General features: G+C 32.8%; 3 protein-coding genes across 5 annotated transcripts; all 3 read right to left on the bottom strand.

Annotated features, from left to right (window-relative positions):
* Positions 1 to 18849: 18849 nt before the first annotated feature.
* LOC107648486 (uncharacterized) lies at positions 18850 to 20078 on the bottom strand. Its single transcript, XM_016352333.3, has 2 exons — positions 19898 to 20078; positions 18850 to 19429 (listed from the first exon to the last, which is right to left on the bottom strand). The coding sequence occupies exons 1-2, from the start codon at positions 19993 to 19995 to the stop codon at positions 19141 to 19143; spliced, it is 387 nt and encodes a 128-aa protein (XP_016207819.2). The 5' UTR covers positions 19996 to 20078; the 3' UTR covers positions 18850 to 19140.
* Positions 20079 to 26606: 6528 nt separating this feature from the next.
* On the bottom strand, positions 26607 to 33497 carry LOC107605294 (alanine-tRNA ligase). The gene is made up of 9 exons (XM_016307131.3): positions 33132 to 33497; positions 32558 to 32624; positions 32380 to 32457; positions 30809 to 30861; positions 30238 to 30321; positions 28866 to 28918; positions 28710 to 28774; positions 28536 to 28594; positions 26607 to 27105 (listed from the first exon to the last, which is right to left on the bottom strand). Exons 1-9 carry the CDS (start codon positions 33360 to 33362, stop codon positions 27016 to 27018), a joined length of 780 nt encoding a protein of 259 aa, XP_016162617.1. The 5' UTR covers positions 33363 to 33497; the 3' UTR covers positions 26607 to 27015.
* An 823-nt stretch (positions 33498 to 34320) lies between these two features.
* Positions 34321 to 54837, bottom strand: LOC107605295 (uncharacterized). Of its 3 annotated transcripts, XM_088490048.1 has the most exons (17): positions 54272 to 54837; positions 54049 to 54164; positions 53594 to 53690; positions 53367 to 53508; positions 52773 to 52836; positions 51922 to 52693; positions 49301 to 49627; positions 46956 to 47225; positions 41343 to 41415; positions 41157 to 41242; positions 40439 to 40558; positions 39619 to 39677; positions 38262 to 38613; positions 37810 to 38153; positions 35672 to 36056; positions 34771 to 35577; positions 34321 to 34729 (listed from the first exon to the last, which is right to left on the bottom strand). In XM_088490048.1, the coding sequence occupies exons 1-17, from the start codon at positions 54683 to 54685 to the stop codon at positions 34712 to 34714; spliced, it is 4446 nt and encodes a 1481-aa protein (XP_088346174.1). In that variant the 5' UTR covers positions 54686 to 54837; the 3' UTR covers positions 34321 to 34711. The 3 variants fall into 3 exon arrangements, with proteins under 3 accessions (XP_088346174.1, XP_020960671.1, XP_016162618.1); XM_021105012.2 differs by having other exon boundaries at positions 34321 to 35577; positions 49301 to 49630; XM_016307132.3 differs by having other exon boundaries at positions 34321 to 35577.
* Between the last annotated feature and the right edge of the window lie 7759 nt (positions 54838 to 62596).

Here is a 62596-nt window from a genome sequence, read left to right as displayed (position 1 = left end):
ATGTGCAAAAGTTGTAATGGCCTTGTTGTCGAAACAATGTTTTTAGATTTAAAAGAGGCCTTTACTTGTTTTCCCTTTTGACATGCGTCGCAAAGGATGTCTTTTTCAAAACGTAGCTTTGGTAAGCCAATTACTAACTCTTTAGAGACCAACTTGCTAAGATGGTCCATGTTAGCATGAGCTACTCTACGATGCCATAACCAAGTTTCATCATTTTTACTAACAAGGCATTTCACATCATTTGAGGAAACTTCATCTATATTAATCATGTATACATTGTCAACACGGTGTCCAATTAGCACAATTTCATTAGTGTCTTGCTTTTTTATCAAACAACATTTTGAGTCAAAGGTAACTAAGTTTCCTTTGTCACAAAGTTGGCTAACACTAATGAGATTATGTTTGAGACCTTTGACAAGTATAACATTATCTATGGAGGTAGAAGAATTTTTACCAACTTTTCCAACGCCGATTACTTTGCCGGTGTTGTTGTCTCCATAGATCACATTTCCTCCGTTTGTAGGCTCTATTGCGGTGAATTTTGATTCATCGCCGGTCATGTGTTTGGAGCATCCACTATCAACATACCAATTTGTATCCTTAGCTCCAACACGTACCTACAAAACAATTAAAATTGGGATTTAGGTACCCAAGTGAATTTGGGTCCTTGATGGTTAGTATGAGCATAATGCCCATAAGGTGCCCATCTCGTATCTTGACTACGAAAGTTTATATGTTTAATTTTAGTAAAGCATACGGGTGCTATATGACCTACTTTATTACAATAATGACATATGACATTTGGATTATGCATCCTATGCATGTTTCTAAATGGTTGCCTAAGTTGTTTCCTAAATGCAACATCTTTTGATCTATATGCATTGTGATTATAATTTCTAAATGAAGCATGTTGAGGAGGATGTTTAAAGGCTTCATTCCTTTTAGGCATGCTTGCCTTTTGGGCTTGCGGTTGCCTAATAGGAGTTTTAGTATTTTTAAATTTTCCTTTTTCAAAACCTAAACCTTCCTTATTATGAACATGCTTTTGGTTTTTCAACATTTTATCTAAGTTCTTTGAAGATTCATTGAACTTAGCTAAAGTGTTCTTAAGATTTGTAATTTCATTTTCATGCATTTTACAAGATTTGTATGGATCACTACTTGTGCTACACTTATCTTTTCCAAGATTGATATTCTCGTTTTTTAACATCTCATTTTGTTTTAAAAGATCCATATTCTTTTTCTTTAGGAGAGAATAATCTTGGGTAAGTTTTGTGTACACCTCAAGTAAGGCATCATATTCATCTTGTAAATTAAAAGAAGTGGAGTTGTCATTACTAACCTTTTCTTCACTTGCCATTAAGCAAAGATTTGCAACCTCGTCGTCATCGGAGTCGGATTCATCCTCGTTCTCCCATGATATGTATGCTTTCTCCTTCTTCTTAAATTTCTTGTTTTTGTCCTCCTTTTGAAGTTTTGGACAATTGGGTTTAATATGTCCAACTTCTCCACACTCATAGCATTTTGGTACCTTTGTTTTGCTCTTGAAGTTTTTCTTCATTGCAAACTTATTGAATCTTTTTAATAAGAGTGCAAATTCTTCATCTCCTTCTTCTTCATTATCATCACTCTCTTCTTGTAGTGATGTTGTTTTAAGGGCGAGACTTTTCTTCTTGCTTTCTTCACCTTTTTGTCTATTTAGCATAGTCATTTCATAGGTGAGAAGATTACCTCGTAGTTGATCAAATGTAAGTTGATCATAGAGCCTTCCTTCTACAATGGCGTTCACTTTGGAGTTCCATTTTGGTGTAAGACTTGTAAGCACCTTGGTCACAATTTGTTTATCATTGTATTTTGTGCCAAGCATGCTTAGGTTGTTGAAGATCTTGGAGAGTCTTTCAAGAGCTTCTTCAATGCTCTCTTCATCTTTCATTTTAAAATTTTCCCATTCATGAACCAACATAAATACCTTTGATTCTTTAACGTGGTCGGTTCCTTCGTAAGTGATTTGGAGTTTATCCCAAATCTCTTTAGCGGTTTCACATGTAGAGATCTTCATATAATCATGCTCGTTAAGTGCACAATGAATGAAGTTGATGGCTTTATCATTCATTGCCACTTTCTTCCAATCATCGTCACTATATTCATTTTCTCCTTTCGGTACTTGCTTTAAGACGGAGACTTCTCCTTCTTTAGCGCTTGTTGTCTTTGTTGGAATGTGATTTCCATTCTCAATCACTTTCCAAATTCTCACATCTTGAGAACGGATCCAAATTCTCATCTTATTTTTCCAATAAGAGTAATTTGTTCCGCTAAAAAGAGGAGGTCTAGCGGTTGAGTTACCTTCACTAGTGTTGTTGTTAAAGCTTGTGCTTGCCATGATCTTTTCCCTTAAACGGTTAAGTCTTTCAAAGGGTTAAGCTCTGATGCCACTTGTAGAACCTATGCACAATTACTCAAGAGGGGGGGTGAATTGAGAATTGCAACAACAATGAATCTTTTTGCAAAAGTTAAAGACAATATATAAAAGTGTTATTGTACTAGTATTTTTCCAAGAGCTTAACTCAATTGCTAAGCATTTATAAGGAGCTTTTACTTTCCAATAGACACCAACTCAAATAAATTGATCAAGCTTTTCACCAATCGGACTTAAGCTATTCCTTAAGTACTTACGAAGCTACTTTTCGATCACAATTTATTTGCTCAAAGGTAAAAGACAATAATATTGAAGAGATGAGTTTGGAGAGATGCAAACGCTATTTAGAGTGGTTCGGCACAATCCTTGTCCTACGTCCACTTTCTTTCTCAATCGCTATTGAGAAGTTCCACTATTGCCAAGCTTCAAGGTGCTCGCGCAAAACCTTTTACAATTCGAGTCCTTAGTTTCTAACACCTCACGGTATATGATCACCACTCGTATACTAACCCACTCCACTTAGAGATACCTCCTCTAAGATTTGCCTTGAGTACTTAGTATACTTCTTTGGTATCCTCACCGACTATAGTGTTTATAACTCTTGACTCAACCTTGGAGATCACACTCCAATTTACAAAGTGTTACAAGAAAACAATTCTCAAAGAATTGTTGAGATGAAATGAGTACTCTCTAGAAGAGTGTATGATTACAAGTTTAGCACTATTGAACCAATTGATATTGCTCTCTCAAATTGTGTATTATAACACCTTAAAAAAGTGTAGAATGAAAGAATATGAACAAGATAGTTTGCAAATACTTCCGTGTTTGAAATAAGGCTTCAATCCATCTATTTATAGACTTCCCAAACCTTAGAAACGTTTGGGAGTTAATGGGATGGAGCCGTTTTGTTAAAACTAGCCGTTTTTTATGTTTTTGAATCATTTGCATCGATGCATAACACTTTGCATCGATGCAAATGTGTCTTTGAAGCTGAAATTTGAATTTTCAGCTAGGTTGCATCGATGCAAACATCTTTGCATCGATGCAACAAGTCGTTGCATGCTTTGCATCGATGCAAGATGAGTGTGCATCGATGCAAACCTTAAAGAATGGCTTAAAATCACTTCAAAATACTTAGGATTGATCTCAAACTTGTTGGAGTCAATTCCTATGCTTTTGTACCTTTGAAAACAAGTTTTTAAACCATTTGGCTAGCATCGAATTGCAAGATGTGCATCAAAACATTTTGTGAGTGTGTGTTGAGAGATTTAGCAATTGGTTCTTAACAAGAAGTTACCTAAGTCCTAAGACACTATACTTGTCTTCAAATGTTGTGGACTTGAGTTTCTTGTTGTTGTTGTGTTGCTTTCAACTCTTCATTCCTCAACGTTGAATGTTGGTTGATCTTTCAATATGCTTGTTCATTCAAGTTGTTTGTTGGTTTGTCTTTCATGTCGTTTGTTGGTTTGTCATTCATCAAAACCTATGAATACAAACTTCGCATACAAGCAACATGATTTACAAAATATGCATCTGGATTCATTATAATTGCTGTGTACGTTGATGATTTAAATATCATTGGAACTCTTGAAGAGATTCCAACAATTATAAAAACTCTAAAAGAAGAGTTTGAGATGAAAGATCTTGGAAGAACTAAATTTTGTCTCGGCCTGCAAATCGAGTATATAAAAAATGGGATCTTGAAGAGATTTTATATGGATAAGTCACATCCATTAAGTACCCCAATGATCATAAGGTCTTTAGATGTGGAAAAGGATCAATTCCGTCCTAAAGAAGAAAATGAAGATATCCTTGGTCCTGAAGTACCATATCTTAGTGCCATTGGAGCGCTAATGTATTTTGCTAATAATACGCGACCTGGCATATCATTCGCGGTGAATTTACTAGCAATGTATAGTTCCTCTCCAACCAGAAGACATTGGAGTGGAATCAAACAAATATTTCAATATCTTCAGGGAACGGTTGATATGAGATTATTTTATCCCTATGAATCCAAGTCACAATTAGTTGGCTATGCAGATGCTGGATAATTTTCTGATCCACATAAAGGGAGATCTCAAACAGGATACCTATTCACATATGGTGGTACAGCTATATCATGGAGGTCCACGAAACAGACAATAGCAGCAACCTCCTCTAATCATGCTGAAATACTAGCAATTCATGAAGCTAGTCGCGAGTGTTTTTGGCTGAGGAGCCTGATTCAATATATTCTGTCATCATGTGGACTGATTGATCAGAAGATAGCTCCAACTGTCCTGTTTGAAGATAATACAGCATGTATTGCTCAACTTAAAGGCGGATATATCAAAGGTGATAGAACAAAGCATATTTCTCCCAAATTCTTCTTCACTCATGATCTTCAAAATCAAGGGACAATTGATGTCCAACAGATCCGTTCAAGTGACAATCTAGCAGATTTATTCACAAAGTCACTCCCAAAATCCTCCTTTGAAAGACTGGTACATGAGATTGAGATGCGCCGATTTCGAGACATTAAATAATATCGGCAAGAGGGGGAGACTGTACTCTTTTTTCCTTGGTCAGGTTTTTCCTATGGAGTTTTTCTTGACAAGGTTTTTAATGAGGCAGTCCCTATCACTAAAAGATATTGTACTCTTTTTCCTTCACTAAGATTTTTTTCCCACTGGGTTTTTCTTTAGTAAGGTTTTAACGAGACAATAATCCTAAATGGTCATCCAAGGGGGAGTGTTGTGATAAGATAGCCTAGGTGGATGTCCATTTTCCCACAAGGCTGAAGTTTTCAAGAGAGAAATTTGAAGACCAATCTTTAATAGAGGTTGAATTTGTACAGCTATAAATAAGGCTTCATAGTCTTACGTACAACACACACAGAAGCAATAAAATATCACTCTCTCTTTATACATAGTTTCTCTCTCTCTTTTATTACTACATATAAATATATGAATAATTTTTATTGAACTAATTATATTAATGCTAGAATCTTCTATCAACACTTCTTTATTTTATATTATATCTTCCTTATTTATTTATTTAGTTATTTTACAACAAAAGTGTTTTTTTCTTCTTTTAACAAACATTGGGATTTGTCAAATAAACAAAAATCACTTTTCATCCACACATTTTTGTCTTTGTAATATAGTAGTGAAACATAATAGGTACAGGACGGACTTACATAGGGCAATGGGGTACTTGCCCCACTCTTATTTTAATTTATATATATATATATATATATAATATTTTTATTTTAAATTTTAAATAATTCCACTATAAATAAATTTAGTTCAATTATTTAAAATCTTAAACTTATTTTATTTTTTTATTATTTTAATTATTAATTAACCTAATTAAATTTAATATTTTTTTATTCTCAAATCTCAACTGTTACTACTCCTTTATTCTTTTAAACCTTCTTTTTAGTTTTATATTTTCAACCTTCTTTTTCTATTCTTTGTTTAATAGTTATCTTCTCTTCATCAAAAGGTAGATTTTAAGTTCTCTATTTTTTTTATATACCTGTCTATGACTCTATGTATCTTTTAATTTCATTATTTCTCTTTTTAATATTTTCAATTTCAAATTTTAATTCAAGCAATTATAGTTTTGGTATTAATATAATTTTTTATTCTCTTCATAAATTTATATCTTTTATTTTATTCTCAATTTAGTGATCCTTATTATTTATTTGTTTATCTTTTGTTCTATTTTATTATATGTAATTATGTTGTATATAAATTTTTAAAGTTAATTGATCAATTTATTAATTTAGTATATATATTTTTATTTTTATAAATAGTAATAGAAAAATATTTTAAAATAGAAATGATTGTTTGGTTACATATATAGAGAGAGACATTCAATCAAGTTGATAATGAAACAATTATTCAATGTTTATAAAATATGAAAACAAGAAGAGAAGTACTTTTAAAATTTGAAGAAAAAAAAGTTAGCAGCTAATGTTATTTTTTATTTTTTTTGTATTCGAATAATTAATGTGCACTTTTATTTATTTTTTTTTTAAATTTGAATTAATATATCTTTTGATAGTAATGTGTATTATTTTTGCCTCTCAACATAAATTTTCTGGATCCGTCACTGAATAGGTATATATAATTTAGATAATATTTTAAAATGTTATTAAAATTAATTTACGCTATTTATTAGTAAAAACATTTTGAATTTAAAAAAAAATGTAATTTTCATTTCTGCAATATTTTTCAAATGTTGCCAAATAGACTCCATCAGTATAATAACATGGGAAATAGGTATGTTTATTTGAAAAACTTAAAAGCTTGTCCAAATATCATTATCCATTTGTGTTAGAAATAGGTTAAAAATGCAAGTATAGTAGTAGATATATACAATAGTATAGCAGTACATTTGATAATAAAACTACGCATTTTGGTGTGTACTTTGGTGCTTGATTGATGAAATTACACGTTAAAAAAAAAAAGTTTTCAAGTCCAAGTTAGCTTATTGACACGTAGATATATAATGGGTACGGAAAGTAACTAGCTTTTTTTTTTTACAGGATCTCTTTGTCCAGTAGGTTTTAAAGACTAATTTATCGCAAATTAAAATTCTATTTAAAAATTTATTATTGGCCAATAATTACTGTATACTCAGAACATAATTCAAACTCTTAATTCTTACTTAAATATTATATTAGGGAGTTAACCGCTAGCTAGAACAACTAAGTTGGTTGGAAGGGAGCTAGCTAGGTTCTACAGTTTGCAACAAAAAAAAATGTGTGGTTGCTGGTATAATAGTATGATTTAAAATGATAGCATTGAAGAATGAGAATTGAGTGTGATGATCTGAGCTTTGCATGTGGAATCAGCATTATTGCATGTGTTAATATGTGTTAGATCCTACATTTGGAAAGTTGCTTCTAAGTTGGACAAGTAAAGTTGGAGTGGCATGAATGAATGAATTGAAGTGAAGCATGTGACTCATCTTTGATTGTGGATTAGAAAGAAAGGAAAGTGTTGTGGACATATGAATATTGAAGGAGACCAACCACTGGGGTCATCGTCTGCAATACTATTTTTCTCTATTCAAGTGCAACTAATTTTATATATAATGGACACAGTTTTACTTATTAAAATAAAAATAAAAGAAATTTTATAGATAAAATAGTTTATATAAATTTATTATAGAGTTCAATTTGATGCATTGAGAGTATAAATAGTTTTACATAATTATTAAATTAAATTCATATATTCGGATGAATTTTTAACTAACGAGTTTAAAAATTAGTTATTTATAATCAATAATGTTTGAAAATAAAATAACCAACACAGTTAAATTTATCTTATTTAGCATGTATTAATTATTTAATAAATATTAAATAAGATAAATTTGGATTATGTTTTTACTTTTTAGTATTACCAATTTATTTAACAATACATATTTAAAAGACTGTATAATTTTTTTATATATTAATAATATATAAAAATTAAATTAATTTATTATATTAAAAATTTCAAATTTTTAATATTTTTATAAGAAACTTGTACTTTTATATTCTTAGAAATACTTTTAGAATATTTGTTAACATGGTATTTTTAAAAATATTGTATGATCTAATCAAAATTTAAACTCAATTTTTAGTTAAGCTAGTACAATTTTGTGTAATGCTTAGGATTTAAAATTTAACATCATGTGCATAGAAGATAGAATGATGATGACGATGGTGATGTTGATGGCGAAAATGAGATATATGCTCATATATATCTAAGACAGAAAAATTATTGAAAAATAGCAGTTAGCCTAAAGTGATGAAGCATTCTCAAATGGATAGGATTTATTTTGGGTAGTCTCTCTAGTTGCCTATCACCTTAGGCGCTACAAGTCTTTTTCTTTTTAGAGTATACCACTATTCTGATTTTTAAAAGATTCTAATACAAATCAACTTGAGTTGGTCTAATGGTCACTTTATTTGTCTGCTTAAATAAGTGTTGGGTGTTTGAATTTCACTTTGTGTATATAACAACTCATTGACCAACGATAAATCCTTAAATAAAGCTCAGATCCACGACAAATTAATCCTTAACCTGTTGAGTTAGGAGATACCGTAGACAACAAAAAAAAATTAATACAATAGTTTCAAAAAAAATATATATTATAACATTAGCCTCGTAAAAATTAATCTTGTTGGAAAAATGCACCATTTTTATAACATTTTTTAAAAAATATTTAAATAATTATTTAAAAATAAATATAAAAGATTAGGTTAAATTCGATCAATACTCTTTTAAAAAAAAATCGTTATCGACTTAAAAAAATTCACTTAATATTAAATTACAATTTTTATAAGAAACAAACGAGCATATATTAGAAAGAAAGAAAACATCGATAATGTTTCATGGACCGAGATCTGAGTAAATACGATAACTTCGAACTTAATATTCAAAATTCAAAACATACATAACCATCTGAATAACAGAGGTCATTAATTTTAAAGCCGTTACAAGGTAGTAAATTCTGTCGTTTATAAAAAATAAAGACACCAACTAAATAAGATACGGCGAATAGAACAATATCAAAAGAATAAGAAAAGAAAAGAGCTTTTTATTTCTGGAAACTCTACTGACTTAAGCGTCGGAGTGTTTTCTGCAGAATTTTCGACGGATCAAAGTTCTCACCGAGCAGAAAGGAAAGATAAGCGATGCCGAAAATACAGTCCGCTCAAGAAGTTTGGACTATACCTCGGCTAAGTCACTAGTCAACTCAGAACATTTTGGCGCTCACCGTGGGCCGAGTAAATTGACCCCACTAAATTTCACTTTTTTATTTTTATCTCTGAGCATTATTTTACAGGATCATTTTAGTATGTCTGACAATAGAATCCCAGAATTAACTCCATCCAAGCTGATGGCACGAAACGCAGAAAGTCAGGCCGAGGTTCAAAAGATGACCGAACTACTAGCTTAGAAAAGGAACGGAAAGAACAATACTGGAGATCCCAAATGCAATAATAGCGTACAATCATGAGACCCGAAGGAGGTGACTCCCCCAAAAGAAAAGAAGACGATATCTAACCCCTTCTCGGAGAATATAATGAAATTTTCGATGCCATGTGTTGCCCACCACGCTGAAGCTATATGAAGACTTGGGAGACCCCAACATTCATATCACCAAGTTCCAATCTATGATGTTCTTTAACGGTGCTTTCGATCCTATACTTTGCTGATCTTTTCCGACCTTTTTAAATGGTATTGCTTTATTGTGGTTTTCTAAGTTACCTGCAGATTTAATCTCTTGCTTCGAGGATCTAGCAGAATCCTTCACCAATCATTTCGCGGCCTCTAAAATATATGTTCACGGCTCAGACTACCTTAGTACCATTAAACAGGGACAACACGAGAGCCTCAAGGATTACATGACGTAATTTGCAAAGGTGACTATGGAAATTCCTAATCTTAGCCCAGACGTCCACTTGCACGCGCTCAAGAGCGGCCTTCGACCAGGAAAGTTTCAAGAGACCATAGCCCTGACTAAACCAAAAACACTAGCAAAATTTTGAGAAAAAGTTATAGGACAAATGGAAATCGAGGAACTTCGAGAAGCTTGGCGTCTAGGAAAACATCAACAACCTCGCCGAGAAGAGGAAAAATAACCCAAACCACAAAGCAAATATATTAAGAAGCCCTTTGAGCTAATTTCGATGTGTACACTCAATTTAATACCAAGAGGAAAGACATCATAGAAAAAATACTCAATGCTAAAATTATCAAACCACCAAGCAGGGCCAGATCATACCAAGATCAGAAATACGTGGACAAATCTAAACATTGTGCTTTTCACCAAAAGTTTGGCCACACTACCGATGAATGCATCATTGCTAGAGATCTCCTGAAAAGATTAGTCAGACAAGGTCTTTTGGATAAGTATGTAGATGGCCGCATACAACAAGGACAGTCAAAGGCAAATGGCACACAATCAGAAAATGTCCCGAGCACACACAAAAAGTCAAAATACCAACCACCCCCAACAAGAGGAGCAATCAACTGCATCTCTGGAGGGTTCTCAGGGGGGACTCACAAGCTCAGCAAGGAAAAGAATCTACTGAGCAATGCTAGTGGTAGAAGGGATGCCAGCAGAAGTAGCACCACAATCATCCACGTCCACAATCACCTTTGAGCACTCCGATTACCAAGCAAAGGCAACAAATTTAGATGACCCAATTGTCATTTCAATTCAGGCAGGGGACCTTTTAGTAAGGAAGGTCCTCCTTGACCCAGGAAGTAGTGTCGACATGTTATTCTATTACATATTCCAGAAAATGAAGCTAAGTGAAAAAGCAATGTAACCTTCCTCGGGGGAGCCGGTGGGCTTCTCCCCCGAGAATGGGTACCCGTCCTCGGACCCCTGGGGATAAAGGTGACACTAGGAGAACACCTATTATCTAAAACAATGGATGTTCAATTCTTAGTGGTCGACTGCATTAGCCCTTCTAATATCATTCTCGATAGACCTTCCTTAAATTCTTTTGGTTCAATAGTTTCTACTGTTCACTTGTGTGTTAAGTTTCATGTGCAGGGTAACTAGGTAGCAACTATTCATTCTTATCAAGGGGAGGCAAGACACTATTACAACACGAGCTTGAAAGCCAAACCGGTGCAACCACCAAAGACTGAACCTTCACAAGCTATATACAACATCATCGACATTTCGAACACAGCCGAACTTGATCCAAGAGAGGATTTTAAAGAAAGGCCTTCCCCAGGGGACGACCTCGAAAAGGTAATTTTCGACGACAATGGTAATTGATTTACTTACATAGGTTGTTCTCTGTCTGCGGATGATAAGGAGCAAATCATCAATATACTCCGACAAAACATGGATCTCTTTGCTTGGACCCTTGCAGACATGCCAGACATTGAAAACTTCATATGCCACAAATTGAAAATTGATCCAACCGTCCAACCTATAGCTCAAAAGAAACGGAACATGGGCGAGGAAAGGAAAGCGGCTTGTCTGAAAGAAACCCAAAAGCTTCTAGCAGCAGATTTCATCCTAGAATTACGCTTTACCACATGGTTGTCTAATGTGATCATGGTAAGAAAAGCCTCAGGTAAGTGGCGAATGTGTGTAGACTTTACAAATTTAATCAAAGCATGCTCAAAAGATGTCTATCCCCTCTCGTGTATTAACAAACTAGTAGATAATGCTTCAGGTTTCGGCCTTTTAAGCTTCTTAGATGTGTACTCTGGCTATAATCAGATTCTAATGCACCCCAAAGACGAGGATAAAACAACTTTAATAACTGAATATGGCAATTATTATTACAAGGTAATGCCTTTTGGCCTAAAGAATGCAGGTGCTACTTATCAGCAATTAATGGATAAAATTTTTGCTAAAAAAATCGGAAGGAACGTTGAAGTTTAAGTTGATGATATGGTGGTAAAGACAAAGCAGTGTCAAAGTCACAAAGCGGACCTCAAAGAAATCTTTGATCAGCTACGACAGCATAACATGAGACTCAATCCTGAAAAATGTGCATTCGGTGTTCAAGGAAGAAAATTTTTGGGTTTTATGCTCACCTTCAGAGGCATCGAAGCAAATCCCGAAAAATGTCAGGCTATAATAAACATGTGAAGTCCACAAACAATAAAGGAGATGCAACAACTTAACGGTAGATTGGTCAAACTATCCAGGTTTTTGCCTGCTATTTCTAGTCATTCTCACCACTTTTTCAATATACTGCGAAAACAATGCAAAATGCCGATTTAAATCCGACCCCAAGGTACGCCTTTATTAGTCTATTTATCAGTTTCTAGTAATGCCATCAGTTCTGTTTTAGTCACAGAAATACAGAATAAACAAGAAGCGGTGTACTTCGTTAGCAAGTCTTTGCAAAATGCCGAGCTAAGATATTCACCTATGGAAAAACTAGCATATGCACTAGTCATCACAGCACGAAGGCTAAGACATTATTTTCACAACAACACCATCATTGTCAAAAGAAACCAACCTTTAAGGCAAATCCTAACAAGACCTGAGGTATCTGGACGATTGGTAAAATGGTCAGTCGAGCTATCTAAGTTTGATATTAATTATGAACCTTGGACCACCATGAAAGTGCAATTTTTAGCCGACTTTATAGTCGAACTAGCAACACAAGTAGAACAGATCGGCGTCTGGCACCTGTATGTTGACGGGGCGGCCAACACAGAAGGATTAAGAGCAGGGGTACTACTCACCAACCAACATGACTTACATACCGAACAGTCAATCCGGTTCTCTTTCCCAACAAGTAATAACAGGAAGAGTACGAAGCATTACTCGCCGGGCTCAGTCTTTAAACATCACTCACATATAGGTATATTGCGACTCATTATTGGTCGTCCAACAGGTAACAGGTCATTTTCAAGTCCGAGAACAGTTACTTGAAAAATAATTTACAATGGTAAAATACCTCATCTCTCAGTTTATTTCATTTCAAATAACACATATAACTCGGGAACATAACACCCGAGCTTATGCATTATCAAAATTAGCTACAACCAGAAAATGAATGAATGAATCTATTTTTTGTCAACTCACCCTTGCTGAACCCAGCTTCAGCAACAAAGCTGTTTTTCCCATTTCATAGGTCCAGGATTAGAGAGAATCATAGAAGCAATATATACAAACAGGAAACATACCAGCTGGAACAACAAACCCGGCAATATTCAAAAGATGAGCAGCTTCATTTACAATGCTGGGAGACGAATTATATAAAAGAGGGTTCTCACAACCACTTTTGCGTTGTTTGGGGAAAGATAAAAGCGACCTCGTCATGACTGAAGTCCATGATGGGGTGTGCGGCAATCACATCGGCGGGATGAGTCTAACATCAAAGATAGCCAGGGCAGGGTATTACTGGCCAACGATGAAACAAGACTGCATCAACAAAGTCAAACGTTGCGATAGCTGTCAAAAACACTCCTCAATCATTCGCCTAAAATAAAGAAAAGAATAACCCTAACGACAGGTAATACTCCAAGTATTCCATCAAACACTCAAAAGCTTGCACAAAGGCCAAGGCGTTAGGATGTAACTGCGTCAGCGCACAGTTCAACATGAGACAAAATTTCACATATGAAGTCAAAAAATGGAAGTCTCATGCCCAATTCCGTCAACATGCAAGTGTATAAATAAAATTAAGACCAATCGGACCTCCTTTCACACACTCTATCACTCTCCCCACAAGGCAAAAACTTCACCTCCAGTTGTTCACCATTTTTATCCACCTCAGTTCATTCAGTTGCGACACTAACCCAACTGTGCTAAAAATCGAAATTTGACTTTTTACATCATCATCAACCCAACCATATGGATCCCCCTCATCAACAACAACCACTTTCTTCTTCCCCATCACCCAACAAACACACAATAAACAGATAATCCTGAAAACAGAAAAACAAATTACTAACCTTTCTTATTCATAGTTTTCTCTTCCTTCAGAAACAGTACAACTCCAGGAAGACAAACAATTTACAACGTATTTTTCCTACTTGGGAGTTACTAAGACAGTAAAACCCCGCACCCTATCTCTCTTCCCACTACCTGCACGTTTCTCTTTAAAAAAAATACAAAGAAAAGAAAGAGATATAGATCTACCTACGACCCATATCAATGGCCCAACACAAAAGAAAGAAAATATGTTGACCTTGGGGTCTCACAACTACATTCTTTCCTACATATACTCTAAGTCGAGGACACAAAAAAGCTAAACCTATTTTTATTTTACAGGCTAAACTTGGGGGCTGTGAACTATACCTATAACCTCGGCAATAAAACAAACAAACGAACATATATCGGAAAGAAAGAAAACCTCGGCAATGTTCCAAGGACCGAGATCCGAGCAAACACGATAACCACGAACCTAATATTCGAAATTCGAAACATACCTAACCACCTGAATAACAGGGCTCATTAACTCTAAAGCCATTACAAGGCAGTAAGTTCTGTCGTCTATAAAAAACGAAGACACCAACTAAACAAGACACGTCGAATAGAACAATATCAAAAGAAAAAAAAAGAAAAGATCTTTTTATTTCTAGAAACTCTACTGACTTGAGCGTCGTAGTGTTTTCTGCAGGACTCCCGACGGATCGAAGTTCTCACTGAGCAGAAAAGAAAGATCAGTGACGCCAAGAATACAGTGCGCTCAAGGAGTTTGGACTACACCTCGACTAAATTACCAGTCAACTCAGAACAAGTATATACCAAAATTTAAGTACAAAATAAAATATATATTAAACAATAAATTAAATAATATATATATAATTGCTAATTTAGTGAATAGCTTTTCTAGGCATATATAGTACGTTTGTTGTTGGTATTTAGTGCTTTTTACTAGACATATAAATTAAATTTTTAAAAAATCAAGATATCATGGATTCTTTCTGTTAGATTATTTTGTCCGAGACTAATTTTTTGAAATATCAAATAATAACTTAGTCTTCCGATTAATTATTATTTTTACTAGGCAGGCACTGTTGAACATTTGGCAGTTACTTAATTTGGGACATAAAGGTATGTGTACGTTTAGATCAGAAGGTACCAACCATAGAGGAAGCTTACAAGAGGGTCGGACAAGGGTATCAACTATCAAGTATACTTGTTACATATAAGGCTGAAAATTCACTATTCCTCGTGCTTATTATTATTTCAACATATTTGTTTTTGCCATTCCAAAACACTGAATAGTCTAATGAAAATTTTATAATTATTTTTATATAAAGATAATTTTTATTGTTGAATAGTAGATTGTAAAATTTAATTTTAATATATTATAAAGTGTTATTTTATTTAAAAGTGTTGTTATTCTTTTTAAAATATTAATTTTTTTATAAATTATGTTTTTAAAATGTGACTAAAAAATATTTTAATATTTTTATTGGAGTAGGTTTTTTCTGAAATATTTATGAATTTTGTTTATTGAAATATTTAACAATATTTTATTATTATTAATAATAATATAAATGAATTATTAGATACATAAACATCTAAAATAGCATTAAAAATGCCTACAAAAATTATTTTAAAAATAAAATCATTAAATAGAGCATATATAAAATCCAAAATTACTTATTCTTATATCCTCAAGATTTTTTGGGAATTTATCAATCTTGTATCCAGATCTTATTATAATGAATTCCGCGAGAATTTTTTGTTTTCAAATTTGATTTTGAAATAATTGGTTAAAAAGACTATAAAAATATTGAGAAATTTTTAATTCTTTAGAAAGTAAGTCAATATTGTTATTCTGATTTATTAATTATTTTTTATGTCAATATATATTATAAGTTTATTATTAGTTTTTAATTTAAATTTTAAAAAATAGTAAACTAAAAATTAATCACAAACTGACCCATATTGTTAACATAGCTAGAAATATAAAACAAAATGAATAATGCATCAAGAATATTCATTTCCTCTTAAAACATCTAAAAAATTCTTCAAAGTATTTACAATCTGACCAACCAATCTTATGCTGGTAACAGTTACAACCTCAATTAGCTCTCACATTCCATACTATACAAGAGATTTAAAAGTAATTATCTCGACAATATTAAATAAATAAATAAAACAAAAAATATAACCATTCATATGCATCTTCTTACGTCAGTTTAATTTTTTTAAAAAATAATTTTATGACATAATATTAAAACTTTTACGATCAAAAATAAATTTCGATCTTTGTTAATTCTCAAAATAAAAGAAAAAAAATAGCATAAAACAAATTAAAAAAAATAAAAATAAAAAATATTTAAAAAGTATGTTATAAATATAACCATCCATAAACATTCTGCTTAAACGGTTGGAGGAGGTGGTTTTATGACAAAAACATTCACAAAAAAGTATTTTGACCTATTTTAATTTCTTGGATGAAACCAACAGGGAAAGTGGGAAGTGAAAAGCATGATTTGGTTAGAAGGAATAATGATTTAATTGTGTGTGGGAGGTGAGAGGGTGATGATAAGGGATTTTGTAGGTTTGTAAGAAATGGTTAGATGAAAGGCAGTGTGAAGAGAAAGGCTTATAGCAGCTTCTGTAGTTGAAGCAGATATCACAAACAAAGGGTCAACACTGTACAATCCTGTTAGGGGAGCTCAGAATATAAACAAATAAACAATAATTCACTCTCCTCACTCCTCACTTAAATGTACGGTCGAGAAACAACCACCACAAACTCATCACTGCTGCTTCTATAATCTATCGTCTCAAACAAACAAATTCTATATAATTAAATAACTAGTTTTCATGCTTTTAGGTGACAATAATTGAGTACATATTTTTTTTTCAACCATTTTAAATGTACATCGTACTAAAATCAGTCACTAATATAAAATACATACTAAAAATAGTTAAATTATACATATATTTATATACAAATACATTAATAACTAATTTTGGTAATTGATTTTAATTTATACTTAATGTTTTTATTTTATCTTTTGTCACAATTGAGTAAATAATTAAAATGGCATTTAAAACTTTATATGTTAGTTATGCTGGCTTTTAAAGTGTATGTTCACTCAATTAATTAAATTAATCTTCTAAAATTTTTAACATTAATCTTATTTATCACTCATTTTGTGGGGCTTTTATTTGAATTGGAGTGCTTAGCTTAAACCTTACCCGAGTATAGCTATATTTTAAATTTATTGTAAAATTTCAAATTACTACAAATTTATAATATAGTTTAAAATAAATTAAAAATATAATTTTAATTGTTCTAAAATGTAGCTTTTCAAAATATGCACACTTGAATCAAACAAAAAGTGAAATGAAAATCAATGCAATATAAAAAGAGGAGAAATAAATTGTTCAACTCCTTTTAAATTTGGGAGACTAATTTAATTGACTAAATATTTAAAAGACCAATTTAACTTATGGATGAAAATTTGAAAGAATATTTTAATTATTTTTCAAATAATTATTTAAAAATAAGAAAATCTCTATTATAAACTTTACACAATAAATATAAGATACGAATTTCTTCTTTTTTTAATATAATTATTAATTATAATTGTCAAAATAAATTATTTATATAATATCGTTTTTCAAAAAAGGTTATCAATAAAATTTAGTAAAATAAAGAAGACTCGCGTGATTTTTTGTATAGGCAATGTAATTGAGATTCCACAAATAAAGGCTAATCTCTTATATTAAGGGTATGTGTCTATTGGAAAAAAGTTTACTGAAAAGCATTATGTGTAAACTAGAATCTATTTAAATAAAATTTATTTTTTCCTTTTATCATCAACTAAACATAACTTTAAAAAGAAAACAGAGAGAGAGGAGAAAGAGAAAGAGAAAAAAAAAAAAAAACAAAAAACAAAAAACAAAAAACAAAAAAAAGAACAAAAAACAAACAAACTAACTTTTAAGGTATGTATATGCCAATTAGTGACGGAACTTTTCTTGGAAAACATGGGGCCATGACACAGACTATAAACTAGTGCAAAAGCATAATAGCATAGAGTAGAAACTAAACTAGTTTAGTTGATAAATAATGACTCTCTATATATTTAACCCTTGCCCCTCAATTAGGAGTTCAAATCCCGAAAAATAATGACTAAGAGACTTTGTCCTTTGAAGGACTGATAATGAATAAAAGGCCTTAGCCCTTAAAGTATATACTTTATAATTTTTATCTATAAAGCGATTGACTTCTTGTTAATATTTAAATATAAATACCATTATATCAATTTCAAGCTCCTCCACTGATGCCACCCCATTAGTGATGTAAAAATAATCCTCCACTTATAATCAAGATTTTTATTTTTCTTAGACATGAACAATATAATAGAGAGACCAAGCATTAAAGGCCTTCAACGAATCCATAAAAGTGGTAGGCTTCTGGTCCTATAAATGATTTCTTCACCCAAAAGGAAATCAATGCATTCAATTCATCACCTCAATAAGGTACAAGACTCTTAGTCAACGAAGCAAACAATATTGAAAAAGAAAGAATTTACAGACTGAAATTAACTTAGCTTGTATATATGTGCAGTATTTTCATGACCGGAAAAAAAAAATTGTGCAATAATATTTAAGTTAAGAAATTAAACATCCCATACTTGAACATACAAAATAGTTCAACAAACTTAGTGATTGTGTCAATTAAATTAATAAACTTTGCGTCTTGAATTTGGATTGCAATAAAATATTAATTTTCAGTCACGTCACTTAATGAAAATTTCATGCACGAAACCTTCTTCATGTGTAATTGTGTACCATATACTATGCATTATTACTATACCCTCGCAATAAAATAGACAAATGAAAAAAAAAAATCAACTAGATTGTTTTGGTTGACCCCATTTACTTTGACAGTTGAAATAATTATATAATACAGTGTTAAAGTAGGAATCATAATGATCATAATATAATCGTGCTAATGAAAACGAAGGGGTAGAAGATCAAGCTTCAACTTATACCGTAGATTAGGGTGTACATATTTATATATATTATATTATTAAAGCTACATAGTAGTTTTATTCACAACTTGATGAAAAGCCACTCAACGCAAGAGAATGAAGTAGAACAACACTCAAAAAAGGAACGAACACACTCTTTGCAAAGCTAACATACACACTCTACAATAATAATAATAAACACATATTTTAAAACATAATAAAATTAAGAATAAAACTCACCTATGATATTAATTCGTTACGTTTTCTCTTTTTTTTTTTTTCCTCTCTCTCTCTCTCTGTCTAACACATTACATCCTTGAGAAGCTTGTACCTGCGTGTGGTGGGGCGCGGCGACGGCGTGGGGCTCTTTCCCTTGTCGGAGGCGGCAGCGTCTTCGCGATCGTGGTGCTTGATTTTGTCGCCGGAATATTCGGAACGGTTGGTGATTCCGGGATCGTTTCCGGGGGTCGTAACGGATTTCTTGGAAGTGGAGGATCCAATAAGATGCCTTGTGCTGCTCTTTTCCTCGCTTTGGCACCAATCACACACTTGTATCTCCGGTAATTCCCCATAGTAATTGCTACAATACCTGACAATCAACATTAACAATAATTATTTAACTTAAAGCTTTGATTCAACACAAGTTCTTCCACATGTAGTCTTATACGATCAACAAGAAAATTTAGCATAAAAATCCGCACATGATGATCATAATTTTTTCTCCACACGTGATCTCAATCTGACTAATCAAGTAGTTGCATATACAAAACAGAATTCGAACTTCATTATTTACTTAAAACCATTCGACGAACAGTTGGTTTGCACATGATCATAATTAATCATCATCGGTTACGATGACATACAGAAGATAGAGGTAGTGTATGGAGTTCGAATTTTGATATAAAAAAATTGGTGCCGTGAGAGTTGTTATACTTTCGAGATCTCCAATAAAGAAAACAACAAACACATACGAACATGGCGTATATATATACGTATGTAGATGTATATTTATGTGTGAGAATGATTGGGAAAAAGAATAAGAATGAAAGAGGCTTACGAGTGCTGGAAGCGGTTTCGACATTTGTTGCAACGGAAAAGTTTGTCAGGGAAACCAACATCACCGCACATGCAGCAAACGGTTTGAAGATCCACCATTCTTTTTAGAGAGAGGAGGAAGAAGAGAATGAGGAGTGAGGTATGAGATAGAGATAGAGAGAGATTTAAGAGTGAGAATTGAAGGAGAATTTATATTGAGAAATACGAGCAGTGGGCATTTGAGTCGGTGAAAACAAAATAAAATAAAAAAAACTATGTGTACCCAAAATTGATGTTGGCATCTAAGTGGATCCCACTCGATATATTAGGAATACAATTTTTACTTTAATTTAATTTTGGTAAAAATTCAATGGCACTTAATTTTAGTAGAGTTAATAGTTAAGAGTTGTTAAATAATAATTTAGTTAAATTTATTAATTTATTTAATAATTTTTATTTATTAATTTTATATTAAATTAATTATATTTGAGTTTTTATTTTTATTTTTTTATTTAATACCTATGAAATTAAATCTTGGATATAAATATAATTTAAGAATTCAAAATATTAGTTTTTAAAAGTCTATTTTATTTGTTTAGTATTTATTTATAATATCTAGATAATACTAACTTTTCAAAAAGAATATTTATATAATAATGTAAATTTAAGAAAGATTAATTATACTAATTGAAATTTATTTTCTCTGTGAGTTTAATATAATTCTATCTTTTCATATTATTCAAGATTCTTTTTTCTTTCCCTCAAGAGGTATATCTTTTTGCTTTGGAAAAAGATTATGAAATAGATAGATAGAGTTATTATATAATTTTTTAAAAAACCTTTTAATAATATTGCTATGACTAACAAGTAACATTAGATAATTTTAACATAAGTAAATTGCTCACATAACCTAATTGTATTTTCTCTTCTCGTTTTAAAACTTGGTGTTTAGACAAAAAGAGTGATTTATATAAATTCAGATGTGGACAACTGAAATCATTTTTATTATTGTATGAGCGTGAGAACTACTAAATTTATATACATCTTATTCTTTTATATATTAATTTAATTTATTATTATAAAAATGTGTTTTCATTATTAGAATTTATTTTTCTATTTTATATACACACACAAGTAGACCACAGGATGATGTTTGCAGTCATTTTCAGTTAGGGCAGGCACACCCAAGAGAGAGAGAACCTTAAAAGTAGCATATGAGAGAGAGAGAGAGAGAGAGTTGTGACCCATGAGCATGGGTGAGCTAGCTTTGATTATAATTTCTTACCTAGAATTCTTTTTTATTTTTATTTTGTTTATTTATAGTTTCCTTTTCAACAGCTTTTGTCCGGTTTGTGGCTTTTGGAGTTGGAATATAAAAATTGGTAAGTTAGTCATCAAAGGTTGTAGCCATCAACGACGATTATCAACACTACGCTCCACGCAAATCACGTATTATTTTCATAACAATTATATATAACATTTTAATACCAAAAGGGCATAACGGAACGGACTAACAAAACTTGTCACCAATTTGAGCTGAGGTTTTATTATTCTCTAAAAATTGATAATCATTTCATAATTCAATCATTAATATAAGTCTATTTTGGTTCTGGTTTTGTTAGAAAATTTTGAGTTTAAAATTAGTAGATAAAATAATGTTGGATGACGAAAATTGAAAGAGAGAAATAAAAAAAATTAAAAATTATTAACTGATTGTTAAATTAAAAAAATTGGTTTACAATTTTTTTTTTTCTCAATGATATTGCCTATATTGTATTTTAAATATTGTGGTATATATTGTGTTGATGTATTATGAAATTACTATTAACTGATGCATGAATCATGATAGTAGGAGGCCACACAAATAATTATAAGGATTCAACTCTAAATTCTTATCCATTTATAAAAATTTTGATACTATATTATAAAATTACTTTTTTTAAATTTAAACAGATAAAAAAACAAATAAATATTTATATATCTCGATCGTAACACGGGCTCTAATTAACTTTAAATTACTAAGTCTTAATTGAGATAATCCTAATTTTCTAATTTAGTCTTACATTCAGTTATTTTTTCAAGTAATTGACATTTTTAGTAGAGGTCAGGAAGTAGGTTTGTTCTTTTGAATCCTATTTTATTAAATAGCTTACATGTACATATTTTGAGAATCACATACCGGTTTTATCTTCTATTAGAATCCCATCAATTAAAATGCCTATTCAATTAATTTAGATTGATCTAGTGATTAGTTCATTAATCTATTTAAATAAATATAAAAAATTTAAATTTTATCTTGTGTATATAATAATTTATTAGTCAATAACAAATTTTTAAATAAAATTTTAATCATGACGAATTAATTTTTAGCCTGCAATTTTTTTATGGCTCCAACTCTTCTTTCTTAGCAAAGTATCACCAGATGTCCCTGACAGTGATGATGAGAATTATGTTTCGGTCATGGATTTTAATTACTTTGTTTTAGTTTGGCTCTACTACTCTTGGTCTCTTGCACTTTTTCCTCTCTTCCCATATTTCCTTTTTTTAATTTCTTATAGATTTGTTTGTCGTTGCGGTTTCGTTTTATCAATATTCCTTTAATAAGCATAAAGAATTAGTTTGGGACTAGTATTCTCACCATGACGTTCTAGTACGTGATAAATCACAAATCATAAATGCATGAATTAACACACATCACCTAATTAGTAAATTCATGTGTAACCGCAAGATTATTAACACACATCAAATTAATTAAATTAAGAACCTTTTACATATTGTTAACCTTTTCTAGTGAGTTTCATCTTAATTTTTCCAGCATCCTTGTTATTATTCATTCTATCTTTTAAAAAGGATTACCAATCCCTTAAGTTTTGCTTGCTTTTATTAATTATACGGGTCATTGTATTAATTGCTCATAAATATTTACTAGGTTTTATTGAAACAGGCTAACGCAGAAAGCGTGAGAACGTAATTAAGTAGTATTGTTGATTGCTTAAAGGAAGATCCACAATGTGGAGTGGAATCTAAGGTTGCGTTTGTTTTTAAGAATAGCATAGAACAAGACACTGAGAACAGGATAGGATAAGATACTAATGGATAGAGATACAAAATTTTGTGTTTTTGTATTCTATTTAGTGATAAATTAGAACAAATTATGAAAATTTAATTTATTCACATTTTTTTCATTCAAAAAATTTGAAATGAAAAATATAACAATAAAAAATATAATTACGAAATTAACAAGAATAATGAAAGAAAAAATAAAAAACAAATTGTGTCTCTTGTTAGTGTCTCTGTGTCTTTCCTGGGATGGACACAAAATACACTTAATGTCTCTGGATACATTGTCTTTGTCTATATCTCCTCTGCCAAACACAATTTTATGTCTTAACATCCTTGTCTCAATGTTCTGTCTATGTAAACAAACGCAACTTAAAAGTGCATTGTGCATCAAAGCCAACAAATCCACCTGTGAACTATAATATGTGTCATAACTAACTGACTAACTCAACTTTGTTAATTAGAAAAAAGAAATTAACATATATAATTTTTAATAATAATGTGGTTGTTGTTACTTGTTACTCACCTTTTAAGTAAGCAGATACGACTCGGTCAACTCTGATGTGCTTCTAAGTTGCAACATTGAGATTCTGACACACTTACACTGGGTGTGTACCGTTTAGGCTGGCCACTTAGATTCTCTTTTTTTTTTCTTTTTTTGTTCAGAAGATTCTCCTTTTCATAATTGGTTTCATGATATTATAATTGAATTTCATATATATCATATCTAAAGAGCACCAATTAAACAAATGCATCATGCATGTGCTCCATAAGGTCATTTAAAATAATTATAGATGTACACTTTTAATTTCTTCTTTTTATATTAAGTAGATTTTGTTTTTTTTTTTAGAGCATTAGAATAATCCCAGAACCTTTTATGTACCATTCAAGTCTAATATATATTATTAGAATGTTTCTAATAGAATTATTAAGCAGTAGTTGATTTGATTACTTTTTTAATTTATTTGCGAATTTTATAATTTTTAATTGTGTCAGCGTATCTGTTAATTTGTAATATTTAGATTTAGTTTGAATATATTGATACTAAAAGCTTATTTATTCTCACATTAATCATTACAAGCAAATTTCTCACACAATATTTAAATGGTCATTTAAATTTTTAAACATAATTGGTTGACGGTGGTGGTATAGCATGATTTTACACAACATAAAAAACTAAGAAATTCTAAGTACTAATAATTTTTAAACCACTACGTAGTTAGCAAATGCAACTTATTTCTACTATTCTTTTTTAATTTTCACAAAAATAAAATATTTAATAGGTTTTTATTTTTTTTTATTATACTAGCTACAAAACTATTGACCACATTTTGCACTTCTAATAAAAAAAAAGTAAAATATATTTTTTGTTCTTAATATTTTAAAAAAATTTAAAATATCCTAATATTTAATTTGTTTTAATTTTATTTTTAAAGTTTTAAATATGTTTCTATTATCCTAATAATTTTGTTTTGAATTTTATTTTACAGAAATACTGATGTGATAATTTGTGTTGATATGCTACCAACACATAACAACACTCAGTCAATCTTCAATGACACATCAGTATAGAATTGTTACGTCAAATATTGTCTCAATGGTATAATTAAAATATATTGAAGTGTTCGGGTAAAATTGAAATCAAACCCAAAAATAAAATTAAAAAAATGTAAACGTTGAGTACAAAAATAGGATATATTATTCAATATTTTTTTCTAAACAAAAATTATATTGATAATATCCTTAAAACATATTATTTTTATTGACATGCATTTTAGTACAATAACATTTTTTATTAAAAATAAAAACTGTAGTAAGTACTACATATTCTTCTCAGAAAATTATAAAAAATATTTTGAAAATATAAGACTTTATTAGATAAAAATAACTTAGATATCTTTAAAGCCTTCAATGACTTTCTAGTTTTATTTATTGAGCAATGCTATATAACTAACAATACTTATCATTTTTGTCTAATAAAAATATTTTTATACTAAATTGAAAATCCTAAATCCTAAATCTTAATAGCATAAAAGTAAAATATTAATCCAAAATATTAGCTAATATTGATAAAAAAAAATATTGGTATCCTAATATTTTTCCTTTTTTTCCCCCTCTTGGGTGTCTAGTTCGGAAAATAATTTATCCAAATAACCTATGATGGTGTTGACGATTAATTGTGATGAGGTTTGGCTGACAGTAGTTCAACTAGTGACAAACATTGTAGTAACGAGGTTTTTTCAGTGTAGTTGTTACTGATGTACAACACATAGAGTCTAGTTAAAATTCCTTTGTTTGAAACTAATTTGAGCTGGTCAAGCGATTAATTCATTCGTCTCCTTAAACAATTGTTGGGAGTTTGATTTTCACTTTATGTATGGAAACTCATTAGCCAGTAGCAAACCCTTAAAAAAAGCTCCAATCCGCGATGAACGTCCTTTACTTATCAAATTAGAAAATACCTAAAAAAATCCTTTGTTTGGTCTAGATGGCAATGTCAAGGAACAAGAAGGTCTAAATGCTAATAAGTTTTGAATGAAACCTAAAGTTACTAAAAGGAAAATGGGGAGAAAAAAAAGGGGGAGGGGTCTATGAAGCTGTTTTGCTTTTCTAGGGATGTGCCTAATGATTAATGCTAAATAGAGAAAGAAGATATAGTTGTGTTGAACTGGTGACATGACTATATATTGATCTAGTTTGTGGCTGACTGGCTGTGTTTCTAATTTTCTATTGGCAAGTACCCCGAACATCATTCTTTTGGTAACCATTGGAATTTTAAATGTGTGTCTAAATGGGTATCCTAATTTCACAAGCCCATTCATATCCATTGCTTAATCATACTACATTTTAGAATATATGCTTATTTTGTTGATAATTCTCTCAGGATTTTTGAGGTATGCCTTGCCCGTACCTAATTACTGCACCCCTTTGCCCAAACTCAATGGTCAATGAGTCAATGTTATGGATTTGGGACGGCCTAGAACCCATAACAAGATCATTTGAATCGCAAAAACTGAAACCTGTTGTAAAACTTAAATATTTGCACTGCAAGGCTTGGTCTAGTGGCAGTTGTGTATGCCTTGCTATTGCTAGAGTGAATCAGAGTTCAAATCCTAACTATGACTAGGACCTGGTTATATGAATATGAAATTCACGGGGAGGGAAGGATGTGTGTGTTAGGGGTGTATGACCAAAAAAAGAAAAAGACTATTTAAGGAAGATAAACATATTCAAACCTCAAATAAACATACCCACCACATATCATTATATTGCTCCTTGATTCGGTTTATAACAGATTTCACTTGGTAAAATAGGACTTGATCTGTTGTAACTTGTAAACTTCTAATCACACAACTTACAATGATCAAACATCAAACTATATTAACGAATATGATAATTAATTATTGTGTAAAAGTAAAGCTACAAGAACAAAGTTAATAAAATATACCTCATTGAACATAGGGCACTACATAAAACTACCCAAAATAAGAACGAAATTGAGAATAGCAGCATTGAACTAACGATTAAGAGTAAACTTCCCATTCTTGGGTTCATTAATTATATCGCAATGTAGCTGGCTGAGACAACAGACCACAGTGTACTGGTTTAAGTTTCCAGCATCTCAATTAAAGCCTGGCAATGTAAAATTTAAATATTGCAATATCTATATCTTAATGAAACCGTATTTAAGGTAATTCACATTCACTTGACCAGAAAGTTTGACAAGTTTGAGTGTGTTCAAGATTACACATCAATCTGCATTATGCTTTCTCATATGTATACAAGCCTGAATGCGTTTCACTTCGGAGACAAATTTTCCTATAGCAAGTTAACAGCAATCCCTTCTAACTTTGGGCATGAGGCCTTCCCCCACTTGTGAACTTCGGAAATAAGATATTGGAACCAAACAAATAAATAAAAAATAAAAGAAAAAAACATTGATGGTCTCATTCTCATACACATCAAACATGGTTGGAGGATTATATTATTCCTAATAAAAGCTAGAAAGATCACGGATATGATGGTCATTCTCAGAAAACTCAGATTGAAGTTCAACAAAATAATTTAGAAAGAAGGGTTTTACACCGAGATGCCATAGTTGCTAATTTTCGAGATCTCTTTTGTCAAGGACTTCTTTTCTTGCTTTGCCTCAGAAGCAAGTTTGGAAACCTGTAAGCCAGAGAAAGAAAGTTCAGCATTTTGCATTAACTAAGAATCTTTTAAATCAAAAGAAGAGAAGAGATATCTAGCTTTCTAGTATCTCACAATGTCTGACAAGGAATGACCTCTAAAAAGATAATGAATTTTATACCAAATAGATGCCAAACATCTAATCTTATTCCATAAACTTGTTTGTCTGAATTTTTTATCAAGTGGAAGTCCATGCAATGCTAATAATAAATTATAAGAAACACAACCAAAAGCTCCTTTTCGAAGCCCGTGAAGGGTCACAATGATGCCAATGTAGTATTAGCCAAAAGTCAAAGTATGGGTCTTGGACTTGGACAATGCTGTAGTGAGCTCACCTTGAGTGAAATTGGTTATAATTAGGACAAATGAAGAAATGCCATTACTAGATTACACAATGCCATTACTAGATTACACAAGTCCATGTCCATCTAAATGAATACCACAAATTGAAACCTATCGTCATGCTCACTACTATCGACATGTAAGAGGGAATCAAGGAGCATGATGCCATCCTCACTAAAATTCTGGATGTGGTGATGCCAACCGTTAGGGGTTTTGCCACCTTAATTGTCATTCCTTTTCCCAACTATATGAATATGCAATCGTATGTTGATATCTAGGTCTGAATGTCTCTGTTTTTAAGCTAAACCATTAAATTAGTTTGTACTAATCTCAAATTTTCTTGCAAGATAATTGGGCTCGACCCATCAGGTTAAACCAGAGGCCTATAGTGCACGTTTGGATTGATGGAAAGTAATGAAAGCAAAGTAGCATGTGATTTAAGGGAGCGGAATAGGGCAAAACGAGTGGAATTTCACTCCACTCCATTATTTGGATAAAATGGTCTTTCACCTTTGACACCGCAAAAGGTTTCAATGGAATTGGACGGAATCTATCCATCTCAAACAACTCCATTCAAGCATAATATTACATATCCAATTCCCATCTCTCTGACTCTATTTCACCTAGTGTTGTCTGTTGTACGAAGAGTTACACTTTCCCTTTATAAATGGTTACAGTTGTAGATAGTTGGATCAACATGCTCATGAACTCGAGCCTTGATAAAATTAGCACAAAGTAGTTCCTGAACATTGGAAAGGCTCAGTCTCCCAAAATTCTAAACCATAGTTCTAGCCTCCATAATCAATATTGTCCTTCACCTCTTAAATATAGCATATATCCTCGAGAATACAACAAAACTTCATTCCGTCCCCAAATTACTGAGGACTTGGTATCTAACTTTTAGTTTTTATTTTTCTATCAAAGAGGTGTATCCAATCACTATCTACAACTTTTCCAAATTATGCATGATAAAGAAAAATAGGATCTAGATTTGTTCAATGTCATTTGATGGATTACTCCGGGCACAAGAAATGCTGAGATGAGATTATAGCCAATAGAATAATTACCTGTGACCTAAAGTGAGATGCATCTCTTCTAGGAAGTTCTCCAAGAAGATCTTTCAAACCTAATGCACCAAAATCATGCGAAATCATCAAAGGCACATACACTCATATCACCATAATTGTTAGATCTTCTTTCCTAATATTCTTTCCCAAATTAAGTATAATATTATACCATACCTCCTACCCGTCTTTCAATTTTATATGCAGACTGAATCACATTTCGGATTTGCTTTCCTGCGTGTCTAATATAAAAATATGAAGTGTGTAAGTAAAAGATATAGGCATATAAATTACAAAACGAATGTTACATCTACTCATCTATAAGTCACCAACCTCAATTTTGTCCTTCCACGTAAGAATTCCTCTTCTGCGTGTAATGCCCTTTTCTGAAAACAACATAACAAAATACCATGAATACCTAAATAGCAGTCACTAAAAAGATTATGCCATGAATTTTATTATCCTTCCTACTCATGAATACCTAAAGCTGACTTTTGCGCAAAGTCACAAAGGGATTAAAGTGTTGTAGACAATACTTACTGGTAAACAATCCTGAAAGAACTTTAGTCCAGACACAAGCACACGGAATATGAGAATGAATAAGTAACTTAGTTCTGGAATATAAGAACTCCAAGACACTGACCAATCAAACAAAAAATATTGAAGCATTTTACACAAGGTAGAAAAGTCACAAAGAATTGGAACGTGTTTCTTGACCAAACTCCCAAGAACACGAAGACATCCTCTATGATGATATCATAGGCAGCAATGATAAAAACAAGATGTATAACCGACACATGTCCTCTAGCCTTATCTTACCATATGCTCCAAATTCCCCCTGAATAATACTGCTACGAATTGATCAATACCTTTGTCTTACAGATCTACTCCCCTTTGTATATATTGACAAATTAAAGAAAAAACATGAGTGGCCTTGTTAAGATTTTGAGAGACTTGTTTTTTTTTTTTTTTTGGTGACTTTTTGAGAGACTTGTTTGGTTTGAGAAAACTTTTTCTGTTTTCATTTTTAATGTTTTATTTTCAATATTTTGTGAAGAGAAAAGTGAACAGAGAATAAGAGCCTATTTGGTTTTTGTTGTTTATCTTCATTTTCAATGTTTTCTGTTCTCATAATTCAATGAAGAAAAAATAGAAAACAAGAAAAATCCTAATTTCTATTTTCATCTCTTATTTTCACTTTTTCCTTTGCAAAATCTTAAAAACAAACATGAAATCACAAAGTACACGAGCCCATAAAATCCAGTTTTCTATTTTGTTCCTGTGTTTACTGTGTCTCGAGAAAATCCTCACATTGAAAATCAAAACAAAAAACGTAAATACAAACCAAACAGGTCCTAGCACTCTCCTAGCCAAATTTCTATTTTCCAATTTTCTGAGATACCCCCCTTCAGCACTCTCTCACATCTTATATAGATCTAGCCACCTCATTTCCCATGCCAACTCAAGAGAGTTGGTTACAAATATTGATCCCCAATATTCTTTAATGCTCTATTTAACCATTTGCCCTTTCGAATGCTAGCCTTAGCTCAACATGTTTTAGTCTTTCAGAGGCAGGGGCAGAGTTAGAAACATTACAAAGGAAGCCAAAAAGATCTAATACGCATAGAAGCACAAGATATCACAAACATGTAATGCAAAAGATGCTTAAAGTTACTCGATTAGAACTGATATGAAGCATTTTTACCTCCAACTTTTCTCCTTCAGCCTTTAGAAGATCAATTGATTGGCGCAATTCTTTCAATTGAGCACTAGCTCTGGAAATCAAAGCCTGGATACACAAACAAGCACCAAAACATTAATTCAGCTAATTGTTATGAAACATTTCATGAACTTCACAATTCCAACATAATGTTTTATAAAATAGTTGGTGGCTAGTCAATAAATGTTTGAAGCACATTTCAACTAAGAGATTGCTTTTAATAGTGATATTCTAAGGCTGTGCATTTTATATTGAATTTCTAATTCTCTACTATTTTACCTAAATAAACTTAAATAAAGGAAATTCCAATTGAACTATTTTCCTCAATCCCCTCTACTCCACTTTTGTGCTTAGAATGGTAGTATTATGTCCTTGATTCCATATCACAAGACAACAAATTTGATCTTGTATTTACAAGATTCTAACAAAGAATATAAGATATGCAGAAAAAACGGTTAATATCCTTGTGGTTACATGTATATAATTAAATATAAATTGAACTCAAAATCCTACAACTTTTTTCCTCTTCATCAATTATAATTAGATCAATACTCACCTCTTCACTGACAAAAAGACGCAAAGTGTTGTAATACAAGAATCGTCGAGGCCCTACAAGGCAAACAAATTTTAAGACAATATTACTCCCCCTAATCGACTAACATTTTGAGTAATATAGAACAAATTCAATAGCATTGCCTCCAAAAAAACATGCAGCAGTGAAACTGATATACATATAACACCAACAACTTAATCCTTCAACAAAGAAACAAAGATTTATGTGTCGGCCATAATTTTAAACCAATAAACTGTATAACTTATATTATGACCACTAGTGGATTAATCCACCTTTTTTAGTTATGTTATGGTTTAAAAAAAATTAATGTGAAATTACTAAAGATGGTAAGTTCTTTAGTCTCGTAACCAATGGTCTTGAGATCAAATCCTAGAAGAAATAATTGTTTCTTCTTAAGAAAAAGACCAAATAAGAGAGACCAAAGCATATGAGTGGGAGACCAAAGAGACCAAACCATGTACTCCAATTTTCTTTATATATATAGGTATACATTACATGCTATATGATGAATAAAATATCAAATAAAACATTTAAAAATTGAAATGAAGAGATCAACTTCTATGCACTAATAGCGAAAGATAAATTTGCATTGACATCCCATTACAATTTAACACATTACTGATTTCCATGGCATACTTTAAATATCCATGAGAAGAGAAAAAGAGTGAGGTGGGACCAGTGGCTATATATAACATAGTTGCAGTCTGGCAATTCTATTATGGGAGTGAGAATTGAGGAGGATTCAGTTAGAGGAGAGAGAGGAGAGTTAGCATATGCGGAGGGTTTTGAGAATGAGGTTAGGCATTTTGGATGGTGAGGAAGAAAGAAAGCAGGCTCTGGAATGTCTGCCATTTTTATTTTTCTTCATTACTTTTTCTTTTCGTAAATAATAGAAAAACACATTGGGAAATTGGGTGATAGCACACTGTTGTCATTCCATCTCCTATTTCTTTCAGTATGCCCTTCTACTATTTCGCTCATTCTTGATTACTCTTGACACCAAGGTGTTACACTATTTCCTCCCCATGCCTCTTCTCAAGGCCACCTTTGCTACTCCACCATATCCTCAAAGCAAATAAGGGTTGAAGAAACTTCCAGTTTCTCAACCGCAACAGCCAACCAACACACTGATTGTTGGTAATGAATTGGAGGATCATCTCGCCATTCCAGAAGAAAAAGATTGTGGTTTTAAAAATTAACAGTAATATCTTAATATAAGTACATCAGCAGCAATATTAGTTACAAAAACCATTTCAGGCCTGTGTCATAAATCAGGTTATAATCAACCAATAAAGGATCATATACAAAGTTGTGAGAGAGAAACACTGCTGCCAGTGCAAACATAGAAACAAGCCAAAACGCAAAATAAGCAATTCCTTTTGTCAATTTCTATCTCATATTGTGAATTGTTGTTCATACCATTTAGTATTTTTGTAATTTAACTTCTAAAGTATGAAAATGAAATAGGCGATGAGGTGTTAACGCCAGTGCTTGTACAAAAAAACTAATCTCTAAAATAGACCACATTCATGAAAACAAGCACAGAATCTTACTTTTAAACGCCAAAACTCCCAAGACAGCAGTGGTCCCACATGTAATCAGTGGATGTGAAGCAGCAACAAGAACACCCTCTGCAATGGAAGATTAACAAATAAAAGCGTAAAATTTAGAAACTTATCATAATGGAAACCAAAAAAAGCCTAATCTCAGTGCATAACTAAAATTCCAAACCTTTAATCTTTCCAAACATAAGATCCTCATAAGCATTGTACTGGGCCTTGACATCATCCAAAGCAAGCTACAATCCACATTCAACAGAAATTCAAAAAGATATCAGTTTCATCAGAATAAAACTAAGACAAATCTTTGACCTAGTTCAAATGTTCAATTATTTACAAAACTACAAAAATTCATCACATTGTCAGAAGAGCTAACTACACTAAACGAACGAGCAAACTAACACAACACCAACACTTGATCGGTTGAAGTGGCAGATACTCATTTCCCTTAATCAGTGCTCTAGGGTTATCACGGTATGCAAAAACCAGTGTTCGGAAAGTTATGCCTCCTATAAGATCTCAAATCCTGAATAGGATTGCTTTCAATTGGAGCATTCCTATGGTTTCACCCATAATAATAATACTAACAATTTCAACAGAAGGTGTCATGTGAAATCGAATTCGGTTGTGACAAAATAAACTTCCCACTGTTTCACTGTCATGCACTATCTTCCCCTGAATTTCAAAGAAAATAAAATAATCTGGTAAACCAACGAAAGAGGGGGGTGGAGGAGATATTTTTTCACCAAGGTTTGTTGAAAATGAGCGGAAGAAGTTGAGCGGATTTGAGAGAAACGAGAGTTTGAAGCGTCGATGGCAGAATCGATGGCGTCGTTGAGAGCGGCATGGTAGAGCTGGGCTTGGCCAACAACGTAGTCGACGAACGGCGTCGTTTCATTGAAAGCGGGAAGGGAGCCACTTGTGCCAGGCGAAGGGAGTGGTACGTCGGATTTGGATGATTCCTGAGGTGTCGCCATTTGCAGTGAAGGTGATGATGAATCTTTGTTCCTTGCGTTTGTGTCCCTCTGACCACTGTCTCATTTCCCCCCTCTTCTATTTACGTTCTTCAAATATTGACCTGTGGATTCTAAGCTCAGCCATCCATTCACTTTTCAGTTTTCACCCCTTTTTTTCCTTTTTTTTTTTTTTTTTTTACCAAAGATATGAAGACTCGAACCCGCAAACTCTTAGATGAGTATGGGGAGATTATGTTATTTGAGCTAGGCATAAATTTGAAAAGACAGGACACTCAAACCCGCAACCTCTTAATTGAGTATGGGAAGTCTATGTCATTTGAGCTATTACTCATTGCCCCCTTTTTTTCTTGTTTTTCATTTTGTGTTGAAAATATATAATTTACGAACTTTTTAATTCGAATACAGTTGTCATTTACATAAAATTAATAATTTAAATATTTAACTAAATTATTAATAATCAACTTCACATAAAACCACAATATATAAATTTTTGCTTATTTAATATTTACAATCAAATCACATTTTATAATAGACCTTTTTATGTAAATAAAATAAAATAATCAAATTACTAAAATTTTCTAAATCAAAACTAATTATACATATGTCATATTTTAATATTATATAAATCATGTTAGAACGTTGTTTAAGTTTATATATATATATATATATATATATCGTAGAAGTATCTCACAATTTATGTGGTAAATTCTCAGCTTCTTTTTCAGATCAATGGTGGCAAGACTTTGAGTCTATATTTTTATATAAATCGTAATAGATTACTACGATTTGTGACCATGCACCCTCATCACCTAAATAGGTTGAGGTTGATTCTACAGTACATTTTCCAAAGCTTCGACGTCTTTGTCTATTTCGAAATCAGAAATTTATACATTTAAGCTATCATGCACAACTCGTTATATTATAGAGCGACGATATAAACCGAGTTTCATAAACACAATTTTTGACAATGACTAAACTACTCATCATCGATCACAAAATAAACAGTTACCAAGTTAACCATCCAAGTTTCAATGGCCCAACTCAAAAAGTCAATACACCACTAATAGCAAACAAAACATACAACCATAGCCTTAAATCCTAACTAGAAAAGGCATTGTGTTCAGCCAGTCAAATTCTTTAGGTCCTCCAATGTAAAAGTGTTGAGCCAACCAAATGCCAACTTAGGATCATCTCGCATCAAATGCACAAAAGTTTGCCTGTTAACAATCTTTGTAAGAACTCTGCAGGCAATGAAGTACAAAGTACTTCCTTTCTCGAGACCAGGCACACTATCAAGTAACGTCAGACAGCTATCCAAATCCAGATTACATTCAAAACCAGTGGCAGTATTATTTGCTTTTGGCACACTAGTCAATCCATCAACTATGCAATGAAGGTAATGTCGTGCCTTAACTGCTTTACCAGAATGCTTCTTAGCTTTCCTCAGTCTTTTCCTCAGTCTCTTCCTTTTCTTCGGAACACTATTTGAAGGACCAGGCTCTGCATTATGTGAATGATAAGTTTCTTTATTAGCAACACCATCACCATCCCCAACACCCTCATCAGAAGCCCTTAATTCAAGGTTATCCTCATTCTCTCCAAGAGGCTCCAGATTAGCAATGCCAACAACATCACCATCCCCTTCATGGGAAGCCCTTAATTCAGGATTATCCTCATTCTCTTCACTAAGTACCACATTATGCGTATCATGAGTTTTGTCAATAGCAACATCACTGCCGGAGACACCCTCATCAAAAGCCCTTGATTCAGGATTATTCTCATTCTCTTCCCTAATGGTAACATCAGCACTACTGACACCCTCATCGGAAGCCCTTAGTTCGGGATTATTCTCATTCTCTTTCCTAGGCTCTACATTATGCATATGATGAGTTTCTTCAATAGCAACATCATCATCACTGAAACCCTCCTCAGAGGCCCTTAATTCAGGATTATTCTCATTATATTCCCTATGCTGCACATTCTGTGTATGATGAGTTTCTTCAATAGCAACATCACCACTGTCCCCATCATCCTCATTGGAAGCCCTTAATTCAAGATTATCCTCATTCTCTTCACCATAAAAACCCACCCCATTTGATGATGGATCTGCATATATAGCTACATAACTTGTACCTTTAGCATCTTCAAAGCAAGCTTCCAACTTATCTAAGTGTGGAGGACCTTGATGCTCAAACTTTAGAAATGCAGGGTTCTCCTAAAATCCAAAGGAGATCAAGAATACGTAAATAGATAATAGAAAAGTAACAACTAAAATTACTAAATTAAAAACAATAGCATAAAAGATGTACCTTTTTTCTGGATTCCCAAAATCTGGGAGGTGCTTTGACAGTTTTTTTAATAGGATCCCATCCTAAACCAGTTTGATTTTCAACAAGCTTTGCCCATAAAGTAAAATCATTTTTTAGATTGTCCAGTTCCTTTTTCAATTGCCTATGATCATAATTTTGACCAGTTTTTCCATTAAACTTGGCAACCACATTGTTCCATCCCTCTTTGTTAAAGTCATCATGAGGCCTATTCCCAGCAGCTATTTCCTGAATACATACTTCCAAGAAAACTCCTATTGTGAAATCATCCCATTTATCATTGTCTGGAATTGGCTGATTCTCTTGAGGAGCTCTTCTATGTGTCACTTCCAGAGGGATGCTATGTTCCTCTTCCTCCAAAGACACGCTATATTTATACAATAAAACAATACCAAAATATTGCACAATTTTTATTATAACAATCATACCTTTAATTACATAAATGCATCAAACAAAAGTAATATTTTATATTTTTAAGTTTTCATCATCTACCATTGAGATCAATCTCCAAAAAGAGACAAGATTTCACCTATTTTATATCGGACCAAACACAAACCGTTGAACACATGTTAAGTATCCAAGGAAAGTGGGAAACCACACCTTAAAAGCTAGCTGTTAAGGGGAAAGAACCACTCTCCTTATATACAACATCAAGCATCCCATACTACTCGATGTGGGACTTTGAGCACCCATAATACCCAAGTCCCTAACAATACACCGGCCCTGAGAGGGCCGACGTCCACGGCGGCTTCACTCTATCGACACTGACCCAACGGTAGCCACTTTGCTACGGTCTATCAGTATTCGGTATTCACCTTAATCCAGCCTATAGGTAGCCCTTTCCATGGCGCCGACAACCACGCTCTGATACCATTGTTAAGTATCCAAGGAAAGTGGGAAACCACACCTTAAAAGCTAGCTGTTAAGGGGAAAGAACCACTCTCCTTATATACAACATCAAGCATCCCATACTACTCGATGTGGGACTTTGAGCACCCATAATACCCAAGTCCCTAACAACACACAAAACAAAAGTCCAGAAATAAATTAACCTAGACACAACTACATATATCAGGTTAAGATTTAAGCCACTGGGTCTAGTGTTGGATACCTGGTTCAGCTGGAAAAACTTTTTCCTCAAGGAAAACAGAAAACTAACAACTAAATAGCAGAGCAAAAGGAAACAACAGCAAAAGTATCAAACAGAACTAGGCTTTGGCCCTCCACAGCACCCCACCATGAGAAAGAAAAAACCTTGACACATGATGAGAATAGTTGAACCACATAGGAAGGATTTTAAACTCCTTCAAATTAAAGTGTTACTAGAGAAATTACCAGCAAATAACCAATTGTCAGCAGATACAAAAATTTATAGCATAAAATAAAATCAGAAAATGATTTACAGCTTCTTTAAAATTAACTCTCACTCTAATGCCAACTATCAAAATCATGCACAAAGAATATATATTACGGGAGCAAACAAAACACAATGAATACAAGGAAAAGCAACAACATCTGCTATCTAATTAAAAAGAAAACATAATTCATTAAATTTCTTAATATCTCTCCATCGATATGTGACGGTAAATATGTAACGTCAGGTTGATTGTAAGTAATAACCTATATATCGGGTCGGGGGAGGGAGATGGTTGTTTCATTTTAATATAAAGGAAATATAGTGAAGGAAGTGGAAGCATGTTATGACCCCATTAATGTTGCAGTTAATATTAGTGTAATTGGAAAGGAAATAGTAGAGTATCTTTTGTCCTTTGTTAGAAGTCCTGGCAGTCAGGATGTCTCTTGAATATCCTTTCTATCTTGTAACTTGTAAGTCATCAATAAATAGATTCCAATTCTAACGAAAGACATAAGTACAAGGACAGTCTGGTGCACAAGAATCCCTCTCTAATGCAGGGTTTGGGAAAGGCCGCACCCACAGGGTGTAATGTACCCAACTTGAACCCATGACTTTGAAGTCACACGGAGACAACTTAATCATTGCTCCAACGCTCCCCTTCAAAGGCATATAAGTATAGCAAAGAAGAAGTGTAGACAAACAATGAATAAAGCGGAACAGAGAAAAATAAAATAAAATAGATACAGAAAAAGAAAAACATTACCTAACAGAATGTTGAAGCTTATTGACTTTACCAAATTGTTTTTTATCATTTAGCTGTATCTGCCTTTTATTTGGATTATCATTTGAAGTAGTGTGGCCACCACTATATGAAGTATGAGGTTCTTCATAAGCAACACTATCACTGTCCCTAACACCCTCACCAAAAGCCCCTAATTCATGATTGTCCTCATTTTCTTTCCCACATACCCTCACCTCAGCTGATGATGGATCTGCATGTGTTTTCAAAGCTACATCACCTGTAGCCTTCGTATCTTTAAAACATGCTTCCAACTTATCCAAGTGTGAAGGACATTGAAACCTAAATTTCAGAAATTCTGGGTTCTCCTAAAATCGAAAAGGGAGAACAAATAAGTGAAAGGATAATAAACACATAATGCAGCAACCAAAATTATTAAATTAGTAGCACAAACTGATAATAACAATAAGACATACCTTTCTTCTAGCTACCCAAAACTCTTGAGATGCTTTTATGGTTTTTTTAACAGGATCCCATCCCACACCAATTTCAAGAAGCTTTTCCCATAAATTAAAGTCACCTTTCAAAATGTCCCATTTATCTTTCAATTGCCTGCAGTCATAGTTACGACCTGTTTTTCCATTGAACTTAGCAATTACATTAATCCATCCCTCTTCATTGAAGTCAGCGTCAGCTCTATTCCCTGAAGCTATTTCCTCAACACATACGTCCAAGAAAACTCCGGTTGTATACTCGTCCCATTTATCCTTTTCTCCGGTCGGCTGCTTTTCTTGGATATTCCTTTCAGGTTTCAGATTTTCATTCAAGCTATATTGTCCAAGTATGAGCAGCCAATTTCAAAATATTGAACAAATTTAATGATAATATCATACTTGAAGTAGATAAATATGCATCTAAAATAACAATTTTGTTTTCCTGACCATCTTCCAAGAAAGAAACAATAATCAATTAAGAAAAAGTTTGAAAAATATGTACCTATTTCTAGAGCTAAATGAAAATAAGATTAATATGTACAATTACATTAAATAAAACCATACGCTAAAACCATGTATCCAACTTATGCGCACATAAAATATGAATAACAAATTCAGAACTACTGTAAAGCTCTTCATTTGAGAGTAACGTGAGTATAGTATACATGTGCAAAGTCTGATATGCAGTATGCTGATACCAAATGGCTAAAGAACATGGATACTATGAGCAAAAAGAAAACTCTTGGTTTCATTTGATGAATGATAAAGGAAATATACTAATATAAAGAAGGATGGAGAAGGCATATAGAGAAAGCAAAGTAGAAATGTAGTCAAATAGTAAGGAAATGACAGGGAACAACATAAGGTAAAAGCAAAGTGAATATCTCTGGTCATGGCCAAGAAATGACACATAATGATAGGGTAAGGTTCACTTATTCTATGAATTGAATCTATAAAGGTTAAAAAAAAAAGACCGGAGACAAGATGATTTTTCCAACAAAGTAAATGCTATTTCTGAAAATAAAATAAAAATCACCTAGACTTGGATCATTTGTTAATCTTGTATACAAGCACACTTATGCTTATAAACACTTACTTGTAATATAGACTTTTTAGAGTTTGGTTGTGTCTTGTTCATTGCTTTTTGCCAAATACAATACACATAAACTAATACTTTGTATCTACATCTCATGGCATATACAAACCAAACACAACTGTATGTAATGGATGTGCAAAGTACATAAGACATAATCCAACAATGCTTTCAAGAGAAGAGTATACATGGACTCAGCAAATGCTAGTATCAAAATACAACTGGGAAAAGTTCGCAGCCACTAACCTTGCTCTTGACAAGTTTTCAAGGACATCATTTATAGCAAATATTGTCATTTTCTTCACCTGTTTCCAAAGCAGTACAAATGGGAAGAAGAATTTACATAAAATCCCCAAAAGAAACTATTGGCAAGTTCAATCCTCTCTGTTCGATAATGTGTCAATGAATTATTTTAAAAATTAATCACATTGGTCAACATAAACTTTTCAAACACAAATATCTAATAAGCAGAAACTCAACATATGGCAGCCTGAGAAAATATAAGTCAGTTTGTAAGCAACAGACTACATTGCGACATGCCAAGATTGGAAATCCATTTTCGTGCTCCAATAATAAATATTTCAAAATAATATTCTATAAGAGCTAGTGTCGGTAAAAAAATTAAAATGCTGAAAAATCTTGTATATTGGCATGGACCTGGGATCCCTAGCTCACTCATAAACTTCCTAACTAAATTCCTCCTCCTCAACTCATGCATAAACCTGTACAGGAAACATCGGATCTTTGATCTCTCTTCTAGACAACTTAACAAACTTCTGAGTTTTCTCCTTGACTTTGCTTACTTTCATCCAGGCCCATTCCCTCCTTTCTCCCTAATATAATATACCTGGGCTTAGGAGGGTTAGGTGGGTTTCTAACTTTCTATCATCTTCCAAGACTAATTTGATGTGATGTAACATTGAAGGAGCAATTTGAATAAAACTTGCAGTCAATGAAAGTTCAAAATATAACAAGTTGAAGAAAGAAGGCACCAAGAAATAGGAGATCGTATCACAAACTAGATAAACATATAAACAGCACAATTAAATAAAGTTGTTCAGTATACCTCCAACTTGTCCTCGCTCGACCTATGATTTATCGGAAGTGTGCGGATTTCCTCTGCCAAACGAAAACACTCGCCAACACTTTCAGGAGACACAAAACTAAGCGCAACATTGATGCATGACTGTAAAAGAACGATGCATAAACATTTCAAACAGTACTAAAGATTAAAAGTACTCACGCCAGAAAACATGGACTAATAGCAAAGGATTTAAGTATTTTGTATGAAATCATATATGTCCAGCTGTTATTGTGTTTTCAAAACTATTGTATTTTAAGGTCAGCTTTGCGAAGAAAGAGCTTACTATTCTTCGTTTTAATCTGGCACAAGAAAATTTTATCACAGTAGGTTTATGTTCAAAGTACCAGCAATTTAGTCTTGCCATACTGTGACATTGGCTGTAAAATAATAATAATAATAATAATAATAATAATAATAATAATAATAATAATAATTGTGTTCTAGAGGTGATTAGTATGTGAATGCTTGAGAAGAAAACCTTCTCAGCTTGTGGGTTTTATATACACCGAAGTAATCATTGATCATAATTACAATGTCTAATAAGGAACCTAAATGTTCCTAATTGATACATACCGGAACTTTACTATAAAATCAACAAATTGAATAAATCTCAAGACAGAATCAGACTCTTCTAGGCATATCACGCATCACTATAAATACATTAAAGAGAATATACATTCACCACATTTCTCCATTGTACCTTCAGATTTCTAACTTGGTATGGACATCCCGCTGGAATAAAAACAGCATCTCCTAACTTCTGAATGAAAGTCCAGGGCTCAATTCCTATCAAATAATAAAAGAATTATCAATGCAAGGTACAGCACAAACAATCAAAACATTCCATCCACCAAAAAATTAGGAAAGCTTAAAAGAAATTGCTAACCATACTCCTCCTTTAGCTTCCTCTTATGTCCCACAGTCAGATAGATGGTTTGATCATGAATGGGGTGAATAACCTACGTTGCCAACAGAAATGCCATTCAAACAGAAGCAAAATTGCACAGTGAAATGAAGATACCTTAATTTTCGGGTATAGAAGGATGCATCAAGAGAAAAATAGAGGGAAATGGAAGACAATTCCTTTTCAAACTTGTATCAAATTTTACCCTTTTTTTCCCTATCATAAAAAACTATATTTTCTTACTCTTTTTCTTATTATGTTGAAAAGAAAATCCTTAAGATGAGGAGAAGTAATAATTATATCCTAATCAATATCAATATATAAAACAAACAAATACTTTTCCTACTGTAAATATATGTTTGACCTACTTTTTCTTTTTGGTACAAATACTTCTACTGTTTTTATAATCTCTAGAGAGGCAGAAGGAAAAGCCATCAATCATTTGATCTCAAGAATCAACAGAATAGCTAATAGCATAAAAACAGATCCAAGTAAAGTATAAAGGAAAACTGATATGCTGCCTCCTATTGCTAAACATCCGGCTACCATAGTTTTTTGGGAAGAAGCCCATGTCTGGAGCGATGCTTATAAATATAAAATTAGGCAAATTGCAATTAAGCCCTTGAGATCTTTCAATACCACAGATATCCCCCTGTTGAGTTAGAATATATTTAGGATTGATATAGTATCTAGGTATATCTTGTATTGATTCAATTTGATAGTAGGGTGATTATCGTGATGATTAGATTGTATATTAACCTATAAATATAAATAAGCACTTCTCATTGTTTCTCACACAACATCTAAATATACAGGATATCCAAAATTCTAACATGTTTTGAAGTAGACATTTGACACCCTTAATTTATTTTGAAAGATTATTAAAAAAAAAAAAAAAAAACCAGATAGGGGCAAACTGTCTCCATTTTAGTATAATCAGTATACATTTTGAACAAAACAACGAGTAAAACAAATAAGTTCTTCTCACAGCCTTCAAACAAACAACAAAGACAGCAACTTTATAAAAAAGGCAACCCGGTGCACAAGCATCCCGCATTAACACAGGATTCAGGAAAGAATTGCACCCAAAGGATGTAATGTAAGCAGCCTAACCTCATAATTGTATTAGCGGTTGATTCTGTGACTTAAATCCGTAACCTTGAGGTTACACGGAAACAACTCACCCCCTCGAAAATAGTAACTTTATCTAGAGAGAAATTAACAAACTCCAAAATGCAAATTGATGAAAAACTGAAAGCTTGGATCTTTCTAAAAGCTTTTTCAGAAAAAGATCCATTTGATTAGAAGGACGAGTCTGGGCCATGATGCTTCTGGAGTTGCTGTGATAACTGGCAACATTTGAGTGGAAGATGTTTTTGGCCCTCAACTTTGTGTGCCATCAACTATGACAACACTCTGGATTGCCCAAACCAGTGTGGCACCACCAACTTTCACCACCACACAAGCTGCCACATCACCACAGCAGCAGTGAGATGAAGGGATGAGATGGGAGTGATGATGAACAAGTTGGGGGCCAGAAAAGGATGGGTATAGAACAAGAGAGTGACATAAGGGGTTTGTTGGAGGCGAGATAGGATCAACAAAAGGGGTATTATGGACCTTTTATTTGATAGGTTAACTCTGTTAATATCCTCTAGAAATGGAGGTAAGTCCTAACCTGCATGTACAGCCTTTGTAAACGTAATTTGGTCCTATAGAATAATAGAAAATTACAACAAAATGAAAATAAACGATCATACCACCACTTTTTCCTGTATACAATATACTCTAAGAGCAGTGTAATCCATACTTCTCCAAAGATAAATAGGTGAAAGCATAAACTTTAAATACACATTGACACTAGAGTGAATGAGAAGAGAGAAAACACTGCTTAGTCTCATCTTGGTTCTGGGCTGATATGCTTAATCCAGCCCCACTAGGACACACAAAGGAAGGATTGTTTTCTGCTTAGTAATTGGCCTACCTGAGGAGGAGAACTTTAGCTATCTCCATGTTATGATTTGGGACTCTATTGGACATTGTACATATTTGGTTATAAGTCCATGTCTATCCATCTTGATTACAAGAAAGAAATCTCCTAGTAAATGAAGTTAAATCTGTACGTTACTTATCTCAACATATCTATAAAACTAAATAAATAAATATATTTCATAAAATATATGATATGCTTCAATATGGCTGCTCCCATCAATGCGGCTTGCCAATGTCTAAAATAAATAGTGATTGATCATAAATAACTTCTTTCGGTTTTGAAAAGAACAATTCAAAACTATTATTATCAAAACCTTCATCGTTTCAAAATCCAATGACACTCCCTCTATTCTTAATTAATTGTCCAATTCTGAAATTCCAATTTTCCCAAATAATTGTCTACTTAGCAAATTGAATGTAACTTTATTTTTCTTTTCCAGTCATATCACTTATATATATACTCTAATCAACCTCAATAATAATGCTGTCAGAAATCAGGATAGAATCATATAATATCAAAGAATATCAAATATGATCTCTTAGGTTTAGCATTGATATTTATCATTGTTTCCTTATTAGTATTATATTTTTACTATTCTTATGAATAGATGCTAGTATTCTTCTCATGCATGACAGATCACATAGGAATGACATATTCTCTCTCATCTGCTGAGTTACTATTTACTCTATAATTTTTCAGGTTAATCAGGGGTTTTAACATGGTATCCGAGTCATGGTATCTTCCGTGATCTCATATGCTTCCATTGTATCAAGCTCTATGTTGAAGAATCTTTTATCTCGTGTTCTCTATTTCTGTTTCTCGATTAAGCCACCTTGTCTCTGTCTCTTTGTTTGATAGTCTCGCAAATCCCTATTTGAGTCACTGCCGCCACAAGTTGAGAAAAGTCTCAAAATTCCTCCTCCGACTGCAGTTATGTCGTGTTATCTTCTCCACCCTCTCCACTCCATTGTCATCACTGTCGCTACCAATGTCTTTGCCACTGTGGCCTCCACTGAGTCAGTAGCTCAAATATCTCTGCCTTAAGTTGCTGTTAGCACTGATGGCACCTTCTTGTCACCAATCACTGACCGCACCGTCAAGCTCATCATCTCCAGCCGAGCCAATACCATCCAGGTTTGAGGCTTCATGCACTTCCACGCACTATTTTCTCCCTTGGATTCCATTCACCACCGCAGCTTTCACCGGTGCAGGCAAGCACGTCAGCCGTCTCTTTCCACCGCCATGCTCATCTCAGATCTCACCATCCTCCGGATCTGGTCGTCGGTTTCTCTTTCAACCACTTTTCATCTTTTGCATTTTCTGCATTTCTACAGTGCCCTGACACTACTACACCATTCATCCGGGCTGTTTCCACTACAATAGTCCACCTAAAGCATCATCAAACTCCTTGATTTTATCTCTATCGGGTGTCATGACTACTGATTCTCCCACTTCTAATAGTTCTTGCATGTTTGACATCTCTACTATCTATATAACCTCAAACTTGTAAACACTCTAAAAACCATATCTAAGAAGTGAGACTTTTAATACATGCCCAAGAATGAACATCTAGAGCGTGAAGTTTGATTTCCAGCATGAACATATGGGATGGTCCAACTAGATTGGATTGGATAAACTACCATATTAGAATTGTGGGTTTAACTCACCCCAAAAACAAGCTCAAGAGGTGATAGGGGCCTCGTACTTATAAACACTCTAAAGACAATGGATTTTAAGAACAACAACAAAGCCTTGTCAAACTAGGTGGGGTTGGCTACATGGATCAAACATCGTCATTGAGATCTATCATGTATCATGTCTACAAAGAGACCGTTTACATGTAGATCTCGTTTGACCACATCATAGATGGTCTTTCTAGGTCTTCTTCTGTCTTTCACCCCTTATCCATCTTCCATCTCATCCACCCTCCTGATTGGGTGTTCTGTCGGTCTTCTTCTCACATGTTCAAACCACCTGAGACACGATTCTACCATCTTTTCCACAACGGGTACTACTCCAACTCTCTCTCTTATATCTTCGTTCCTTATTTTATCCAATCGCGTATGGTCACCCATTCATCTCAACATCTTCATCTCTGTCATATTTAACTTATGTTCGTGCTTTTCTTTGGCCGTCCAACACTTTGTACCATAAAGCATAGCCAGTCCGACAGCATTGCGATAGAATTTACTTTTAAGTTTTAAAGACACTTTTTGTCACATATAAGACCAGACGCATTCCGCCATTTTGACCAACCTGCTTGGATCCTATAATTTACATCCTGTTCAATCTCTCCTATAAAGCATCCAATATAACTTTTAACTTTTCGTAGGATGTTTTCTCCAATCTTCACCTCTATATTAGGGTTTCTCCTTCGGCGGCCGAACTTACATTTCATATATTCCATCTTGCTACGGCTTATGCACAGACCATACACTTTTAGGTCTTCCATTGACTCTCCCATAAGGACAATATCATCAACAAAAAACATGCACCATGACACAAGCTCTTGGATATGCTCTGTGAGTATTTCCAACACTAATGTAAAAATGTATGGACTTAAGGATGATCCTTGGTGTAATCCTATACTAATAGAAAATTTCTCAATCACATCACCCTGAGTCTTCACACTAGTTGTAGCCCCATCATACATGTCTTTGATTGCATGAATATATACGATCCCTACTCTCTTCTTTTCCAAAACCTTTCATAAGACCTCATTCGGCACCCTATCGTACGTTTTTTCCAAATTAATAAACACCATATGTAGATCTCTATTATTACTACGATATTTTTTCATCATCCTTCTTAACAGGTATATCGATTCAGTAGTAGATCTATCTGGTATAAAACCAAATTGGTTCTTTGTTATTTGTGTCTCTTCTCTCAACCGCCGTTCTGTCACCCTTTCCTATAACGTTATGGTATGGCTCATGAGCTTGATCCCTCTATAGTTTCTGCAACTTTGTATATCCTCTTATTATTGTAAAATAGGTATTAAGGTGCTCTTTGTCCACTCATTTGGCATCTTCTTTGACTTTAAAGTCTCATTAAAAAACTTAGTTAACCAACAGATGCCTTTCTCTCCAAGGTCCTTCCAAACTTCAATCGTAATATTATCGGGTCCTACTACCCTGCCATTTTTCATCAATTTTAGAGCATCTTTTACTTTGAAGTCTCAAATCCTTCAATAGTAGTCGAAGTTTTGATATTCTTCCCTCATGTATAACCGACCAAGATTGGAAAGAATCTTCTGTCATTCGTTAAATAACTCGTAGAAGGGTAATTTTGTAAATTGAAATTAAATTTTTGTAAGTCAGGTACATTTTAAATTTTTAATTGTATTCTTATTTCAAGTGAAAATTCAAAAGTAGACAATTAATTAAGAACGCAAGGAATACATCATATGTAATGTATTTTTATGGAAGCAAAGATAGAATGTAAACGGGTCAGGATGCAGACCTAGATACCAAAAATATGATGGTCATAAGAATAAAAAAGAATGCTCCCAGCAATTAAACTATTCACCATTGGCAAGGCATAATTAGTGAATCAAACTGAAATATCCTTTAAAGTAATGCAAAATTATTATACTAATTTACCTTATTTAAGGGACAGCAATAGTTATGTCTGAACTCCTTGAAATGCTTTTTCAGATATTCCTTTAACACAGGAATATCCTGTCTCCGGAAAACATCCCAAAGGACACCATCAGAAGCATCCCCTCCAGCTAATATATTGCTTTCTTCCTGATAAGTTACAAGGAGCTCTCTCTTGTCTTGGTCATGGTGCTTCCGTTTCAAATGCTCAATCGTTCTAAGTTGGTCAGATGTCAACCTCACTTTTTCAGCAGTATGAGTTAAAATATTAACCTAAAATGGCCAAATTAATATAAAAGAAAGGAGACACAATTTCATATCTCAATACATATAAATCCTAGCACTATATATAGCAACAAATACAATGTTAAGAAAGATTTGGTAAGGAAATTGATGAGATTAAATCACAAATAGCAGAGGATTGAGAAAGAATAACGAGGTTTAGAACAAGTGTATTACGGATGAGGAGGGTAAGGTTTTGGTCACAAAAGGAGCATTAACGAAAGATAGAGAACTAATATCACAAATTATTCAATGAGAGATATGAGACTCTCTGGTGTTTGGATCTGCTACACACAAGGAAGGAGGACCCAAAATTTTATCACTATCGGAGAATGCGAGAGTTTGGAGTTAAGAGGCCCGAAAATGAATGAAGAATAGTGGAGCAGTGGGTCAGAAGATATATATCAATTAGGAAAGATCTACGAGAAAAAGGCATTAATTGGTTGGTCTAAGAAGATGCTAAACAAATGGAGAGAAAACGCTTTGATTCCCATATGCAAAAACAATTTATACATAATTGTGGAAACTACATAAAGATAAGCTCGTGACTCATACCATGAAATTATGGAAGGGTGTGATAGAGCGAAAGTTGAGACACGAGACTTGGACTTTGGAAAGTCGGCTTTTGGTTTTATGCTATGTAGATTTACCAGTGATGCAATATGCTTGTTCAGAAGAAATGATGGAGAGGTACTGGAACAATAAGAAAGATTTACATGTGATTCTCATTTACTTAGAAATGGCATATGATAGGGTGTCCTGTGGAAAGTTAAGGTAGCAGATATTTTTGTGTAACTAAAGATATGCACAATAGGATTACAATATGAGAACCCAAGGAGGTGTAATAGAGAAACTTCCTATTGTTGTAGGTTACAGTTGGGGTAATCTCTACCCTGATACATTTTCACACTAGTCTTTGTGGTAATTATTAAGCATATCCAGGAACCCATACCATGATGCAAATGACATCATTTTTATGGGAAAATCAAAGGAAGATTTTAAATAAAAAATTAGATTTGTGGAAATAAGCTTTACAAGTACATGGTTTACACATAAGCTACGTGTGTAAATTCAGCACGAGAAGAGAGAAGTTTAACATATAAAAGAAAATTGGAGAAAACACCATACACCACAAGTCGAGATTTATGTATCTCAATTGAATTATTCGAGACAATGGAAAAATAGAGGATGATATAAACTATAGGATTCAATAGGTTGGTCAAAGTGAAAGACTGGTTCGAAATTCATTTGAAACGAAAAATAACCTATAATACTTAAGAATAAAGTTTATCACACTGTCATTAGACCAACTTGTGTAGAACAAAGTGTTGGGTGGTAAAGGGTGAACACAAACATAAATTTAGTGTGACCTAAATGAGAATGCTTAAATGGATGAGTGGCTATACGCAAATGAACAGGGTAAGGAATAAGGACATGATAGAAAAGGTGAAGGGTGCGCCAATTGTTGAAAAGATGGTGAAATCATGTTTTATGTGATTTGGACACGTTTAGTAGGGGGAGGGGGAACCAACAACAAATCTAGTGGAGAAGCTAAATTTGATGAAAGATTGAGTAGGGGTTAGGAGCAAAGGGAAACCTAAGAAGTCTCTGAATGAGGTATTCAACAAAGATCTAAGTATAAATGGGCTTACCGCAGATATGATACATGACAGGATGCAATGTTGTCATTTTCTCCATGTAACAAATCCCAAACAATGGGATAAGGTTTTGTGATGTTGTATATTGCGAATCCTAAGTAGATTCATCTCACAAATTATCAAATCTCCCAAGAAAACATAGCATGAAATGAGAGGTTATGGACTATGGAGTATGGACAACACAATGAGCACAAATTTATGACGAGAACTTGAAATGACAATCTGCTCATACATAAAAGCACAGAGAAATGCATAGTCTTAAGGGAAGCAACAAATGTATACATTTATACATCTACAAACATTAATCCTTCATATGTGGGACTGCATTCGAAGATAAACATGAAAAGAATTCAAAAAGTTCAAAAGAGATATCCTTCAACAAATAAGAATTGAGGAAATAAAACATACTGTATCAGAAATATCATAGTGGAGTTTAACCACAGAATCACCACGTCCAAGCTCTTGAGGAAATCCATATGCAATATATGCTTTTGGCTCCATGTTAGGTGTTGAACCAGTCCGTGGTACTTTAGAAGCAAGATTAAGAACACCTCCAAAAGGATGTGTATATTCCCCAAAGGGCAATAAAGACATAAATTCTGCATAGTGACGTGGTGCACGTTCCTTGAAGAAATCAGGGGGCCAATCATTTAATCTCAGCATCTGAGGCCAACCACACCAATCCCAACGACCAGTTGTGTACCCAGTAAAGAATTGGTGGATATTAATATCTCCCTGCTTTTAAGTAGAGAAAGTATACATCACCAGCAACAAAACAGACATATTAAGTGAAAACTATAAAGAATTTGAAAAACAAAGCACATATGATTTAGTTCATTCTAATCATAGAACAGAAAGTAATTAGTACAGATGGAAAATAATATTTTGTACCAGAAAATGTAAACAGGATGTACGCCTTATCCAACATAAGCTAGATGTTGTAAGACTGAAACAAAATGGAAAACATAGTAGGAAACCAGAAATAGAGGATGAAAGGGAAACTACAAAACATTTGGATGGTTGAAAGCAAAACAGACAGGGATAACAGAAAGAAATATAAGTTGTAAATGTAAAATGTTAAGATCGGAAGCAAAACCGAGAAGGGATAAAGATGACAATACTAACAGCATTCTAAACTGATCAAATATGTTTTGTATTTGTTGACAGGGCGAGGAGAAACAACATACTGGCAACAAGCATCTACCATGCCATCCAAAATGGGTGTTTTGTGTTGATAAATATCCAACTTGACCGAAATCTCAATCTTACCATGACAGCAGAATGTCTAGAAACTATTTCTGACATGAAATCCATCAAAAAATAGTTGTAAATTTTCAAAAATTTCAAAAGACTTCTCTCAAGGGCAGCTCGGTGCACAAGCATCTCACATTAACGCAAGGTCCGAAGAAAGCCCGCACCCAAAGGATATAATATAGGCAGTCTAACATGTTAATTACATCAGTAGTTGATTCCACGCTTGAACCTGTGACCATGATGAGGTCACACGAAGACAACTCAACCGTTGCTCCAAAGCTTCCCTTAAAAAGATTTTTCTCAAATCTCATTAAAAAAAAAGATGGTGATATCAAATTCAAAGATGTAAAATTTAATATTAAAAATTGGGAAAATAACACAAAACCCTATTGGGAATTTGGGATTTCTGAAAATAGCACCGCACTACCGCAGTATTGCACCCCATTCTTTGATAGTCTATATTAGAATATTTTAACAAACTATACTCTTCTATTTATTATCAATAACTTTCCTGTAGTCGCATAGTCCATCAACACATTACACTATTAGAAAAATGCAGAAAACCATTAGAATTATTGAAGAAACTTTTTAAATACCTATGAAAGTTAATTTTACAGAAAAAAAATTTTCAACAGAAAGGATCCATAAAAAGAATCACCTATCGAAAATTCTTTTGATCCATTGATTATCAACAAAAATATTTTCTTCTGATTGATAATTATTTGGGAAATTTTGTCACATGTTTTGTTGTTCATAAATTTAAGGTTCAATTAATATTTAGGTCTCTACTATTTAACTCAATTTCTTTTTGAGTTACTATATTCTAAAATTTTAATTATGTCCTACATTGCATAAGTTTTCCTAATCAGGATTCATGTCCCTGTTTATATGAGCCCTTAGAAAAAATGAGATTAAATGGAATATTCCTTGCATATAGTAAGACCTTACTGAACATCCAAAACCATGCTTGAAGAGAATACTTAAGACCATCTTAAGAAATTGCACAATGGACAAGTATAGGACTAACACTCCCTTCCCTATGCAACAAACATTGGGCACTCATGGTTCTCTACTTCTCTTGGGCTTGGCATCTATCTGACACAAGGGCCAGCTTTTATGGCAACCTTAGACAAGATTACAAGAAGAGACAAGCAGTGGCCATTTTAGAAAGCGGAGATGTCACCGTAACCGAGTCTAAATATCTTTCTAGAATTTAGCTATACGGCCTTCAAATGATCCACCTAACCATCAAGGCCAATCTCAATAATAAAGGCTTAATGACAACCAACTATAGAAATCCCATGAGGTAATGAAACACGAATACACGTCAAATCAGAATCCAAACATCTCAAGAGTCATCACTTATCACCAACCTGATGGACAAGTGCTTCATGAACAATTTCAGGGATGGAAATAGAGGATAAAGCAAAAGCAAACACATAATTGGATGAAGACAAGTAAGCAAATTATGAATGGGGCAAGCAGTGTAGGAATTACATTTTCAAAAGGATGATATTTTCCATGGGTAAGTTTGTGGATAGGGTGATATTTTCCATGGGCTATAGGTAAGTTTGTAGCTTCAATAGGACACAGTGAAGCAACCATAGAGGAAGGACTAAATCTTTCAGGGGAAGACAATGGCATCAAAGAGTTATGAGAATCAGTGCAAGTGTTATGAGAAATAAGAGCCATGAGATTTGAGAATCCATATAAAAATAGAATTTCCAAATAAAGCCATCAGAAGTCAACACTTAGGATTGAGAAATTAAACAAACCTGTGCCCAATTTAGGCAGTCAAGTGCCTTCATATCCAAATGTTGATTACCCTTGCCCATATTAGTCAATCGGAATGCACGCCACATGACTAGTGGTTCCCAGCTTAAACCAGATGTACGTTCAAGCACATTGCTTACAATAACAGGCTCGCCTCTACTCCAATGACATTGAAAATGTTTCAACTCTTCAGGTTTTTGACTTATAGCCTGAGGATGGTACAAAAAGTTGTCAATGGAATTTTCACGAGAAGCCGCCTTCAGTGTATTATTATTACTTCTACAATCTGTGTTTCTGCTGAGCCTCAAACATGAACACCAGCTAACAGGATTCTCAACTGCATTGTGAAGCTTATGTGCTTCTGCTTCTTCTGCTTTGTGTACTAACTCTGAGATAAAATTTGGACCAAGTACACTTCTCAGTTCAAGAAACCTGTTGCGACACTTATTCTTTGGGCAAGGAATGCTGCCATCGCTCTTTGCATGCCACCCAGATCTTGACCATCCACGAACATCAGGCTTAGCATCAGAATGCGCTAAATTCTTCTTAGAGTCAGGCTTAGCATCCTCATGTGCTGAATTCGACTTGACTCCACTTATATATTCACAACCATGCAGATAATTGATACCCCAGTTGACAAATCCAAGCTCATCTGGATCTGCACCACCTAGTAGCTCTCCATTGCGAAGCTCATAGCAACAGATAAGACAAAGGCGGAAAGAACATTTTCTACAGAATCTGTGGTAGTCAAATATTGACGTCTTGCAGTTATCACTACAAAAGAATATAAGGTCAACCAACTAAAAGAATATGAGGATAACTGAAAAGAAAAGAGAATCAGAAAAATCCCAACCAGTGGACACGTTCATGTTTACAGTACTCTGACTTTTCAATATTTAGCTTCGGGAGTGAAAGCCCTGCAGTGCACATCCCACAACCAAACTAAATAACAGTAGATATATATACTGAATTTTGACGGTGGCATGAGATGACCTATATTGCTAAGGTACATACAAGAAGCATTATCAAATTAATTCAGAATAATCTGAGAGAGAGAGAGAGCCAATCACTTGATCCTAAAAGTAAAGAACCAAAACCAGGAATTAGAAAACACTAACTAAGCAAACCATGTAATATGAGGAAGGGAAAAACTGGAAAACATGGTTTGCAAGAGGCAAGATTTGCTTGTCAAATCTTATAAAATACAACACTTTTTACTTTTTGTTGAAGCCCTCATCGCGCAAATAGGTGTATTGAACTATTGATGGCACTCATTCAAAACATCCTTATAGACTTATAGTCATTTAAAGAAATATGAGTACTGAAAAATGCATATACACTAGTCCAACTTAATTTGCATCAGGATCAAATTGATTTATTTCAGAGCAAAGTTTATATGTACATCACATCGGTGACCACAACAGAGACTCCTCAATCAAAATATTACCTTTCCTCTTAGCTTCTATATCCTTCTCAATCATTTGTTCTTTATCCAACTGTCTTAAATAAGGAAGAAGCCGTTTTAGCAAATACTTAGAATGCTCAAATCTCTCCTGTTCGTTCCTTGGCACACGACGACGCCTCATTGCCTACAGAAAACCAAATGGCCATATTGTAAATCTGGGATACAGTAATTCACGGGTAAAGCCAATATAAAAGGGGGGATATACTGACCTCACTTAATTCTGTAGATCGCAAGCATGCTCTGCAGTTGCAATTACCACGGCAAACCGGACATAACACTGCATCCTCCGGCTTTAATTCAGGATACCTAAAGATGCAACAGCAAAAATATCAAGAACTGACAGCATGATAAGTCTTCATCATAAAAAATCTAGGGGTCAATTTGGTTGCAGTTTCATCTTCAATTTTTTTTTTTTCATGATTTTATAAGAAACAAGTGAAAACAAAGAAACACTAAAAATGGAAAGACAATCCAAGCACAGCTTAAACTTGCAATAACTTTACAGTTTATAGGTTACTGCTCTTGCCATTGTCACTCGAAATTATGTTCTCAAGAAGAAATCTAAAGAATAAAAAACAAAAACTCTAATATTCGAGACATTGACCATTAAATATAGCTTTACTCCAAATATATATATATATAACTAAAAAACAGAAATCAATACCAGCTAGCCAAACAAGGCATACAGAATCTTTTCCGCTTGCAATTTTTGCACCTCACAACGTCACCTTTGTCATTTCTCTGACATTGATGGCACATTAAGCTCTCCTCTTCAAAAAACTGTTGATTAAGAAACAAAGTTTTGACCACAATTTCAATATACATGATCACCTAACACCAAATTTTGAACATCTAATCAAAAGGAAAAAGAAAAGGGAATAACGAACTTTAGGGCCTCTCCTAATGAATTTGGGTGTCTCCTGTGGATGCTTCCGAAGTAGGAACCTCCTGCCGTTGGCGACGTCCTTTTGAGAATCTTTATCCAACCCAAGCTCAACATTATCACTCGGAAGTTCACTTTCCGTCGCCGTCGAATAACCATTTTCATCCTCTTCACTCTCAGCCCTGCTTCTGCTGCTAGTTCCGACGTTACTAGAAATCTTCGCCATCTTTCGCTTTCTGTCCTGCCTTGTTCCCTTGGAGTTCTGAACAAGAGAGGAATTTGTAGCTCCATCATCGTCTTTGGCGTCTTTGTCAAGGTCAACATTATTATCACTCGGAACTTCATTTTTCGGCGTCCCAAAGTTAACAACTTGTGTCGTCCGTGGCCGTCGCCCTCGCCGCTTCCTTGCCGGCAGCATTGGAGGTGGGAAAGGGAATAATGAGGAGATTGAGAGAAAGATAGTCAGTTGAAGAGCCCTAGGAGGCTAGGACTTGAAGCTGGTAGTGTAGTTCATTTCAGTATTTCACCATAAAATCTTGAATAAAGGAATAATACACTGTAAAGTCATGTGAGAATTAACTCCTCCAAGATTTTATCAATTTTGTTTTGAGTAATACCTCAAATAGATTTATTGTAGGAATAGATTTATTTAAGAACTTAATTGTAGGAATAGATTTATTTCTCACGAAAATGATCCAAGTCATTGATTTTTAAAATGGTTAGAGATATATGTCATACACGTCTTTTATCTAGGTTTTAATCGGTTAACCGAACATTCTTTTTTTTATGTGGATGTGATTACTGTGACGTGTGAGGATATAGACTATGCGTCGCTTTTAGGACACATTAGTTCCTGCACACGTGACCAAAACGACGTTTCAAAGCACTAAAACGACGTCGTTTTGAGGGGACAGATTAATCCTCAACTTTTCTTATGAAAGTGTTACAAAACGATAGCGTTGTGAATGCGTGTCCTTTTTAACTTCTTATTGCCCTTGCTAACTGGTCCATTAACAGACTTATTAACTTTTAATTTCTTATGCAGAGTTTTCATTGGAGATTTCTTTTTTCCATTATTCTTTTCTTTCTTACCAGTTTCGACAGGCTCTTCCTCTTCACTTGAATCGGAAAAACCATATCCAGAAGGTAGGGGCTTATACAATGCATTTTCTGTCGACTATTTGAACTCTCAACATCTGCATCATTGTCAAGTCCATCATCTTTTGCACTAACCTTTTGCACATTCACCTCCTCAACACTAATATCATCATAGTCATCAATGAACTCCGTATCTTCCATGATAGGATGGTCAAAATAGATGTAAAATTTGTCATTATCCTCATTTAGCATCTTATTATTTTGTAAAGTTCTGATTTTTTGTCTCTGTGAATTGGGTGACGACCGGATTTCAGGTTAGCAGAAGTAGGATCATACCAAAACATTGCCTTGTAGTCATGGTAACCCAAATCCAAAAACAGTTTTTTCATGTTAAAAAAACATATTAAGTCAATGTCCATTGGGAGAAACTTTTTGACTTCTCCATTGATGTACACAAGTACTCTTTTATTGTCTCGAACAAAATTTACATCGTAGTGAAATACGGATACCATGTCTTCACTCATCTAAATATAAGAAAATAAAAATCTATCATAACTTCAACAAGCAACAAACACATTACAAGAGCAGTAAAACAGAATCCAATTTTTAAATACTGACATTGTTAACGTTATTATGAAACGGCACAACCTAAATCACTTTACAACTCTGACTTAACTTACACTAGCAACACACTATCTTTGATCTACCCTACACATGACATGCATGTTCGTCATACTTCAATCTTCACCTCCAAATTAATTCAGAAAAAAAAATTAATAAACGTACCTCCAACAATGGCGATATGCACGACACACCACCGCCATCAGTCAGTCGCCGTCAATTCCATCAAACCGCCGTTACAGACTTCAGTCAACGTTAATGAAGTTGAGGAAGATGAAGGTTACTTTGTAAAATCTGGGTGAGGGTTTGGGGTTTCAGGTAATTTTACAGAGACAAAGGGGAATGGACGTGCATTTTTATACTAGGTTCCCATTCACAACGTTATCGTTTTGTAACACTTCCATCAGAAAGGTTGGGGACTAATCTGTCCCACTCAAAACGACATCATTCGAAGAAGCACCAAAATGACGTCGTTTTGGCCACGTGTGCAGGGACCAATGTGTCCTGAAAGTGACGCATAGCCTGTAACCTGACACGTCACACTGATCACTTCCACGCAGGAGAGAGAGTGTTCGGTTAACCGACTAAACCTGGACTAGGGACATATATGGCATATATCTAACAATTTTAGGGATCAAGGATTTAGATAATTTTTCTAGGGTACAAATCTGTCGTATGGCCAAATCTTTGGAAATCTATTTGGGGTATTATTCTTTAGTTTTTTATAATAGTAAATAGTGAATATGTAATATCTTTTCATTAATTTATCAATTAAATTTAACTGTGATATTTATATATACTGATAATTATTCTGATATTACATAAATAATAATTTTTGAAACATAACTTCACATATTTTGGTAGGATTTATGATAAATAAAAAATAGTTAATAAAGGGTATAAAAAAATTAAAAAAAAATAAATTATTCATTATCCAAAACTGTATCGTTTCTATGCATATGTGGTAGCAATGAAATACGTGGACAATTCTATTTTGTTTTACACTATTAATTAATAGAAGATCATATCAGAGACGAACTTAGAAGGAGGCGAGTAGTGGCCTGAACCTCCTCTCCCCCAAAATTTTAAAAAATTATACTTATATATGTGAGATATGTGCTTAAAAAAAATAAAAAAAATATTATGTAATTTAGTAATTTTATATGTATTATTTTTTACTATGTGATTAATTTATGTCTTAGTTGTTTAACTCACTAATATTTTTCACTTAATCAATTTAATACCATACCCTTAAGTCTTTGTACCTTAGCTTTAAATTAATTTTTATATAATAATCTCTATATCTATTTTTTTTTAAATTCATTTACTTTTTTATATTAACATATTTAACATTTATATTATTATATAGAATATTAATAATGACTTATGTAATTATATTTTAATAATCACATTTATACTTTGGATATTTTTTCTTGTAAAAAATATTTATTTTTCTTCTAAAGTTACGTTGTTAAAAAATTTGTATAAAAATATATTATATCTTGTATTTTATAAGGATATCGTATCTTTTAAATAATTAATAATTTATAATTTATTTTTTAATTTTTGAAAGAATTAATTTTAATTAATAAAATATGTGATAATTTTTTAACTAAACACACTATAAATTATTAGTATTTTATAATTTTATAATGTACTATTGATATTATTATATTTTTTTTTGTGTAGGATATATATATATATATATATATATATCTTTTGAAAAATCAATTCAAATAACTATATGTTAATTATTTTTATGGAATGAAAAATATAATAAAAAAATTATCTAAAATTTGGCTCCTCCATATTAAAATTTTTGAATCTATTCCTAGGTCATATATGTCCATTATTTATTATCATAGAAGACCTAATTAGTATCTTTTTTTAAGGATTAATTAGTTCAAGAACAAAATTTTTAAGGATCTAAAATTGCATTTAGTTCTGAGAACAGGGCTAAGAAAAAAAATATAAAGGACATAGACACAAAAATTAGTATTTTTATATTTTGTTTATTGATAAATTAAAACAAATTATAAAAAATTTAATTCATTCTCATTTTTTCATTCAAAAAATTAGGAGAAAAAAATATAATAATAAAAAATTAACAAGAATAATGAAATAAAAAATAAAAAATAAGTTGTGTCTCTTGTTAGTGTTTTCTGTGTCCTTTCTGTCAAGATGGATACAAAATATACTAATTCAATGCCTTTAAACACAATGTTTATGTCCATGTCTTATCTGCCAAATACGATTTTGTGTTTCTATATTCCTGTCTCAGTAACTCGGCCTGTAATCAAACGCGGACAAAGATGCAAAAATCAGTATTCTTATATTTTGTTTAATGATAAACTAGAATACATTATGAAAATCTAATTTATTCTTTTTTTTCATTCAAAAAATTTAAAAAAAATATATAATAATATAAAATATAATTATAAAAATTAACACGAATAATAAAAAAATTAAAAAAATAAATATTTTTTTATTAGTGTTTTTATGTCTTTTATATCAAAATAGACATAAGACATATTAATTCAATATCTCTAGATACTATTTTTATTCATATCTCATATACTAAATAGAATTTTGTATTTTTATATTTCTGTCTTAATATTTCGTGGCTGTAAATAAAATTAGCCTAATTGTCATTTTACTTGCAGACTTGCAGTTATCAGCCTTGTATTGACAGGTGGTTTGAATCGAGAATTCACCATCAATCACCAAATCGAAGTTGATCATTATTTAAACCGGATAAATAATTTATTCAATAAAATCATATGAATCAATTTAGTCAAATTTAATAAAACTCACTCAAACTATAGTAAATTGTTATTTGTTATAACAAATAATGTTTTAATTAAATATATTATATAAATAAAACTAAATCATATTTACAAAAATAAGATAAAATATTTTTTTATATTAAATATAATACATTTTTTTTTTATAATTATGATCTTTATTTTTTTTAAAATACTTAAAGAGTACAACAATATGAACTAACTAATGAGTTATTAAAATCTAAAAATAATAGTTAACTTACTACAAAATAAAATTAACAAATAGATATTTTTATGAAAATAAAAACAATAAAATTTTATATAAATATAATTTAATCATTAATTAAACGACTCAATAGTTCGATTAGTTTGATTCTCATATCTATAAAAGTAGTCCTAAAATGTGTTAAAAAAATTTAAAGAATTAAATTCATTTAAATCAAATTTAAGTGAAATGAAATGAACTGTAAATCAATAATTTGGAATAAATCATGTAATCATATTATATAAATTGTTAATTAAATTATTTAAATTTAGAGGAGTGTTAGGGGACCAACATTTTTGTTAAATTCTGGTCAGCACTTAACCATCAAAAGAAAATTGAACGATTCTACATCATTAGATGTAATTTTACACTATTAAAAATATCATTAATAATTAATTAATAGTTAAAAACTCCAAAATCTACTTACCCCTAGACTTTCTCCTAAATTTATTCTAAAATTATATTACATGATTTATTATCGTAACTATCACTCTAATTAGGAAAGTTCTCATAATCGGTTTAAAATTATATTTATCTTAATCTAAGTTCAACTTTAAATATTGATTAGATCTATTTTTGTTATACATATCTCGCGCCACAATCAAATCAAATCTATATAAAGCCTAAAACGAAAAATTAAACTTTATATATTATGCTAAATTTTTACGGCAAGAGAAATAAAACATAAAATAATTACTTCATCACATTTGAAAAACCAAACATTTACATTAAAGATTTACGTATTTATCTTTTCCAAATTTTGGTTAAAATATATTCCAACTAAGTGATTTAATTAGGACTGGCAATTCATACCTACCCGCGGGTACCCAACCTGTTTGGGTAGGGTAGGATACCCTACTCGCTGCGGGTAGAGTAGGGTACGGTCCGGGTATGCCTGCGGGTAGGGTAGGGCACGGGTTTAGGGTGTACCCTACCCTACCCTACCCGCACCTCAAATATAACTCATATTTTATAAAAATTAGGTATATAGTAAAGGAAGTGAGAGTTAAACCCACAACCTCTCTTATGTAATGACTTACAATAAGTGAACAACCACTAAACTAGTTAGTTAATTTAGTAATTTAGAGCATTAGTTTATTATTTTTTATGTTATTAATATGTATAAAATTTGAAATGATTGAATTTTATATTTACTTTGAAAAAATTTGATATTTCTGCGGGTAGGGTAGGGTAGGGTAGGGTTTAGAACTTTAGGGTGCGGGTAGGGTTAGGGTTGAGAGATTCTCAACCCGCGGATAGGATAGGATAGAGTTTTAATAGAATTTTCAACCCGCGGGTAGGATTAGGGTAGGGTCCAAACCCTACCCTACCCTACCCATTGCCAGCCCTAGATTTAATCAAGTAAAATTATTTAATTTTGAATTCGATCGAATCTAAATAAAATTGAACTAAATTTGACTCAAATCAACTAAATTTAAATATGATCAATAGGGTTTAGTATTGGGGTGGATAAGGACAGATTTTTGTCCTATCCGATCCCGTCCAATTGGCACTTAAACTAGATATCCACTCTACAATAATTTCTAAGAGCCCATTCTATTTTTATCCAGAAATAGTAAAAATTTGAACTCTAATTTACTCCTGTGAATGTCCGGCGCGCCCTTATCGTTATTAAAATCCTACAAATAAAATTAATTTTCAAAATTTATATAAGTATAATTATGTTCATAATTTTAAAATAAAATTTTTAGAATAATACAATATTATTAATCGTTTTATTGATTGTTCTACGTATATTACATATATTATAAAAAATGGAGACACAGGAATTAAAATTTCTAAGAACACAATTTCTGAAGACTCAATATTGTATTTGGTGGTTAGATACTACAACTAAATTTTCAGTCCTGGGATATGAAACTTCATGCCTTTAGGTAGCATTTGTTTTGAGGTATTGGGACAGAGATTGAGAGACTGAGACTCTGTATCATGTTTGTTGATCCAGATACTGGTACTAAACTTTCGGTATCCGTCTCTAAAATTTCAGTATTTCAGTACCTCCAAAAAGTGGGGATACATGAGACTAAAATTTTTGAAGATAAAGACCGAAACTTTAATAATATTTATACCTAAAATATTCTCATTTTAATTAATTAATTTCAACTTTACCCTTTGTACAAATTAAATAAGAGCTTCATTCTTATTTCAGTTTCTGTCTCCCACTTTACACCAAACACAATATTGAGACTTATTTCAATCTCTGTCTCTTAGTCTCAGTCTCTCAGTCTTTATCTCTCTTCCAAATACTACCTGTACCTTCAAAAAGTGGAATACGAGACTAAATTTTTTGGAAACTGAGACTAAAATTTTAATAATATTTCTTCTAAAAAATATTCTCATTTAACTTTTTAAATTTCAAATCTACCCCTTAGTCTTCATATTTATCTTAAACAAAAAATAATACTGAGACATAATTCATTTCAATTTATTTATCTTATGTAACTTTTGTTTGTGTAGATTCAAACTACATTTCGAACGAAACGAGGAGAACTCCTCCAACACCACAAGATGAGATGAGAACAAGAATGAACTACTTCCACAAAACAATTTGGATGGTAGTGCCGAAATTTCTACGTCGGCAGCGTCGCCTTGATACAGCTTTGAACAACATAGGGATAAATAAGCGTGTAGCTTATTACAATGCTTCTCTTATTCAATTCTCATCTTGGATGGGTGGTGATCGTGATGGTATGATCTTAATTGTTGCAAGAAACATTCTCTCAATATACATTAAAAACGGAACGGTCATCATATAATTCATGTTTGATATGATGATTCAGGTAACCAGAGAGTGACTCCTGAAGTAACAAGGGATGTTTGCTTACTAGTTAGAATGATGGCTGCTAATTTGTATTATTTGCAGATAGAAGATCTTATGTTTGAAGTAATTTATTTTTAGAGAAATAAATTTTATTTTTAGAAAAATAATTTGTATTATTCCCAAATAGAAGATCTTATGGCTGCTAATTTATTATGGCAACCTAAATTTTGTTTAAAGATAATTTTTAGTATTTAAAGAATATTGCATAGTATTATTATGTATTTATTTTTATTTTATAATATTTCACTAATTTAATTAAAAATATAGGATTATATATATAATTATATTATTAAATATTAGGTTTTAAAAAAATTATTTATATATATACAGAAAATAAAAAAAAAAACAATGAGGGACTTAAGGCTACACTTATATAGAGTAGCTATAGTATATAATGTGGCTTCGCTTTAAAAGTGATGCAGTAGCGCTGAAAACCGTAGCCTATTCTGGTAAAAATGGAAGTTGAAAAGCGTAGCCTTTGGTCCTGAGCAGCATTACTTGAAAAGCGCACCATATTCCCAAACGCCAAAAGCGTAGCCCTTGGTGCAGAAAAGCGTAGCCTTTGAGAATAGGCAACGACGGAATAGGCATCCCCCACTAAAGCGTCTCCGTAGCCCGAAAAGCATAATCTTAGCCTATATATATATATACTTTTGGCTACACTTTTCAAGTATACATGAATAGGTGTTTTTCTTGTACCTATCTCTCCGTTTTTACCTC

The sequence above is a fragment of the Arachis ipaensis genome, chromosome B6 (genome assembly GCF_059453495.1).
Source record: "Arachis ipaensis isolate K30076 ecotype BB chromosome B6, ASM5945349v1, whole genome shotgun sequence".
Taxonomy (NCBI): domain Eukaryota; kingdom Viridiplantae; phylum Streptophyta; class Magnoliopsida; order Fabales; family Fabaceae; genus Arachis; species Arachis ipaensis.
This window is presented reverse-complemented; position numbering and strand designations above follow the sequence as displayed.

Bases quoted from the DNA above. Each gene is read 5' to 3' on its own strand.
- LOC107605295 (XM_021105012.2), bottom strand. From the start codon at position 54,685: ATGCTGCCGGCAAGGAAGCGGCGAGGGCGACGGCCACGGACGACACAA. The intron at 38,614-39,618 runs GTTAGTGGCTGC...TGGACAATATAG, and splicing joins GAAAACTTGTCAAGAGCAAG to CTTGAATGAAAATCTGAAAC. The intron at 36,057-37,809 runs GTAATGTTTTTC...GTATAAATATAG, and splicing joins AAGCTTCAACATTCTGTTAG to CGTGTCTTTGGAGGAAGAGG.
- LOC107648486 (XM_016352333.3), bottom strand. From the start codon at position 19,995: ATGGTGGATCTTCAAACCGTTTGCTGCATGTGCGGTGATGTTGGTTTC. The intron at 19,430-19,897 runs GTAAGCCTCTTT...GTTGATTGTCAG, and splicing joins CGAAACCGCTTCCAGCACTC to GTATTGTAGCAATTACTATG.
- LOC107605294 (XM_016307131.3), bottom strand. From the start codon at position 33,362: ATGGCGACACCTCAGGAATCATCCAAATCCGACGTACCACTCCCTTCG. The intron at 32,625-33,131 runs GTGAAAAAATAT...TGTGGATTGTAG, and splicing joins CTCATTTTCAACAAACCTTG to CTTGCTTTGGATGATGTCAA. The intron at 32,458-32,557 runs GTTTGGAATTTT...CTTCCATTGCAG, and splicing joins TATGTTTGGAAAGATTAAAG to AGGGTGTTCTTGTTGCTGCT.